This window comes from Periplaneta americana, chromosome 3 (genome assembly GCF_040183065.1).
Source record: "Periplaneta americana isolate PAMFEO1 chromosome 3, P.americana_PAMFEO1_priV1, whole genome shotgun sequence".
In the NCBI taxonomy this organism is placed as follows: Eukaryota; Metazoa; Arthropoda; class Insecta; order Blattodea; family Blattidae; genus Periplaneta; species Periplaneta americana.
The window spans coordinates 86,825,574-86,881,443 of NC_091119.1; the positions used below are offsets into that span (position 1 = coordinate 86,825,574).

Genomic DNA, 55,870 nt, shown 5'->3' on the forward strand with positions numbered 1-55,870 from the left:
CTATTATGCGTGTAGGTTATGTTTCTGTGAAAAAAAAAAGAATATGGTTTATTTAATGACACTTGCAACTGCAGAGGTTATAGCCTATCAGCGTCGCCGGTGTGCCGGAATTTTATCCCGCAGGAGTTCTTTTACATGCCAGTAAATCTACTGACATGATTCTGTCGCATTTAAACACACTTAAATGCCATCGATCTGGGCCGGAATCGAACCCGCAACCTCGAGCATAGAAGGCCAGCGCTATACCGATACGCTACCCAGGGCGACATGTTTCTGTAATAAAGACAGTTTGAAGACTGTATTAATTACTGTATATCCAAACATCTGTTGAAATTATAGACTTTTTCCTATATGTCTAGTTCTTCCAAAAAAGTGAGTTATAGCCGAGGTACTTAAAAACATTTACTTTCTCAAAAATTGTGCGTATGATGAGAGAAGGATAAATATTAGTTAAATGTGCTTCATGCAATGAATTGCAGACTTCACCAAATAGGATCGAAGAAAAAATGAAGATACAATGGAAAATCTTAAAGTGACACCAGTTTTGAACTACATCCAAGATTACCAGAAAAATTAGCAGGACCATCTTAATGTGATGCCTACAACACAGATCCCTAAAGCCATCATACAATATCACAGATGTGGCAAAAGATCTTTGGGTCGTCCAAAGAAGAGGTGGCTTGAGAACATCAGTGTTTCATTCAAACAGTAGCAGTTCTTCAAGAACTAATACGTGGAAGGATGATGATGATGACTAATTTCACAGTCTCATTTTCCGGTTTATGCTACTTAATGCAACATTACGGAGAAAATCGTCTCATAATTCTTCAAGTGGATTACCATTGTGTGCTTTTGACCTCAAACAAGAAGCCAATAATTTTTTACTCAAAATTATTATATTTCATATGTATCATTTCCGGATAAACTGACTGATAGATTCTGAATAAGTACAAAATCCGATTGATAATTTAGGAGAAGCAGTTGTACACAGACAGAAAGACGACATGCCGAAAACCACAAAACTGTCGAAAACATCTAGGACTATGTCCATGAAAATCTCTTTGGGTGTCAAAATACTTAATAATGCATTAGCGACGTGAGGGGAGAGTGACTTCATAGAAAATGCTGTAGCAATGTGTTACTTGATATTTAATTATAATATTTGCAAAATAACATCTCAACTTTTATTAGTTTATTTTCAGAAAGGAGGGGGATGGACTATCTTTTGGTATCCGTCTCATTTTTACCATAAAAATTGTGTTCATGTCCCTTTTTGGCCCAAAAAATATGTGCATCTCTTCTATAACATCAAGGAATGTGGAGTTATACTATTTAGGACAGTTTCAGTGTTGGTTCTTCAAAACGACAATAAAACGTATTTGTAACTTCCGAATCTGGAAATGACACTTCATTTAATTTACATGTGCAATCTTATGTCTGTAAGACAACTGCTAATGAGAAACTATATATGATATTTATGTTGCTTTGTTATGTGGACACACTATTTTTTAAGTGAAACTTCTTTAGACAGGGTACGAGTCAAACACTGTGAAACAAAATTTTGTAACGGACGTTTTAAGAGAACTTTGAGTGTTGTTACTATGGTACTGTGTCCGTTGCTATGTTATCGCAAGTAAAGATATTCATGTTTGCGGTTTTTCACCAATTTACATAAATGAATGCATAAATTAGTAGGAGTAGGGCTGCCTACGGGCAATGTGACTTCTGAGTAGTGTTGTGATGTTATACAGTAGAAACCAGTGAATGAAATTACATTGTTGAGAAGATTTTTGCTAAAAAAAATATGCCGAAATAAGGGACTGAACGAACGAGAGTGTGGCATGAAAATTGTTCTGTTGAAATTTGAGTCAAAAAACAAAGAAGAGTAGACTGGAACGAGTCGAGAATGCAAGGCAAGGAAAGGGCATTTTCTAATCCCTCTTCTACAATTCAGTTACGAAGTGTCAACGATATAGTGAATGTTCCTACACCGCCAACAAACAATTAACGAGCGCCATACCTGATGCAAGTGGTGCCAGTGATTAAAAATTAAGTTACAGTTCACAAAATAAAGACTTCAAATTAAATAAAAATGCTGATAAAATATTTCAAAAACATTTTACAAATTATACATTTCCTTTTAATATGCTTAATTTTTCATACCTTCTTTTAGTTACAGTACATCAATTTGTTTCATTTTAAATTCTGGAGCATATTAAGGATAAAAGTATTAAATTTGACCTTAATTTAAAGCTTCTCATTGCATGGACATTTGGAAAGATTATTAGGCCTACACGATTTACAGCTTAAGAAGTTTTTGTTTAACTTCTGCTGCGCGTAGAGGTTACACACTCTTTCATTTTCAAGATTTCCGGCGTCTGTGTAAATCAACAGTCATATTAAAACAACAAATGTCGCGCTACGCTACACTTCCATTATGGTAATTAACTTATTCAAAAAATTCACATTTATCTTTCTTGATCTCTTTGAAAGAATGAAGATTACATAATTATACTGACCTAAAGCGCCAATAAAAACTAACATTCTCATCTTAGGCCATAATATATTATTAGAATTGACAACCACAAGACTTCGCAATCAAATGGACTGCTAACTAGCGATGAGCGATATTTCACGAACATAACACAAAAGGAACACATACTAAAAGACGCCGAACAATCTGTATGCAATTTATGCTTGTCGGACACAAAGCCAACGTATAAATTAAATAATATATAAGCAAAAAAAACAGGACTGTTACAGTGACTTTTTATACCACAATTAGACAGCAGCAATTAAGTCTTATTGTATATTTTAGTCGCATTCGTATTCAAGGTTTCAGAATGTGCGAAAAGATTAAATAATTTTAGTTCTGGTAAGCTTATCTGAGCAGCAACAAGCATGGCTACTTCTGTCACGGTCTGTCTCGTTTGATAAAAGCTGTATGGCAAACACGGTACAAACTTTTCAAACACTTCTCAACAATTTAGTTCCCCTCTCATGTTAATGAGAGGTAGTTACTTTTTATAGTTCATTGTCTTGAACTGACACTTATAATATAAGCATAAAATGAAATCATTTAAGTCGCACCCAAATAATTAGAAGATGAGCTTTTTAGTTTTCTACATTGTACACAAAGCTATTCTTTAAAACACCGAAACCGAGACATTTAACTTAATTTATACATTCCGCTGTTTAAATAGCTATATATAATTAATTATGCACAAATTAACATAAAATAATACTGTATTTATATTGTAACTATTTCTTCAGTAATATTAATTGTTGATACTTAAAAGTGTAATAAACTTTGAAAACATTTCAGTGGTTTATAATGAGAAACTAACCAAGTTACTCTTTTCATTTTAAGCCATTAAGATCTTGCTCATTCGGCTGAGTCCGTTCTGGCTGAGTTCGATTCTCGCTTGGGCTGATTATCTGGTTGGGGTTTTTCCAAGGTTTTCCCCAACCATAAGGCAAATGTCAGGTAATCTATGGCAAATCCTCGGCCTCATTTCGCCAAATACATCTCGCTATCACCAATTCCATAGACGCTAAATATCCTAGTAGTTGATACAGCGTGTTAAATAAACAATTAAAAAGTAAAAAAAGATCTTGTTTCGGTGCTTCACGAGACTTAAGCAATGTTTAATGTTTCCGAAACCGAGCAGTATTATTATTATTATTATTATTATTATTATTATTATTATTATTATTATTAAATCTCCAAATTGTAATAACCTCACACTATAATGTGTAGGGCCTATGTTAGGTTTTTAACTTATACAACATGATTTAAATACCGTAACTTAAATGAGAGATGAAGGAACTATAAACAGTGAAATGCAACGTTAGATATACGGATTAAGAAAATAATTTCAGAAAATTATATAAGAAGGATAATAAACGATAAAAAGCACTTATTTAGCAATACAATATGTCTAATTACAAATTTAAATAAAAAATTAGGGAGTTATTAACGGGAAGTATAGGTAGTACCAAATTTAACAAGAAATTATTCACATTATTACTATAACTCAAATATAAAATTCTTTAACGATTTACACAATGATATAGTCCACAACGGTGGAGTAACGGTTGGCAAATCTCACCGTGAAACGAGCGGACCCGGGTTCAAATCATGGTCGGGACAAGTTATAACGGTTGAGATTTTTTACGGGCTTTTCCCTCAACCTATTAAGAGCAAATGCTGAGTAACATTCGGCGCTGGACTCTAGATTCATTTCGCTAGCATTATCACCTTCATATCACGCAGTATCTAAGTAACTATCGCAGTTGATAAGGTGTCGTAAAAGAAACCTGTTAAAACAATGATATCCCAGATTAAACAATTTCCATAACATAATTTTATGTCATCCTAGCATTATAAACAGGTTGTTACTACATCCAATATCCTGCATAATCGGCTTATTATGGCACGCGTGCCAATAATAGCAATGACGTATTCGCTATGACGTAATACCGGAACGCTTGGGTGGAGATACAACTCATCTGGCTATTTTGTTTACCGCTTCTACGCGCCACGTAACAAGAAATGAAGTGCAGGACAGGTAACGTATAATTTATTCCCAATCTTTAAGAATCTTGTATCACTTTTGTAATATCACATAAAACAGTTCTGTGGTTCAGAGAAACTATATTAACAAAATAAAGGAACATTTATAACATAAAATTTGATATCTATGGTGTAATACCTACAAGGTCATCCATTTCTTTTTATTCAATTCCAATGCCAGGCGCAACTAATCGATACGAACATATGAAGACTTTGTCAGCTATGGATGTTGAATTATTTCATTTATTTCCTACAATTTATGCCATAAAGTGTTGTATCCAACTCGTTGATAATCTTATTATGACACTCGTGAAAATTGTCATGCCATAATCATCAAGATTATCCACTTCTTGCATAAGTAACTATTCTAAAATTGATGAACTATTTACATTCCAATAATTTAAAATTAAAGTTGTTCTTATCAACTCAATTACAACAGTTTACTTAGACATATAGTGGGGGGGGGGAATATAAGCAATGCAATACAGAGTTAGAAAAGTACTTATCAAATTAATAATGATAATTTAAATATGACACGCCAAATTAATAAATATTGAAATACAAGTTTGTTTATAGCCTATTTGTAACAGCGCAATTACAGTAAATTAAATACATACGAGGTAAGAACACATAAACATTGTAGGCCTAATACATAGTTATACAAAATTTAGCTACAACACAATTTGCACTGCTTTAACTCTAATATTAGACATTAAAAGTCAAATGTTTAAGTGTTAGGAGGTACTGGTTACAGGGACATAAATGTCTATCTGCTGCGTTAATTTTAAAATGGTTGTCCATGTTCTGACACAAATTAGGTAAAAACATAATCTGGGCAAAGTAGGGTACAATTTAATGTACCATATGCTGTGGGACAGTAGAGTTATTTCATAGTAGAACTGTTGATATTATGTCCATTGGTCATTTCACTGAACATTTCACTTTTCACACAAGAATGGGGTCAATGGGCTCTTCGGTACTCCCTTATCTGTTTATAGTTTGAGAATGTAAAACTTTTAAAAATATTAGCAACGAAGTGTAGGCTTGTAGTATTAAGTATATTATAATTAATTTCTTTTAGGGAATTGTTTCTTCGTCGAGAATGCCACAGGAAGGAAAGTCAAAACAAGTTTTTGAATGGTCATCACCAGGAAGAAGAAACAACTGGCAGAGGAACCATAGTTCTGAGACTCCTCTCCATGAATAACGTCTATAAACTAGGAGGAATACATTTTTGGTTTATATAGGCCTATATATGGGGTTTTGTTATATAGAAATATATTTATTATGCATATGTAATGTTCCTTATATTTTCTGGATTTCTTCAACAAAGCTGCACGGAGTACATTACACTAATAATGGGTCTAGGCATAAGTATAAATTTATTAATAACTGTATAAACATATCTAAGGTTAATACAAAATATTAGTTTAATCAAAATTGTTATATTGAATTAATATGTTACCTGTCAATGCGAGACTTGGCCCTGCTTCTCACGAACAAAGCATCCAATACCAGGTTTGATAGAAGTAGCAACTCGAAGCCAACCCTCCAGATGACTGTTGGTGATTCGAGTTCTCGTTGTGCACTTAACATGCTACATACTGGAGGATACTTGTTTGCATATAGAGGTGAGGGAGAGTTGGGACAGTTTTCATAATTTCAATTTGTAAAATTTCCATATGAACGATTTCAGGTAGACTGTTGGTTATAGATATTGGTTCTTCATTATAATGTAAAAAAAATTGCAATAAACTTTAGATGTACCGGTACCGTATCATTGATGTTGTACAATATATTTTATAATATGATGTATTTTGTCCCAAATCTTCTATGCCAGGGGACACTTGTATGGGAGAATTGGGACACAATCACATCTCTCAAACAATATGATGATAATCATTGGAAATTCAAAGTTTATTCAGAAACTTACAAATAAACCTAAATGAAAACAAAGTATGATACAAAGCCTGTAAGTGTAAATACTGTCTGAGGTTCTCAACATTTTTGAAGAACTTGACTGGAAAACTATAGTTCCACTTGAAGTGTGAGGCTCTGGTATCTTTATCACAATGTCATTTTCTTCAAGTGAAATCGTCCCTTTATCTTTCCGCAATCACTCTTTTTGAGATAAGTGTCTACCATGAAAATACTTTACTGTAATGTAAATTTCTGTGGTGCCATGTGAGCAAGCTAATCGAAACACTTCACCAACACAATCAGAAGAATAACATGAAATCTAACATCAACACAACCACTTCTAAATCTAAACATTTCACTTAGACAATGAGAAGAATAACACGCAATCTAACGTCAACACAGCCACTCCTAACTCTAAACACTTCACTTACAGAATCAGATAAAATAACACGCAATTTAACGTCAACACAATCACTCCTAAATCTAAACACTTCATTTACACAATCAGAAGAATAACACGCAATCTAACGTCAACACAACCACTCCTAACTCTAAACACTTCACTTACAGAATCAGAAAAAATAACACATAATTTAACGTCAACACAATCACTCCTAAATTTAAACACTTCACTAACACGATTAGAAGAATAATACGCAATCTAACGTCGACACAACCACTCCTACAGAGATACTGAAATGGACTGCCAAGCGTGCGAGATATGGTTTGCCGCGTGTTGCTAGGTCTTTGTGCCGGTCGCGCACCGCCCAGTGGACCTACATTATGTAAGCGAAGGCTCTGTAGATGACACCGCGCGGTTGTCGTGCTCTAACGAGAATCATGGGAGACAGCATCGAGGCTTCGCTACCTGCTAGCGGAGCGGTAGTGCACGTGGTGCTTTGAATTCGATTTGTGTTTCGTTTATTTAATGGATAAATATAAGTTGGACATTAATAATTTCGGATAGTATTCTATGAAAAACGGTTCTATACGTTAACATTAGGTAGATAGGTCTGTGCTTCACTTGGAAATGCCAAAACAAAAGTCTCAGTTATACGGAAATACTTCTGTCTGACGGCAAAACAAAATTCGGGTGGTTAATAGGGGTGAGGAAGGACGGAGAATCGTTTACGAAATAACTATGCAAACATGTTAGCGGTTCGAGCAAGAGAAATTACCATCGAATGCTTTGAGAGACTTGTCAATAAGAAATTGCGGACTTAACAGGCTCGAGAAAGAGGAAGCACCACTGAAAGTTCTAATAGAATTAACGAACAACGAGAGCGTATTACTAGAACTAGAAAGCGCAGTCGAGAATTTATACGCAGTAATGGTATGCTAGCATTCTATTACGATCTAAATATCGATAATCTCATGTTAATGGTATTCAAATAGGTAACATGGATATCATATGTAATTAATGCAATTAAAAAATGGGGTAATGAGCCAAATGGATTATGTTGCGCTGCTGGAAATGTTGTTCTTCCTGAGATTCAAGACCCCCTACAACCATTAAAAAACTTACTTATAGTAGTTCATCCTTTATGGACACACGTTTTAAATAATATAAGACAGTACCGGTACAACATCTTATTCAAATGGTATCGTTTGGTGATAAAGCCATCTTCCAGCTGAGAGTAACAACCCTCAGTTATGACAAATATATCCTGTTTCAGACGTTTTCAGGTCTAATACAGTACCAAACTTAAAAGTAGAATTAATTGAACAACTCCAGAAAGTATTGCATGGTAATAAAATAACAGTTACATTCATTGTTCAAAATATAACTTTGAAAATAATTCAGGAAAAGAAGACTTATAAGTGATAATACACTAATTATTCACTAATAATAACAAAATTGTATTTCAAAATATAATGGATTTAAGTCAATGATATTTATTTATAACAAGTGTAGCGAAGCGCACGGGCATGGCATAAATAGCATACCAGTACCTTTTAAAGTGATTTTCGGAGTTCGTACCGATCATTAAATTTCATGTTGTCAAATAAAATGAATTTTTAGATTACGTTTCTCGAATCGTAAAATAGTTTGGTAAACCAATAAATTTTATGTTGTGAGACAAAATGCATTTTGATATTAGATCAATCAATCAATCAATCAAAATAATAATAATAATAATAATAATAATAATAATAATAATAAATGAATATTGTTACAGTTTCAGTACATAGCATTGTGATTTTATCTGATTTGGTGTTATCAGGTAAGAGTTGGCAACATTGAAAGAGGGCCATATTAGTTTCCTAGGAAATAATCTTACGTGAACCCCACTACAGCATATGTTCTGCCGAGAAGTGACGCGAAAAGACGTGCGTGTTTATTTATAACAGGATATTTATTCTTGGGAAAAAGTTGCAATAGGATTCTAGTAAGGGGACATTGTTAAATTCATTCCTTAGATCTGACGAGCATTGAATATCTACGTACCTACTCCATATGCAAATCTTCGGAGACCTCGTAACTCCGTGATAGTTTGTATTTCCTATGTCACGTCATTGCTTCTACTCGTGGTGACTTAAACATTTGTCAGTAGATGGCAGGAAGGTGTAGTTTCACGATGGCAAAGATCTGCGCGATCTGGCAGTTCTGTGGGAGCGTTTATTACTTTCTTTTGTCAGTTTTGCTTTGAAAGTTTGTGGTGTCTGACGTCTTTGTGCAGATGCAGTGAATTTATTTTTTAATTTCTTACGCGTTATTGCTAGACTTCTAGATTTTCTAACAACAATTGGTAAGTGTTTAATGCATGTTATTTTAAAATTTCAATGTTATTGAGTAAATACTTTTCTTTATATAGTCTTAACAATGGCGACAAATTTCTTAGCTTTTTTCATCTTTTCAGGTGAGCCGAAGCTATGGCGCCAAGTACGAAAAAGCAAGATAAGAGATCTTACACATCTGAAACTATTAAAGAAGCACTCAGACGTGTCAAGGAGGATGGGTGGACTATTTATAAAGCCAGTAAACAATATGGAATCCCCTGGAGCACACTGAAAGATTATGTAAATAAGTTTTTAGACAATCCTTGCAGTGCCAGTGTTTCAAAAATAGAGAAATCCTTCGTAATGCCTGCCGAGTTAGAGATTAAAATTGTAAAATATGTCACAACTATGCAAGATATGGGTTTTGGCCTTACAGTGAACCAGGTAAGAATGGTTGCCTTCAAGGTCGTTGAAGCTGCTGGGATAAAGCATCCATTCAATCGTGAATCGAAAATGGCTGGTTGGTATTGGTGGGATAGATTTTAAGCAAAGATACAATCTAACCCTGAGGACCCCAGAAAACCTATCTTTGAATAGAGCAGCCATAGCTACAAGAGCCCATCTCGAGGACTTCTATGACAAAGTGGAGTCTTTGTTGAACAGCCTGGGCATCGCTGACAAACCATCGCGACTATGGAACTGTGATGAAATGGGGTTAAGTTATGTTTTGAGAAGTGGTAAAATCGTCTGCCGTGTGGGTAAGAAATGTGTTTATCAGCAAGGTTTTGGAGAGAAGGGGTAAACTACCACTCTCTTATGTTGCATCAGCGCCTCCGGAATGAACATCCCGCCAATGGTAATTTTAAGGGTGTCAGGATGAACGAGAGGCTGGCTCAGACTCAGATGCCTTCTTTGATTCGCCTCTCTCCTAAGGGCTGGATCAATTCTGATCTTTTTCTGGAATGGTTCCAGCATTTTATTGAGTCCATACCACCTGCAAGACCGTGGTCTTATTCATGGACTCGCATGCTAGTCATGTCACCCCGGAATTCTTATCCATGGCAGGAGATAATAATGTTCACATTGTGACATTTCCATCACACACCACACACCTCCTTCAACCACTCGATGTCGGGGTTTACAGACCTCTGAAGGAAGCCTGGAGAAAGAACTGACAAAATTCATGGTTCAGAACCCTGGTCAGGAACCTGATCGATACAACTTCAATGAATTCTTATGTGTAGCATATCGTGAAGCATTCCAGGCCACAACAGTGAGCAACAGTTTCTCGAAGACAGGAATATTTCCCTTAAACAGATCTAAAGTGTCAGATGAAGCTATTGCTCCCTCTCTTGTAACCGAAGCAACGGGAGATAGGCCTAACACAGAACAGGAGCTAGCAGCAACCGGTGTTGATGAAGTGCTGTCATTACCGGTCAGCAAAGCAACTGCAAAGAAACCAAGCGGTGACCCAACAACTAAGGTATTATCACCAAAGGAAAAAGCCTCAACTTCGAAAACTGGCCAGAAAAAGAATCCAAGGAATAAAAAGGAAGACGTTTGTGGATCATGTGGGGGTCTTTATTTGGAAGACACAAAGAAGAAAAATGGCGCCAAATGGATCCAGTGTCAGTTTTGTCTTGTCTGGTACCACGAGAAGTGTCAAAATATAATAAGTGAACTTCATTTCATGTGTGGTGATTGTGAAATATCAGATGACAGTGATTAGAAACACAAAAGTTGACTATCACGGAGTTACCTCTATACTATCACGGACTAACCTGAATATCACGAAGTAACCTGTTTTCTTTACAATTATTTTGAAATTATTTATATTGTTTAAACAACAAAAACACCAAGTTGCAAAATAAATATGTTATTGTGTGATCATTTCTCTATATGTTTTCAGTGCCAACACTTTGAAATATATGAAATAAGTCCAAATATTTTTTAAAAAATCTTAGTATCACGGAGTAAGCTTAATTTACTCTAATCATAGACATTTCGCAGCACGCGCTACGAGCGTACTAAGCTAGCCCCGGCTATCCACTGGTTACTTGTACAGAATTCAAATCATATCCTATCACTAACACTGGTTTATGAATACGAAAAACGCTGATCATCCACCGGGAACCCGCGCTAAAAATGTCTATGAATACGGCCCTTGTTCTTTAGTTGATTCTCAAAGTTGCAATTTTGTTTCGAAGACCTTCACATGATTAAACACAATAGTGATCAATTGATCTTTACCTTGGAGACATGTGTTACTGTAATACGTTCAGTTGTGTCTACATCTACCAGAAAGACAAAATAACACATGCATTTCTGCTTCGTTAAATTCAGGAATAGATTTTCCCTTTTCCTCCATGAATGTTTGTATTTCTTCTTCGAGATCAAACATTCGCTTCAATCTTCAATTTCCAAATCCGAATTGAAACTGTTTAAGAAATTCTGAAATTCTCTACGCCACAAACAAAGTGTGTGACAGGAAGATGTGGCTACCATGCATTCTGTAACGTACAGTAAAAGCCACACGGAAGCAAGACCAGAGTGGGAAGAAAGAAATGCACGGTCACCAATATCCCTCTGTGTTAGTAAAACGTTCGTGCTGTTATGTACATATTAATTATTATGATTGTGTTGTTATTTTTTCGGTTTTATATGTATAAATATTTAAAAAACCGTTCACAAACTACCACAATGATATTAGATGTTCATGGTCAACTCTCCTTCCTGACTCAATTTCAACTCTCAAAAGAAACCTATTTATTCCCTGACACCCGGTATATTTGTAAAACTTAAATTCAGATTATGTTGAGGTAATATTAATGCTAGAATATATTACCGCATTCGTTCAATTATTAACTTATTTCTTTCCAATACTTGCCAATCGAATTTCTATTGCAATAAAATCTATTTTTAACCTATGACGGCACATACTGTATTCAACTTCCTTATCCATTTCAGTATCCCGCCTATTTCGAGACCGGCACAAGTAGGGGGAAGTCTTGCAGCGCCGGTCAGCATACAGTACCGGTCAGTGTGTGTTTTTAAATACCGACAACAATTAGCAGGACGCGAAATGTAGTGTACGTTACTTCTAACAGTCAATAATCACTGGTAAATAATTCAAACTTAAATCTACATTCAATCGTTAACAAAGTCCGTTCAAAGACATTTCTGTTTGCTGTGGCGCGAATCGACTAAATCTAAATTGACTGACACCAAGGCATGATCCATGTTACATAACATAATGATGCTATAGAAAAAAATATATGTTTCGTTGTGTGTCAGCCAGTACCGGTCACCTCTTGATCTTGCAGTACCGGTCATATTCTTTCATGTAAGTTATGTTCGTTTACTATTTTTGTAGGACGTTCATGATGCCTCCAGTGATAAGTAGACCTTCCAAAGGAAAATAGCATCCAGATTCTATGAATCAAGCTGTAGAGAATGTGTTAACAGGCCAAATTTCTATCCGCAAAGCTGCTGAAATATACAATATCCCCAAAAGTAGGTTGATTGATCGTGTTTCTGCCGTAAAAAAAGGTAAGGAAATCACATTCACTCCTCCACTTGGCCGTTTTAAACCCACGTTCAATGCCGAATTCGAAGGAGTTCTATTTAATCATGTGAAAGATCTATCTGATGGATTACTACCACTCACAAGGAAAGAGTTTTTGAATCTAGCTTTTCAACTTGCTGAGGCCTTAAAAATTCCTCATCAATTCAACCGTGACAAAAAGACTGCTGGTAAGCAATTTTATTATGACTTCATGAAACGGCACCCGAATTTGTCTCTCCGAACTCCTGAATTGACAAGCCTTAATAGATCAATTGGGTTTAACAAGCCACAAGTCAATCGATTCTTTGAGAGTTTTACAAAACTAATGGAAAAATATGAATTCACGCCCTATATAATTTATAACTGTGACGAAACTAGTGTCACTACTGTACAAAAACATTCCAAAATTATTTTGCTGAAACAGAACCGTCAAGTGGGTAAACTGACTTCGGCTGAAAGGGGAAGAAGTGTTACTGTACTATTCTGTATGAATGCTGGGGGTCAGTAAATTCCACAATTTTTCATATTTCCTCGACAACGCATGAATGAAAGACTCCTCATTGGTGCTCCCAAAGAGAGCATAGGTGAAGCTCAATCAAACGGATGGATGAAATCCCAGTTGTTCTTGAAATGGATGCAGCATTTTGCTCTTTATGCCAATCCTTCTGTTCAAAACCCCGTTTTGTTAATTTTAGATGGCCATATTAGCCATAAGGACTTGGAGCTGATCACCTATGCTCGAAACCAGAATATTTATATGTTAAGCACTCCACCACATACGACTCATAAGCTTCAGCCTCTTTATCGTGTTTTCATGAAGCCATTTAAAGATGCATATTATGAAGCTTGTGGGTTCTGGATGAGAAAGAATCCCGCTGCAAGGATAACAGAGTATGAAATAGCAAGTCTTGTAGGTGATGCTTTTGCAAGAGTTTCACGGGCTGAAATTGCAGTAAAAGGATTTCAGTGTACAGGAATTCATCCCCTGAATCCCAATGTATTCACAGAGCTCGATTACCTTCCATCAATGACAGACATAGCAATGGATTCGAACGTGGATCAAACTGAGAGCCCAACCGTTAGGCCTATGCTTCCATTCCCTGACATGACTTCTGCACCTAAGGCAAGTTCACATCATGAGACTAGTCCTAATAGGCCTACTCCTACTGATAGGCCTAATGATACCACTGTTGTAAAAGAAACAATTCAGCAGCTCAGCCCAATTCCGGATGTCAGTAAGAAGCGAGAAGTTAGTCGACGCCGAAAATCTGAAAGAAGTGAGGTTTTGACACCCAGTCCTTACGAGACATCTATAAGAACAAAATAATGAAAAGCTGAAGAGAGAAGTCAAAAGCCTAGTGCGTGGGAAACGCCCCCTATCAGGAAAATTCTTCCCAAAAAGCTCAAGAAAGACAACTAAGAAAAATGACGAAAAGGAGGAAACTACATGCATTTTTTGCGGGGAATCTCATGACCAAGATTGGATCGAATGTTCTTCATGCCAAATGTGGGCTCACGAAGCCTGTGCCAGCATTCCTGAGACATCTGACACGTATGAATATGATTTTTGTCAAAAGTAATATGTGACCGGTACTGCCTGCCAATTTTCTGATTGTATCGATTTTATGGACATTTAATTTGTCTATGTTTTGTATTAATATTAATTTCTGAATTCTTTTTGTAATTACCATTGAGTTCAATAATATATGTACTTAGATTATATCAAAAGAGTGTGTAAAAAAGTTGAATGTTTTCTTATTTATAACCCAAAAACCTTAAGCGGTCGATACTGCAAGACTTCCCCCTAACCGGCGGGAAAATGTTAAACTAAAAGGAGCCTGAGTTAGGAGCAGATTAGAGTTCCTCGATAATAATTTATTGACTATAAGAGTTGAGACACAGAATCCAAACATCACCTACCTTGATACATCTTTGCTTCTAGAAAATGCAAATTAACAGATTTTCCTTATTCCTCAGTGATAAACTTTTTATAGCTGTAATAATAATACATAAAGAAGAATAAAGAAGTCTATGTGAATTCGAATAAACTCATGGGGATCCTAAAGAAAATTGATGTGGATTGGAGAGAATAATGTTCAGTAATCTTTATATGAAACAACGAGTCAAAGTCAGGATAGGAGAAGAAATGTCAGAAGGAAGTGAAATTGGGAGAGGAGTGCGTCAAGAATGTCCTTTATTACCTACCCTGTTCAACATCTACTTGGAGGATTTAGTAAAGAACTGTTTTCAGAACATGGGAGGAGTGATAGTAGAAGAAAGAAGAATGAAGTGCATAAGATTTGCTGATGATTTTTTTAGTAGGTTATTTTACGTCGCTTTGTCATCATCTAAGGTTATTTAGCGTATGAATGTGATGAAGGTGATAATGCCGGTGAAATGAGTCCGGGGTCCAGCACCGAAAGTTACCCAGCATTTGCTCATATTGTGTTGAGAGAAAACCCCGGAAAAAACATCAACCAGATAACCTGCCCCGATCGGGAATCGAACTCGGGCCACCTGGTTTCGCGGCCAGACGCGCTGACCGTTACTCCACAGGTGTGGACTCGCTGATGATATGGCGTTGTTAGCAGAAGAGGAAATGATTCTAAAGGATATGCTACTGGAGCTAAATGGCAGCTGTGAGCAGTATGAGATGAAGATAAATGCAAATAAGACGAAGAGCATGGTCATAGGAATAAAAACGCAGATGATAAACTTACGAATTCTAAATGATACAGTAGAGCAACTGGACAGCTTCAAATACTTGGGATGTACTATAAGCAGTAACATGAGCTGCTGTCAGGAAGTCAAAAGGAGAATAGCAATGGCCAAGGAAGCTTTTAATAGAAAAAAAAAGAACGTCTTCTGTGGGCCGCTGGAAAAAGAACTAAGGAAGAGAATAGTGAAGTGCTTTGTATGGAGTGTGGCAAAGTATGGGACTGAAACAGGACATTACGACGAAGTGAATAGCTCCACTTCCGTCATTGACTTCTAGCAGAATGTGGTGCCCACAAGTGGCGAGGTAACACGTTAAAGTACAGAGTGTCCAACATGCCCGACTGTCCAACAGACCCTAGTTTACCCTATAAATAGCGCGTTAATCATTACTTATACCACCGGTAATAAACTATAACATCCATATTCATGTTTCTTGTTCAACAAGGGGCTTCGTGTAAATACTTGAATTAAGATACAAAAAGTAAATTTTATTAATAATTGTTGTACAAAAGAATATAACATATTAACTTTATAATGAACTTCAATTCAAATAGATTTATAATAATGATAACGATAATATTAATAATAATACCTAATAGCTTTGGAAGTACGCATTTTGAATGCTAAGCCTACCCGTTTGTATAGAACACACTTGGTATTTCGACTTGAAATGGCACGTTGAAGGAAAAATTGATTTGCATTGGAAACATATTTATCTATATAGGCCTACAATCTTTACGGAAAGACAGCGTACAATGAACAATTTGAAACTGTTTCTTAAGTAACAAAACAAGCGACGACTACGATGGTAAGCATGTACTGTAACCACATTTCGTACTTCTACGAAAAAACTGGAATGAAATAGTAAAATTATATGTGTATAATTACTGAATATTGAGTAAGAAAACTTCTTACATTGAAATTGAACATATCGTAGGCCTAATAGTTTGAAAAATACTATAAACAAAAAGATAATGTGCCACAAAATTCAGTTGTTCGCTACGAAAGATGTTGAAAACGTGTACTGTCTCAAAAAATTGATCGAATTCTTGCATTACAACAATGCCCACCATACTTGGTATAATGGCTTCAAATCTCTATGTATCCGAGTGGTTTTTTCTTTCATGTGTAGCCTCGGAATTGCCTGTACGCCAGGTAAGCATCGTATCCATGAATGACACCCAGAAGAAGTCCCATGATCTGCAAGAGATAATTACAGACATTAAAGAGATATTCAGTACAAATAAATTTTCTTCAAACCATACATATCAGTACCGGTACTACTAAGTCCCATCGCTTTATGTGAATAGCGAACACTCATTTCCGTTTTTTGGCAAAGAGCATTTTAAATTCTAATGCAAACCAAATGGAAATATCCAGGTATTCAAGCAACGAATGCAGTGCGTTCGTATTTCTATATTCATTTTATATCTTCATAGGACTGGGACGCATCTAACTTACATAGAACTCAACTCTCCACCTTTTTTTAGGCATCTTATACTTCGATGTGTCATAATTTCGCACCATTCCTGTGGAAGATATGTATTTTGTCTTATCCTGCTCCTAGAAACTAAACTACACATAAACAAAGTCAAGGATGTAAGTAACAATTAGTGCAATTACTGAATTCACATTTTAACTTTATTTTCCATAACTTATAGAATATAAAGGTTATTCAGAGAGGTTGACATGACTGCACGGCAGTTAAGAATAAAATAAGGAGTGAGAATGGAGTCTCTTCCCACATCAACTTTGTCCACTATAAGTTTCTCAATATTCGTGAAGTATCAAATTGAGTTCCTTTGCTCAGAAATCGCCAACCGATCGAGAAACTGACAATGAAATTTCCGCTTAAACAACAACCAGAGGAATTACAAATAGTCTACTTCCAAGAATTTCATTATTATACACATTACAGTTATAAGTAAAAATGTAATTTATTAACATATACAGCACTAATAAGACAAAGGCTGAAAATAGTAAAGACTGAAGAACGCTGGGTTTGCAATGAAAGACCTGTCCTTGAACAGAACACTATGAATGAAATAAATACAGTACTAGAGATGTTTGAGAACTTTGTGGACTCACTTTATTTGCCATTATCAGATGTTGGTGCGGGCTTGATGTGTCTTCTTCCGAAGTAGATTTCTTGAGAAGTGATATATTGCTAGCAATGCTCTCTTCACGCTTGTAACACTTTTTCGCCACTTTCTAAAGGATAATGGAGCAAGTGATTTTAACCTCTTGATCACTTGACAACATTCTGTTTTGCAACTCTTCTTTCAAACTCGAAAATGCCAGAAATCATAATGTGCAAGATCTGGGCTGTACGGTTAGTATTCTAAAGGATTCCTCTGATCTCTGTAAACACTCTCACTGCCACATCAGTCTTATGTGGCCTTGCGTTATTTTGAAACATGAACTACGAAAAGAATTTAGTGTTCTCCTTCTCAGTTCGTTCTTTGAGTCTCTTACAAGGACGGTTAGCATAATATTTCCCATTGATGTTTTGTCCTTGGGGCACCCAGTGTTACAAAATAATCTCTCTAGTGTAAAAAAAAAAAAAAAAAAAAAAGGAGAATGAGCATGACTTTTATGGAAGAAGGACCGATGCAATTTTTTTTTAATTGAGGAGAATTCGCGTGTTTTCATATCGAAGATTGCTGACTCATTTGAGGATCAAAATTTCACACCAAAACGTTATCACAGGGCGTGCTCCTGTTAAGAAACTGTGAACCAATTCGTGATTATTCTCCATGATGGTGACAGATTTAGACTGTTTTCTTTTCTGATCTTCAGTGACATATATATCTCATTTTAAAATATTTGGTTACAGTATGTAGGTATTATTTTCTTATAAGCACACAGACAATCAATATTCTAACTTCAATGAATAGCTATCGTGCTCTCTAAACAGTTTCCTCTGCATCTCGTGATCTGAGCCTGCTGGTGCGACGCCCATCTCGCACATTAGCTTTGTTGTCTCTGTAGACTTGTAGAGTCTCCACTACTTGAAAGCCGCAGAAAACTTTTTTATTCATTATTCTACAAAATTGTTTTGTGAATATAAACTCTTTGTATTGATCATAGAAAAATAGAAGGAGTGAAGGAGGGATGAAAAATGTCTAACGTCTGTCCTATGCGTGACTAATTCTTTTACAGCTATGTTAACAGGGTTACTGACTGTTTATGACTTACTACTTGGCAACAGCGAGTTGGAACCTCTTAATTATCATATGTTTGGGAGATGTGAAGAGGGTGAAGGCGAGACCGACCAACAACAATCAGGCCATTTCTAACATTCATTTGTCCTTTGTGTTTTGACAACTTGCTGCTGGCGAATCCAGTTACTTTCAAACATCATTTAACCGCAAAATAAAAATAAAAAATAACAATAATAAGAAAAGGGTGTCCGAAACAAACAACCAAACGCAAACAAAATCGCTTGTCATTATTGATACAAAACTTGTAAATTATATATATATATATATATATATATTCATAATAGGTATTGTAAATAATACTTGGAGAAGTGTTAAAGTAATTACTACTTGTAATATGATCAAAATATCGTCGTTTTTATGAAATATCGTTTGTAACAGGTACAGAAAATATTTTTTCAGCAGGAAGAAGAAATTAATTAAATGTCAATAGACCTACACTGATAAAAATTGATTATGTCATTTATGTTCATCATATTCACCAACGCTTTCTACCGAATTATTTCATATTCTTATGTACAGTTTCCCTGGAAAAGAATGAGACAATTGAATATTCCTAAGTCTCAGATGTAAGACACTGCGCATGATCGGAGACCAGAGTACTGATACACAAGATAACGAATATTGAGTTACTTAGATTCAGGCTATTTGGTTTGTTACTAGCATCGTTCCGAAATTCACTTCAAAAACTGCAAAAAATAACACAATATTAAGTAAATAAAAGATAAATATATACATAAATCGTGTAGTTAAATCTACAATGGACTTTCATAACTAGGTCGACACTCCGCACAGAAAGGAAAGCTTTCGTGTCGTTTCAATAGCTTAGACGCTAAGACTTCAGCGTGTTGTGTAGAAGAGTGCGAGTTCGATTCTTAGTCTACACAACGATTTTTTTTGTCTAAATAACGTTGAAATAGCTAAATAACGTTGAAATAGAGTTTTACAATGTCCTGAGATTAGGCTAAGTGTTAATGATCGCAAACAATACAAAATTACAAGTTATAATATTATAAACGTTAATCTAATGAATGCATTTATACACACATATACAATGTAAATGCATATATATTAAAAACTAACAATTAAAATGAAATTAAAAAATATTCCTAAGCCACACAGACAAACTTTTACAAAGGTTTAGAGTCCTTAGGCTATGTCATTTGTTGTGTAATTATTACAATATTTTATTAGTAGCTTTCCCATATGTGTAAGAAATGTACTCGCACAAAACAATTTTTGTTAAAAGTGTGGCTTTGGATTATTTCATTCTCACCCTTTCAGTTGATTTTAACTATTTTATCTACGTGTTTGCAGTAGTGTTTAATTTAACGTGCATTCAATTTTATTCATGTTATGATTGAATGAAAAACACTGTTGCAGTTATTCACTAATTATATGTATTAATAATAATTATTAGATGCATCTGTTAAGTAACCAATTGCAGTATCTTTTGCAAAATCTTGAATGCTTAAGTTGTCAATAATATTTATGTACTATATACTATAAGACGTTAAAAGAATTTGCAATAGATTTGGGATCCTCTACTTTATAATCACTGGTTTTAATGAAAAAATATATTCTTTCTTACCATATCTACAAGTTTAACTTTAATACATTACCTGAATTTTGTACTTTTCTATTCAAATGTGTTCTATTTCCCTCTTTCATAATTTTTGATAAATTACACTGTACTTCTTGTAGTATTTAAGAACATGAGGATCATTACACTGCAACTCATTACTTAATACATGAAATTTTTAAGTCCCTGCGTTATCTACATATTTTTACTTTTGAATTTTTTCACAACATTGAGTGGAGAACATCCACTGAAGTGATTCTGAAATTAAGTGAAAAATACAATACGTTTACTCTTAATATCAGTAGTAATACTTTTAACTTCCAAATAAGATTTATTTTTTTTTTACGAGGTTCGGCCCACTTGTAAGACCTAGAAATGTTATGTTTTATTTAACGACGCTCGCAACTGCAGAGGTTATATCAGCGTCGCCGGATGTGCCGGAATTTTGTCCCGCAGGAGTTCTTTTACATGCCAGTAAATCTACTGACATGAGCCTGTCACATTTAAGCACACTTAAATGCCATCGACCTGGCCCGGGACCGAACCCGCAACCTTGGGCATAGAAGGCCAGCGCTATACCAACTTGCCAACCAGGGCGACTGTAAGACCTAGAAATTGGCCATAAATTATTCCATATTTTTCGACAAATTAGACAGTCGAGGAACTCTGAACAAATTAATTACACCTCAATAAAAAAAGCTTCACCTAGGATCGAACACGAGACGTTTTAGTTAGACAGTAGAACCAGTAGAACCGACACGCTACTATATGAGCTACCGAGACAAGACAGCGACAGCAGTAGTCCAGAATGTAGATCCCATAGCAGGCATTTGCCATTCGATACAGAGAAGCAATGATATTTTGTGACCCGAGCTATGTTGTGAAATCGTGGCTTTAAATGGCTGACTTCTTCGTGATCCTTATTCTGGTCCTTGTTCTTGTTGTGGTCCTTGTAAAAATTCTTGTTCTATTTGTCATTGTACTTATCGCTACGTCGATATCGAGTAGAACTGTAACTTCCGACGATCAAGAATCGTCTCATTCTTTTTAAGGGTAACTGTACGCCCATTGACTTTTAATTATTTTTGTCTTTCTCCAGAAAAATTATTTTCTGTGCTGTCACATATGAGGTTTCATAAAAACAACGACGATTATGCTTTTATACAGCTTTTCGTCAAATATGGTTTTAAGCTAAAATATGGTAAAATATGCATTTATATGACCAATAGAAACAGTGTCACCGTGTTCATTAAAGCTAGAAATATGTTTAACTTAAGTTTGTAAAAAGTGATCGATAAAAAAATAAGACACGTCATAGAAATCCGAAATCTATTCGTCTTATATTGTGAACGATTCAGTGAAAGAAGCTCATGACGACGAAGGATGGCATGGAGTGAACAGTGTTACGAACTACCTATACAACTTAGGCTTGATGCACTATAGAAGGAGAAAATAATAGCAGTATTAGAAGTAGTAGTAGCAGCAGCAATAGTAATAGTAGTAGTTGTATTAGTGCTAGTGTAGCAGGAGTAATAGCAGTAGCAGTAGTAGATGAAACAGTAGCTATAATAGTACCAATATGGTAGTAGTAGGCCCAATAGTAGCAGCAGAAGTAGTTGTAGCACCAATAGTATTATAGTAGTATTAGTATTGGTAGCTGTAGTAATATTAGTAGTAGTAATAGTAACAGTAATATTATTAGTAGCAGTAGTATTAATAGTAGTAATCTTACAAAGGGAAGGCTTTGGACATTCCGACGAGAATCGTCACGAAACTTTCTGTGGTGGACAAGCATGAGACCAAAGTAACTGGTGAAAAGTGCGGCATTTCGCAATCGCCATGACCCCTATAACATGGCTTACGATAGTGGAGAGCGTACCTGTTGTACCTGAGGGCTGTAGTGTCAGGTGATACGGTGCATGCCTGGCAGCTGTCCGTTGTCTACTCAAGTAGTATGATTCAGGGCACAGACTTGTTCCTACACTAACAAATACTGTAGTGGAATACGTATAGATTATTGTGTGTTTGCAAAATGGCTTGTAACTCTGATGCTGTGGTACAGATACTGGGTAATGAGGTGATGCAAAATTGCCAAGTGGACAACACGGCTCCATCGCACTCGTACATCGACAGGCGAATTGCACGGGAGTAGCATAGCCAGTCTATTGGAACAACATGTCTGTGGCGACGTTGTCATGTTGGAAGACAGACATTGTGTATGATGATAATAATGGAACGTCGGTCACTTTACTGACGATAGTCATGCACTGGGTCCTCCAGCACATAACACGACAATTAGTTCCAGTTCCTAAGAACCACCATTCACTTCTAAAGTGAAATGGAAAAGCATTCACGAACAGTTTTCTGAAAAAAAGAATGCAAAGTGTTAAGATTGCAAAGAAAACCGTTGCACCAGCTGCCCGAAAAATCAATATAGCCTATGCCTAACATGGAAAAAAAAAAAAACGCACCAAGTAGGCCTAGTAATCACTCTTGAGAGAATTGGTACTAGAGTCGTGCACAATCGATTACGAATAGAAATTATATACTGCTATTGAACGCCTGGTGCTGTATCAGTATGCAAAGCTCTTCCGTCTCGCGGAGTGTCTCTGTTCGGTTTAACGAATATTCGATTTCTTTCTCACTTTTTGTGGATGGACGGCAAAGGCAGACCACATTGAGCCTTGCAGGAGATACAAGAGCAAGGACGCGATTGTCATGGTGTAGGCCTACTTTAATTGATAATAATTCTTCTTCTCTCACTACAATAAACAAACAAACAAACAAATAAATCAATCGTCCATCGATCCATCGACTAATTCATTCATTCATTGATTCATTCATTGATTCATTCATTCATTCATTTGGTATCGTTAAGAGCAAAGCATATCTTCCTAAAATGATTTATTAATGAAATAATGAATTTGTTTAGAGTAATTTTATTAAAAGGCATTAACAACTAATACTGTTTTAGAGGTATGAATTTTGAGTTTAAAGTGTAAACGTTACAATAGAATGTATGTACTTATTTGCTCTTCTATTTAGTAAGAAATTGTAATTTATTCTATTCTTCCAATTCTTTACACATCAGATTTCATATTATCCATTACACTTATTTCCTTTGTTATTACCGGTGTCCATTTGTTCATCTATATATGTTAGGCCTATGAAGATAAGCGTAATAAAGTATGCAATCAATTGTAGGCCTATATGAAGTAAATTCATTTTTTAAATTATACATGATAAATTTCCTTAAATTGTTACTCCGTTTGTGTACTCAGAAAGTGTCAGTGTTCTGTCTAGACTGCAAAACATCAGGGGCAACCGGTTGAAATTCGAACATTCGGTCGGATGCTCTACCTTAATGGATGCTCTCTAACCGGTCAAATGAAAACCGGTTTAAGCCCTATTCTGCAGATCTCTAGTTGGTACGATAAAACACAGAACTGCTCGAATTCGACAGCATATGTTACACCAATTCCGGAATGCGCGTGACATGGAACACGTAAGTAATTCACTATTGTCATTTAAAGAAGTGGGCGAAAGAAGCAGCTAGCTCGGTAGGCATTTTAAAGGCAGAAAATATTTCCTGCCTTCGACACTTTATGGCTGCACACAGTACAGGCGTGCTCCACTTTCAAAAGCCATGTTTAACGGGTTACGGGCGATTGCCAAATGCCACACTTCGTCCCAGATACTTTGATCTCATGCTTGTCCATTTCAGAAAGTTTCGTGACGATTCTCGTCGGAAGACTCAAAGCCTTTCATTGTTAGTAGCAGTAGTAGTATTGAAGCCGTGGTAGTCGTAAGTAGCAGTAGTAGTAGTAGCAGCAGCAGCAGCAGCAACAGTAGTAGCATTAGTAATAGTAGGCTATGATGAAAAAGAGGACAAGTGAAGCAAGAAAAGACGAAGAGGAAAGTAAAAAGAGGTAGGGAAAGAAGGGAAATTACCAATAGACAGGCAATAGAAAAGAAGAGAAGAAGAATAAGAATAAAAAGAGTAATATGAAAAGGCAAAAGGAAAGGAAGAAGATACAGATACTGAAGGCAATGAAGGAGAAGGAAAGTTGAAGAAAGAGAAATGAGCAAAAGCAGATAGAGGAGGGAAACAAGAGGGAATAAAATATGAAAAACAGGAAGAGAAGGAAGAAAGAGAGGACGATAAGAAAAAGAACATCAAAACTAAGATTGAGTAGACACTACTGTAGTGTAAAGCATTGCGCTTCTAGTAACGAGATACTTACATAGCACGCAGTCATGGCGGGGTACACCTCGAAGAACGGTTGCACGATGTAGAGAGGTCGCAGGAAGATGTTGACACCATAAGATAAGTAGCTGGCTGAGGAGAGGTAGAGGAAAGCCGCCACGGCGTTGAATACGGGCTCCTGGAACAGGACGACTAGCTTGTACCGGGGATTTCGTGTGATGTACTGTATAAGTACAGTCCAGATTTATACGCATTTATAAAGCTTAAAATATTAGTGCAAATATGCTGTATAAATTCTTAAAATATGTGCTTTAATATGCAACATAAATTTCGAAAAATAACAGCTCGTAAATGTTTTTACTCTTAAACGGAGTAAAAAGATGGCAGCTTTTTAACCTCAATGCATGTACAATTTGTTGAAAGTTTTCCAAAACATCGTACATTGCAGTGTAATGTAACACAGTTAAACAATTTATTGTTAACTTGAGTTTCATTACATCACTCAGTATAACACTTCTATCTTTTAAAACTGAGAATTGCAGAAAGCGATAAATGTCAGCTTCATGTTTGCCATGGTGAAGTTCCTATAGATATTTGTACACTGAGAATGATCTCTCCACATCAAAACAAGTCGAAGGTGCATGGGAGAAAATGCATACTTTTTCTTGTGCCAGCTCCTCTTCTAGGTCTGCTGCTTCACCACGTAACAGTTTTGCTATCTTACAAACAAAATGGTGTCGGTGACTAGTAAGCTGGTAGTATGAGCTGGAGTAGTGTCTAATATGTGTTATCTATAAGTTATAAGGCAATAATCCAATTTATACCGCACCTTAAATGCTGTGATTGTAATAATAAGACTATTATCTGCAACGCCCCAATGCCAAAAAAAGATGAGACAAGAGCAGGACCCACTCAATATTATGTTTATTGTTTATGAATTTATGAATAAGAAGGCGTATTAACCACTCATTCTGTTCAAATTGTAATACGCGTGGATGCTGCATATTAGAGCCACTTCTTGGAACTCCATTTACGATCAGCAATGCGCAGGAAGTGCCGAAATCTCTTGAATAGTCACCCCATTGTGATTCAGGATGTGATGATGCCCGTTGTCACGTGGCTAACCCAAGTGGAACTGGGAAATTCTACAGTACCCTCCATATTGTTCAGATATTAATCTCAGTGACTATGACCTTTTCCCTTAGATGAAAAAACCACTGACAGGAATAAAATTTATAAATAGGCCATTATAACAGCTGTAGAAAAGAAAATTGAAATCTTACAACAAAGTGACGCTGTGGATGGCATTTGGTCTCCTTCCTTAGGAGTGACGACGGCTATGTAATACTGGAGGAGATTACTTTTAAGAACTGTAAGTATGTTAATTGTGAATAAATAAGTTTTTGTTCTTAATTAAAGTGTGTCACTGATTTTCGAATAACCCTTGTATTCGAAAAATTACTGTCTCCTTGTATAACAGAGTTTATAGAGCCTACCCATTTTCATGCGACTTAGTTCAAAGAAATTGTGTTTTTTTTAGCGCACAGAACAACACGAGCTTAAGCAACGTTACCTAGTTGTAATGTTAAGACTCAGTCGCTGTTAGTTATGGTAAGTTAAATATAACATACACTCAGACAAAATATTGTAGCCACGAAGTAGACGAGACGTATGAACTAAGTCGTGTAAAAAATATTACGGTGTAGTGTATAAAGTCAATGTAGGCCTACGAATATTTTGTCTGGGCATAACAACAACAAAATTAAGTATTCTGTTCTAATGCGGCAATGCTAAGCTGACGCGAGGAAGCTTTTCAAGGGAAAATTCCTTTAGATTTATAGCAGGGAACTGTTATGGTATTATAAATGTTACAGATATGTCTATGAAAATGCATTTAGCAGCTTGATTACCAGTCTCAGAGAAAACAAACCGGTACTGTATTTTTCGTAAAAGCTGTAAAATAACTGTGACGGAACTTAGTTGTTAGTGATTCAAAATAGTAAAAACAACGCTTTCAAAATGCAGGTACTCACAAATAAAGAAGAGCGCACGAGCCCCTGGGTCTTCTCCGAGAACAGATAGCAGAAGAGCAGGATGATAGACGTGAGCAGGCAGGACGCCACTGTGGTCAAGAAACCGTCGTATGTAGTGCCCAACGTTCGCGCATGCGCCTGTCCGTAGTTGATCACCAGACTCTGACATATCGACGCTATGATCTGTGAAATGAAAAAAACACAGTATGTAAACTCACTGTGCTAAACCAGTAAGCTCCAAATTCATACATGGACTTAATTTGATTTCAGAAAATAACGAATGGACCCTCACGCAGTAATAAAATTAGGATCATCGTTTCAAAAAGTGTTTTCTCCATTCTTAAAAAAGTTGAACATGTAGCATTTTTCCTACATTCTATGAACATAGAATTCAATAACGTAACAAAACGCGTTTCCTTCCGTTTTAATATGATGTTAAAAAGGAAGCGTTGGTCAAAGCAGACCGGATCTCTTTCACTTGAATGAAAACCCATTTTGAAACGGTGCGCTTCAATTGAAGTCCGAATAATTAAATAAGCGCTCTCCTACCGGAACGGATTCGTTCAGCGCGCTCGGATTTTATTCTATGCACTATTTTAAATGGAACATCGCCCATTTGGACGTATCGCCTCTTCCCGCATTCCCAGAATTCTGCGCAGAGAATTGTAAACGGATTTCCGTACGGGCTATGATGAAAACGAAGAATGTCATGACAATTATATCGACTGCAAGGCCTCCAATCGCAGTAATATTGAAGGTATAAATGAGCCGTTAAGAGCAGAAGTTGTGTAAGTCAAAAATGGGTAATGATGGTTAAAGTAAACATTCTGTAAAATACAGCGCAAAGTAGCATTTAATATTCAATTTATTTAAACTATTAGTAGTCAGTGGATAGCACGAAGGACATATTAATTGCAACTTTGCGCTGTATTTTACAGAATTTTTGCTTTAAACCTCATCACTCAATTCTGACTTACACCAGCTTTGAACTGCTCAAATGAAATGGATGACGCGAAGCTTAATTTGTTAGTCAATGTTAGTCAAGCAGTATGAAGAGCTTTACAATTTATCACATTAGGATTATAACAATGTAATATTGAAAAAAGAACATATGAGATGAGATTGGAAAATTAATTAATCAATCAATCAAATATGTTCTTTATAGTTCAAGTTATAGACCTATTCATGAAATAATGCGCTCTAGCAGTAATTATAACAGTAGACTATCTGATGGTCAATACGGAAATGCGTACAAGTGAGGGATCTTATAATAAAAATCCGAATGCGCCGAACGAATTTTTTCTGGTAAGTGAGCGCCTACTTTAAGCATTCAAAATATGAACCATCTGTATTTCAGAAAGCTACGTTCTCTCTTTTCCCTTTCCATTGTTTAATAATATTCTCTATCATAGGGATCACCTCAATACCATCGTTCGTTAAGGAGACAGCCGGTTTTGGCAAGCAACATTATAGCTAAAGGTAGAAATTTATACTACAACATGAGAATTTTAGGTTAGTTGTGCTTAGATTATCGTGAAGTTATGAATGACGTGAAACCTGAGGTATGGCCAGGTTACAACTGAAATATGTTTTGTATCGCAACAATTGAATGGGGATAAGTTTCTCGTGCGTACAATGAACATTCTATGCATACCTAAGCTTGTAGTCTCTGTGGGTATATTCCTATCTTTAGATATATATATATATATATATATATATATATATCTGTATGCAATGGAGGGGGAAAGGAGCTGGCCACAGTACCCCATATCTCCTGCCCTAGTTGTCTTATAAATGGTACATTTTTGCCATCACTTGTGAGGTTCAGACCTGTCTTCGGACAGTTGACTAAACAACACTAAAAACGGAGTTGTCCTATGTCGCGCGACTTTTCAATTACCCTGTATTACATTAATCAGACTTCAAATGCATACAAACAATTGTTCTTCCTCTGATACATATCATCAAGTGAGATGTAGTACAGTAGAGCGTCTTGTTTAGACACAGTGTAAACGTAAACAAAGTGCAGGTACCATGTGGGGGAGGACGAGCCGTACAATGAACACGAGGGATGCACAAGTTTTTAGTTGCCAAGATATTTCATGGCGGAGCATTAATTTAAATTATATTTTCCAAAACACACAAAACAAAAGAACACAAATTGCATAATGTTATCATCAGACATCGGATTCTAGGGCAAATGCCTATTTTGTTTCGTTAGGAGAAAAGTAAAAATAATTATTAATATTTGTGTTTCATGGGAATTGAAAGGTATTCAAAGAGTTTTATAGTGCCCTAAAATGCCCTAAAACGGTTATTAGAGCCTAATTTGTTAATATTCGTCTAAAAATGCCTAACTCACTGTAAAGTTTCGCATTTTACTCTTACTTTTTATAATTTATACATGCATTCACTGCGAAATTTAAGGCATTTAAAAAGTGGAAAGTTTGCTTCACACCGGCCATGAAACCATTGATAAAGGAAACAAAATGTTTTGAATCTCACGACACTCGCAATAGATTTCACCGAATTTAACATGTTTGGAGGCATAATGCCGACAAAGAACCAACCTTAGTTTTGAAGCAGGCAACAATCACAACATGTGCTGCTACCGATTCAGAGATATACTATACTATAAAAATGACCGTTTTCGGTCTGAAACCGATTAGCTGTACTGCCCTTCAGAGTGTCATAAAATCACAATTTTTGGAGAAAGAGTGTTTTTGAAATATTTATGAAAAGTCGTAAAACTGCGAATTAGTTGGGTAAACCGTTACAAAATATTTAAAAGAATGGCCCTCCTAGTGTTAACACTACCAGGAAATGCAACAATAAGTGGAACTTTGTATTTTTGTTCAATTGAATCTCAATAACAACGGTTCATTTGAATGCTCGTTAACAGTTGCTCTTTCCCTCACCTTATTTGTGTTGAGAAGTTTTAAGCGGTAGGACGTTTTCCTGTGAAGTTTAACGCGATAATGCCGAAAAATATAAGTGCAAAATCTACATTGATCCGGCAATGGCTAACAGAATATTCAGAATTCACTTATGATGGAAAAATAATATTCTGCAAGATTTGTAGCAAACAGGTATGTAACAATAGTTGAAATATATCAATTCTATTAATTTTAATGAGTAGGCCTATAATATTTATACATTGACTGAGCTATCCTGAGGTATAATTCTTTTTAAGACCACTACACTTTAACCTTTTAAATTCCGATAGTTAAAGTATTTGCAGGTCATTAAAATTTTGATTGTTCGAACCCACTAACTTTGTGATAATACGGCAATACAACAATTAGGATTTTATTTTAATTCAGTTTAATTTACATTTTTAGATTTCGCAAGAAAAGAAGTGCCACCTAAAGCAGCATGTGCAAGGAGCGGCTCATAAGGCTAAAGCTCAGCAGAAAAATCAACTGCAACAAACTTTACTAACACAGCCTACTTCATCCAATCTCAGCAGCAATTTCTATGCTGATTTAACCAGAGCGTTTGTTGCTGCTAACATTCCCTGGAATGCAATTGAAAATCCGGTTTTAAGACAGTTTTTACAAAAATACTGCAAACAAAATATCCCATCTGAGTCGACCCTAAGAAAAAATTACTTAGACAGAATATACAATGAAACTTTAGCTTCTATTCGGGAGGATATAGGTGATTCTTACATATGGGTCTCTGTGGATGAAACCTCAGATCCTATGAATAGGTATATAGCAAATATGGTAGTAGGTCCTGATGGACCTTCGATTCCACACCTCGTATGTGTTAAGGAACTTTCGAAAGTGAATAGCCAAGCCATTGCTTATTTTTGTAAATAAAGGCCTACAGTCTTTATACTCAGGTAATATAGACGATTCTAAAGTTCTGTTGTTTTGTACTGATGCTGCCTCATACATGGTTGCTGCAGCTCCACTTCTTAAAACATTTTATCCTAACCTCACGCATGTAACCTGTCTAGCACATGGCCTTCACAGGGTTTCTGAAACAATCCGGAATGAATTTCCTATTGTCAATTCGTTTATTTCTAACACAAAAAAATGTTTTTGTAAAGCCCCATCCAGGATTTCAATATTCAGAGAGAACTTTCCAGATATCCCACTCCCACCTCAGCCGGTTGTTACACGATGGGGAACCTGGATTCAGTCAGTGGTGTATTATTCTAAGTATTTTAAAGAAGTGGTCACAGTTATTGATAAATTACCTGAAACTGATAGTGCAGCGTGTGTGAAAGCAGTGAAAGATTGTCTGAATGACTCACGAGTGAAAAACGATATTGCCTACATAACATCAAACTTTTCTTTCATACCTGCAAGCATTGAACAATTAGAACGTGAAAAACAATCTCTTTGTATCCAAATAGCAATAGTAAAGGAAGCTCAAGTGAACATACATTCTGCTTTGGGCGAAACTGGGAAAAAAGTTAAAAAATAAGTGGGACAACATATTAAATAAGAATGTAGGATTTTCATTGTTAGAAAAAGTATCAAGAGTGATATCGGGGGAAAGTGTAAATGTTCCAGTAAGTATTGATGTTTCTATTGTACCTAATTTAAAATTTGCGCCTCTCACATCAGTTTCGGTTGAAAGAAGTTTTTCTGCTTTCAAAATGATTCTCAGTGACAAAAGGCAAAGGTTAACTGTGGAGAATTTAGAAAAAATTCTGGTGGTGTACTGTGCAGATAATTATAATAAAGTCTGAGCATGAAACTGAATTTCAATAACTTAAAATGAGTAATCTTGATATCAATAATCATTATTTCATTAGTTTCAATATATTAAATTTGTGCAGCTCTGTTTATAAATATAATATAGTATTCTTTTTTAATGTTTAGACATACTTATTTGTGCGTATTTTAGTGTATAACTAAACATTTCAGTGGAAGAAATAAGTATGATACCTTGATGTGCCTAAAATGCCTATTTTCATTAAAATAGAGCCTAATTTTACAAATTTTGAGCTTATTTTAGGCGCCTAAAACTGCAATTTTTAGTGCCTAAAAATCCGATGTCTAGTTATCATATACACAAGCAATTGTAACGTTGAAATAATTCAATATAACAAATAAAATTTTGCTACTTATATGATGTTGCTTTCAAACAACATTTTTTACGGTCATGAATTTCATTTTCTGTATGACTAACATAATATCACCGTCTTCTGTGGCCGAATTAACAAAACTACAGTATATTGGTCTGAAGTGACAACACTATTTCCTGAATATAATTATCCCTTTTCAAAGTTCAATTTATTCAGATAGTATCTTATTCCAACATTTTATTAGTGTCTGAGGTGACAAGTCATCCCAAGCTTGTGCTACATATTATACATATATAATTTATAATATTATATAATATGTATAATTTACAATATTTTATTATATATAATACAGCATATGCATAATTTATAATATAACACAAGCATGGGATCACTCGTCACCTCAGACACTAACAAGATGTTGGAATAAGATACTACCTGAATAAATTGAACTTTGAGAAGGGATAATTATATTCAAGAAATAGTGTTGTCACTTCAGACCAATATACTGTAGTTTTGTTAGTTCGGCCACAGAAGACGGTGATATTATGTTAGTCATACAAGAATGAAATTCATGACCGTAAAAAATGCTGCTTCAAAGCAACATCATATAAGTAGCAAAATTTTATTTGTTATATTGAATTATTTTAATGTTACAGTTACTTGTTTGTTATATTGTGTATATGATAGCGTTATGCAATTTGTGTTCTTTTGTTTTGTGTGTTTTTGGAAAATATAATTTCAATTAATGTTCCGCCATAAATGTTGTAACTAAAACCTTGTGCATCCCTCGTGTTTATCGTACAGCTCGTTCTCCCCCACACGTTCCTGCATTTTGTTTAAGTTTTCACTGTGCCTAAACGAGACGCTCTACTGTATGTACTGCCTGATAATATATGTAAAGTAGTGGCAAAAGAAACCGGACCGATGGAATAATCAAAGTCCCCGAAATGAGCCACTGCGCATGGCACGCCCGCATTCACAAGATATTGAAATTGTGTTTCGACTGCTGATGTAGCCCATTTCGAAAGCCATTAGAAAATAAGCTGGTAAAATTCATATTCTGGGATAACGGCGAGCCCCAAGCACCTGAGCCATTCAATGAAGACGAAAACAGCAACCAGCTGCGTGACTGTTTTTCAACTGCACAGGCGGTTTCGGGTCCAAGGAATATGCACCGATGCTCTGGAGTGAACAAGGCTCTGAAATCAGCTACAAAGGTCGGTCCGGTTTTTTTTTTTTGCCACTACTTAGGTACATATCAGTCAGTACCTCAATCAGAGGAATTCTAAGAATTTAGAAAATATAATTCTGTACAGTACTTTACTTTAGGCATAATACTAAACCAGTAAACGAGAGGAGAAGCCTTAACGTTAAGTTACAATATATTTCCATACTTTACCTCTGAACAAGTCCCAAGCTACTAAACCAAATATATATATAGTATAGTATATTCAAACTCCGGAACATCGGAGCTAGCCAGCATCCCCTGGCCTCTAATACTAGGTGACCTTCCTAGTATAAGTCTAGATCGCGAGTGAATATGTCTTGCCTACACAGCAAGACTCGGTTCGCCTCTCCTCGCTTACCAGTGAGCTATGCCATCTCTAATCGACCGAAATATAGAGAAAATTGACCTTACAATTTCTAAATACAATAAAACTTTTTTTGTACGTAGAGAACTGTGATACAATGCTTTGTGCAAAGTTTGAGGCATCAAAACTTCATAGTGCTTAAATTAAAAATATTTAAATTTATTGTATTTTCTTAAAATTTGCAACTTTAAACTGTTGTAGCTCCGAAACCTTTCACCCAATGAACAAATTATGGTTTATTTTGATGCTGAGAAATTAAAGTTTATATTGACATATAAACAGATTTTCTTACTTTTTATGGAAATGGAGAAATTTAGATTTTTCCTCATTAAGACGCCTTTGCCAAGGAAAAAATATTTTAAAAATATATAGTTAGATTCCGCATTTAAAGTACAAATAAACACATATTTTTTTACTGATGGCACGTTGATAAGAAAGTATTGAAAATATAAAATAAAGAAAATAAATAGTACGCGCGTGAACTAACAAGCCGACTGTGAGGCGGGAGCTAGCCGAGGTAAGCAAGGCCAGGAGACATAAACATGTGATGTGTCGTCTAGCAGTCATGGCTGTGCTAGCTTTATCACAGGAGTAAAATGACGCCCAACGCTCGCTTATCTTCAGCTCTCGGCCAGTACGTGCGGTACGCTCGCTTATCTTCAGCTCTCGGCCAGTACGTGCGGTACTGCGCCGTTCAAGCCTAGGCGTGTGAAAATAATCTATTTAATACCCTCGAAACTTATTGCCGTACCACTAACCAAACAATGCCGAATCCCTCTTAATAATGCAAGGTTTTTTTCTCAATATTTTTTTACATTTTTACAAATTGGCAAAAAGCCTAAAAGTAAGTAAAATCAGATTATCTGTCTCTCTGTATACAATAAAAATAAGGATTACTTCTTAACATAACCTACCAAATGTCAGCTTCAAAATGAGCTCTCGTTCAATGTTCTGCAGTAAATGGTTCCAGAGTTCTGAGAGCTGAAAGAGGCTTGTTTTTATAAAATACGCTAAATTTGTCGCTCAATAATACTAAAACCGTTTGACTTTCGATAGTATGTTTTTGAAAATGCACTCTCCTCAGCACCTTGTATAAATAGGGAAAAAAATTAGAGTATACAAAAAATGCGAGGTTTTTTACTGATCGATTTCATATGGAATAGTCCCAGTGTACCCATGCTGTTATGACGTATTAGCGGAAGGATAGACCATGCTCGTAACTATACGCATGAAGTGGCGCTGATGAGTCTGAGCCGGCGTCGATGACTCATACAAGGCTCAAGGATTCGCCATAGATTACCTGACATTTGCCTTACGTTTGGGGAAAACCTCGGAAAAACTCAATTAGGTAATCAACTGAAACGGAAATCGAATCCGCTCCCAAGCGCAACTCCGAATCGCCAAGAAATAAAATTGTCTTAGCCGAATGAGCTACTCCACTGATTGAAATGTGTTTCAAGATAATACCACGAGACATAAACAAATTATCTGTTACCTAGCAACTCAAAGACGAATAGAACATCTATAATAAAAATGTCTTGAGACAATGAGTAAAAAATATTAATGAATACAGAAACATTCCCACATAGGCAATCTACTGATAAATAAATGAGGCCCCTTGAAACGGTAATCTCTACAATAATAATAATAATAATAATAATAATAATAATAATAATAATAATAATCATCATCATCATCGTCATCATCATCATCATGATAACTATTGTTGTACACAACGACATTTCATTATCATTAAAAATTGACTCTAGGAGAAATATTTGTTTTTGTTATTGTTTAGTCAACTGTCCGAAGATAGGTTGGAACCTCATAAATGACACTAATGAGGCACCACTCTTGAGGCAACTAAGTCAGAATAAAATGGAGTAGGGAGGCCAATTCCTTTCCACTACCAATGCACATATCGCTGACTAGTACATTAATAATAATATAATTAGACTGAGATGTATGCAACAAAATTCTTCTTCCTCTGACAAACATCGTCAAGCGAGTTGTACTGCCCGATAATATATGTATACTTCGCACGAAAACATGACGACCTTCCCTCATCCCCTTCACCAGTTAACTGCAGGCACGCGCAAGGGATAAACCCTTAGCCGAGTTGCCAATTCTTGAAGTCATTGTGATTTGCGAACGTTTTTCAAACTGCGATTTTCAGAAAGACTATATTATCTTTGTAAATATACCTTAATTTATAATTACTAAAACAAAATTGGTATAAAAATGAACAAACTTATTTTAAAAACACTTTATATTTATATTTTCACTAACATGTTTTGCCTAAATAAACAAAAAAATGCAGACTTCTATAATAAGTGTTAAATTCTCATGTTATTGAAGTTCCAGAATTTTATACTTAATTAAGAATGTTGCGCTGGTAAAATTTTCTGAAACTGTGATCATTGAATAGTTATAGAATTTATAGTACAAAGGAGTAAAGTTAGATTTTATCAGCTTCGCCTTGGGTGATAATTTCCACGAACGCATAAAATCTGTTTACTCTAGTGTGCTGTACAATATTTTATTCATTACTGGTATGTAAATTTAATTTTAAATTGTAGGGCTTTTCTTTGTACTGTGTTGTTGGCGAAGAAGTTCATATATATTCATTTTACTATTGCTAATATGTTGGTTGTCATGTAGAGTGATTTAAAAACATTTAATTCACTGCTGTAAGTTAGAAAACTTTTAAGCAGTGCTGTGAATAATGTCATTATTTAGGTTGCTAAGGACTGTGTTGCTGTTGGCGATATCTCTTTCGCGTACTGTTCACATACTGTTCGGCGAAGTAAATCACGTATAAAATCGTCTATCTTACCGAATTCTGTTTTAATTTGTTTATTTTCTCTTTAGTTGGTGAACCGTAATTCTTAATTTCTATGCCCATATATCCAACTCCGCCGGTTGCGTCCGATGTTAAGTGATTAAGATTTATACTTATGAAACTGCCTGAACTTTCGATTACTTTATGGATAGAATTTCTAACGTTAGACACAATTTTAACACTTTGTTTTCTTAGCTACGCTCCTCTGCAAATAAGATATTCTGTTTTCTTCGACGGTGTTATTTGTTATTCTTGTCGTGATGGTCCTGGATCTTCAGGCCTGGCTGCGGATCGTCTGCTCCAACACTCATTAATCATGGCCGGAATAAATTAGACATATTGAAGCGCACAACGGTATAAAACAACACGTCGACAAAGACACTGAGAACGGGTGAAACCCAACAGGTAGAGGCAATGACTGCTATATTTGGCAATGCTGGGATCTATTGTATTTCTGCCACGCGACTAGGGGTTGAGTAGAGGATGGGGGTTTATGAGGGATTACCAATTCCAAGAAGAGAGGCCGTCATGTTTCCGAGCCAAGTATACTATACGTATCAGTCAGAACCTCTATCAGATATATATATTCTTACTGTCAAATAGAGTGAGGTATGTGGAATTATGAATTGAATAAGACAACTCACCACTTCTGCAAGCTTCAGTTTCCCCACAACTGTTCTGATGAACTCGAAGTGGACGCAGGTGCAGCACTGGCAGCAGAAGCAGTGCAGACCTCCACGGCCGGTCTCCACGCCTCCCGGTCCCACCGTCACGATGCGTGGCCGGCCCACGATTCGCTTCCCCATCACAATACCTGACATTCTGGCAACCAAGCAGCCATTAATTATTCGTTCAACACACAAATTCTACATCACAATAATTACTTAACACTGATGTTATTCTAACACAACACACAAGAAATCAACTACTGTACACTACATTTCACATCACAACCATTTCAGTAGAACCCCGGTCATCCGAATTGAAAGGGGCGGGGAGCCGTTTCGGATAATCCAAAGGTATTATTTTCTTCAGTGCTTAACTTCTGCTTCGTATAGCATCACAGAAGTGAATACACGCGGAATCAGTTGTTACCTCTCATTCGGTCGTAATTGGTTCCACAATTCTTGGGGTAGGGGATAGAACAAAAGATACTTAAAAAATGACTCGCTTGGGATCAAGTCCACCGCCGTGGAGTAAGGGCCCTTACACACGAGCGACTTTTTGCCGCATGGGCGACTCTGCAGTCGACACGGGCGGTGTGTGTCGTCGGTTCCGGCGGCAGTCGAACTGCAAAAGGTGTGTCATTTTTCACTCGTAATATAATAATGGAAAAGTGACAGACGATGCAGACCTAGGAAAATTTTATCTGAATCTCCTGAGAGGTCTGAGAGAAGGAAAGCTAGAAACATACTGCAGGCCACCGGCGTCATTCGGCTAAGGTGCTCGCCTGTCGATCCGGAGTTGCACTCGGGTGTGGGTTCGATTCCCGCTTGGACTGATTACCTGGTTGGGTTTTTTCCGAGATTTTTCTCAACTGTAAGGAGAATGTCAGGTAATCTATGGCGAATCCTCGGTCTCATGTCGTCAAATAACATCTATCACCAATCCTATCGATTCTAAAATATGTAGTGGTTGATACAGCATCGTTAAATTACCACATACACTGCAGTCTCAAAAAAGGAGTAATTTCTCTTTCTGACACAGATAAGCTTGACAGATCAGGGAAAGAAAGATGCTGCTAATTTTGTGAAGGAAATAACAATTACTATACCGAAACGTGTCACAAAATAAAAAGAGCGTACATGTCAGCTGTTATAAAGCCTATTCCACTAACTCCTGAGAAAGCTTTGTCTCTTGTTGCAAAATAAAAATTTTACCTCTAATTGCTGTACAAAGTTTGATCATAATCTGACAGATAGAAGGAAACTTATTAAATTTGTCTAAATTCACCCCTATAATGGGATAGTTTCCTTTGCACAAATATAATTGGAGCTTGTACACAAAACAAATATGTTACCCTTAACTACCGTACAATTTTGATGAAAATCTGTTTCGTATGAGAAAAGGTATTAATTTTATCTAAATTCACCCCTACAATGGGACAGTTTCTTTTACGCAAGTATAATGAGTGTTTGTATACAAAACAAATATGCTGCCTATAACTACTGTGCAAATTTTAATGAAAATATGTTAGATAGGAGAAAAGTTATTAATTTCCTCTAAATGCACCACTTTCTCTCAAACGTAACAAGAGTTGCTATAAAAAACAAATATACTACCTGTAACTACTGTACAAAATTTCATGAAAATCTATTTAATAGGAGAAAAGTTAATAATACGAGTAGTTGTTAATTTTTCTATAAATTCAGCACCTATAAGGGGTAGTTTCCTTTATACAAACGTAATCGGAGTTTGTATACAAAACAAATATACAACCTATAACTACTGTACAACGTTTCATGAAAATCTGATAGATGAAGAAAACTTATTAATTGTTCTCTAAATACATCCCCCGTAAGTGTAGTTCCCCTTGTACCAACGTAATCAGTTTGTATACAAAACAAATATACTACCCGAAACTATTGCACAAAGTTTTATGTAAATCTGTTACATAGGAGAAAGTTAATTTTCTCTAGATGCAACACATAAGGGGTAGTTTCCCTTATAAAAACGTTATCAAAGTTTGTATAAGAGACAAATATACTACGTGTAACTACTATAAAAGTTTCATGAATATCTATTAAATAGGAGAATAGTTATTGATTTTCTCTAAACGCACCCTTTATAGCGGGTAGTTTCGTTTATACAAACGTAATCAGAGTTTGTATACAAAAAATGTACTACTTGTAACCACTGTACAAAGTTACATGATAATCTGTTAAATAGGAGAAAAGATATTAATTATATCCAGCTAAATGTAATGTTTTGAACCATTGCGTGTCGCCGACCTTGGCGGCTAAAAGCCGTCCGTGTGTAAGCAGAAAACGCTGCCGCCCGTCGCGGGGACCGACTGCAAGACAGCGGTTGCAGTCGGTCTGCCGTCGGGGTCAGCGCTCATGTGTAAAGCAACCGGCGTTTTCCATTTAGGGCCCTTACACACGAGCGACTTTTAGCCGCCAAAGTCGACTGCAAAAAGCAGTCGGTCTGCCGCCGACATGAGCGGTTCTTCGACGGCAGAAGCAGTCGACATGAGCGACTCTGCAGTCGATACGGGCGTTGTGTGTCGTCGGTTCCGGCGGCAGTCGAACTGCAAAAGGTGTGTCACTATTCACTCGCATTATAATAATGCAAGTCGAGATATAACTCCTTTTATTATTTCTTCTCCGTCCTAGAAAAATACGTGTTAAACCCATAAAATATTCGATACATCGTATTTTTACTCAATGGGCGCAGTATGGGCAATTTCATTGCCTTTTCCTCGAGCTTCGAGCCCATGAAGATAGTATTTTTTTTTTCAGAATGTGAGTCATTCCACGTCAAATCGCACAGCAATAAAACACGACTTCTCGGAAATGGTCGAATTTTTTTTCATGAATTCCAGACATCAAATAAGGAGACCCGTATTTTTTTATTTTCACAATTATTAATTATTTGTGTAGTTATGAATATTTGAAGTTACGCAAGTTATGCGCGCACTGTTACATAAACTCGCTTGGAACTTTGTGTCTACATATAATTGAGATTTGCGGTTTGGCGCATTTGAAAGACGAAATACAACACTTTTTACTACTCTAGGCCTATCACAAATGAATTTAAAATTTGGCCTATTTTTTTAATGATTTCTTTTTCAAAGCAAAATTACTATATTAAATAGCCAAGTTAAAAATCTGAAAAAATATGGACTTGTTCGCTGATGTATTATCTGTAAACTACTGCATTTATAAATATGGGATCGGCACCCATACATTTGTAACAATTTATTTTCCGGAGGCATGCACGCGCTCGCGATGCCCAGCTAATGAACTGCTTGCAGCCATAGGCTAGAAGGCTGCCCGTGGAAATTTCCCGTTGCATCTGATGTCACCATACTAATCATCAAATGATTAATACCTTAAGGAACAGTAAATATCTTATCTAAAATTATTTTATTATTGTCAGCTCAGGGGGAAGCACTTCACAGTTTATACTGTAATATAGCCAAGTGCTTGATGATAGCAAGACTGGGTAAGGCAGTAAACTTTATGGCAGTAAACAGATGGCATGAGAGAAAAATAATCAGTTTGGGTTTGAATTTCGCGCAGTGACGTGACTTCTATACAACATGAGTGATGGTAAAGATCGCGTAATATATAACAAGTGTTTAAATCCATTTACCTTCCTAATCACGCTTTTAAAAAGAAAAGTACACTAAGACGCGTAAGTCGCGACTTATTGATAAAGCTAAATTTAAAGGAGTCTTTGAGTGTGCAAATATGTGATTTGTTCCGTAAAAAATCAATCAATTTCCGCATAGGTCAGGTGAAATTATATGTGAAGCCGGTAGTTCTTGTGATATTAATAAACATGAATCAAATGAAAGTGCGGACAGAGAAAGTGATTATCCCAGTATTTCTTGTAGCAGTTCTATGGATACAGTGCTAGAAATCAGTAATATTGAGGAATTAAACAAGAGTTTGATGTCAATAGAATCCCCTATCAAGAAATGAAAGATACAACAAAACGATACCCCCGTGAAAAGTTTCAAAAGTAAAAGGCTCCCTAAAAAAATTTAAAAATAATTGCTTACATGAAGACGATTATGGAATTAGTGATGAATGACACTTCTTTGCAATGTCGCATGGTAAAGGTCCATGTGTTGGCATTGGAGATACTGTTAAAAGACTTGCCACGAGAGTTAGCCTATACAAGATCCTATAACAACACAAAAAAACTGTTTGATTAGTCACAAAAAACATTTCTAACGTGTCATTTATATTTTGTCCATTCAATAAGCACAAAAACCACACTGAAAATTTGCAGGTCAGCTACCATAATCTAAAACCAATAACTGGTACATTAAAATTATATTATTTCATTCCGTTGTCGAAAACTGAAGATTTAGTAAAACAATTTTCTTTCAAGAAAGAAGGTAGGCGAATGAAAATTTAAAATGTGAATGAAAAGAAACATTTGAAAAGCATAGTGTACAATTATTTGAAGATATCATAATAAGTAAATTAGCAGTGTTTCCTCGAGTAACTTGATCCGTACTGGGTGTAATGTTGCAAAGTTCAGTCAATTATCCAGCGCCGATAAACCTCTTAGCGCGCTTTAAAGCTTCCCTTCCACTGCTGCTGCGCCGACCGCTACACATTCTGTCATAAGTAATTAAATTTCCATTAAACTATTGGAGATCCCATTCTGATTTTTTCTGGAATTATTAAGAGTACTTCAGTGCACCTAGTAGGCATTTTTTTAGATTTTTAATAGGGCTATTTCACATTGATGTATATGTTTTAAAAATGTAATTATAAAAAAATATTTGAAATAATTATATTAAAATTAGTTAGTAAATATTTAATAAAAGACAGTACTTTAAGCTTTTAAATGCATTTTTCAAAAAAATTTTAACATCAATATCGTCAGAAATATGACGCTTTAAATGTTGCATTGTGCGACATTTTTAACGAATTTTAACATGTAATATTTTTAAAACATGTGGACTTAGGAGGAAATAAAAATAGACTTGTTGGTTTATGAGACCCATAGAGTTGGTAAAAAAAATATAAACGCAATCAGAAATATGAAGGTCAAAATTTGTATAATTTTGTGCGATTTGACGTGGAATGACTCATGTCAGGATTATCATTCGATCATCTGTTGGAAAAAGTGACAGAGAGTGCAGACCAAGGAAACTTTTTTCTGAATCTCCTGAAAGTCTGAGAGAAGGAAAGCGAGAAGGAAAGCTAGAAATATACTGCAGGCCACCGGCGTCAGTCGGCTGAGGTGCTCGCCTGTCGATCCGGAGTTGCGAGCGGGCACGGGTTCGATTCCCGCTTGGACTGATTACCTGGTTGGGTTTTTTCCGAGCTTTTCCTCAACCGTAAGACGAATGTCAGGTAATCTATGACGAATCCTCGGTATCATCTCGCTGTCACTAATCTCATCGACGCTAAATGCCTAGTAGTTGATACAGCGTCGTTAAATAACCAACTAAAACACAATGCAGTCTCAAAACAACGAATAACTTCCCTTTCTCACAGACCAGGGAAAGAGAGATGCTGTAATTTTGTCAAGGAAAGTAAAATTACTACGTCAAGACGTGTCACAAAATAAAAAGAGCGTACATGTCAGCTGCCATAAAGCCTATTCCACTAACTCCTGAGAAAGCTTTGCCTCTTGTTACCTCTAACTATTGTACTAAATTTGATCAAAATCTGTTAGATAGAAGGAAACTAATTAAATTTGTCTAAATTCGTCCCTATAATGGGGTAGTTTCCTTTACACAAATATAATTACCGTACCTAGAGTTTGTATACAAAACAAATATGTTACGCTTAACTACTGTACAATTTTGATAAAATCTGTTTCGTATGAGAAAAACTACTAATTTTACCTAAATTCACCCCTACATTTTCTTTTACACAAGTGTAATGACAGTCTGTATACAAAACAAATATACTATCAATAACTACTGTAAAAAGTTTAATGGAAATCTGTTATATAGGAGAAAAGTTATTAATTTCCTCTAAATGCGCCCCTTCTAAGGGGTAGTTTCCCTCAAACATAACCACAGTTTCTATGCAGAACAAATATCCTACCTGCAACTACTGTACGACGTTTCATGAAAATCTGTTAAATAGGAGAGAAGTTAATAAGAGTTATTAATTTTTCTCTATATTCAGTCCCTATAAGGGTTAGTTTCCTTCTACAAACGTAATCGGAGTTTGTATACAAAATAAATATACGACCTATAACTACCGTACAACGTTTCATGAAAATGTGTTAGATAGGAGAAAAGTGATTAAAATTTTTCTCTAAATACACTCTCTATAAGGGGTAGTTCTCCTTGTACCAAAGTAATCAGAGTCTGTATACAAAACATATAGCCTATACTAGCCGAAACTATTGCACAAAGTATTATTAAAATCTGTTAAATAGGAGAAAAGTTATTTTTTTTCTAAGGGGTAGTTTCCCTCAAACATAACCACAGTTTCTATGCAGAACAAATATCCTACCTGCAACTACTGTACGACGTTTCATGAAAATCTGTTAAATAGGAGAGAAGTTAATAAGAGTTATTAATTTTTCTCTATATTCAGTCCCTATAAGGGTTAGTTTCCTTCTACAAACGTAATCGGAGTTTGTATACAAAATAAATATACGACCTATAACTACCGTACAACGTTTCATGAAAATGTGTTAGATAGGAGAAAAGTGATTAAAATTTTTCTCTAAATACACTCTCTATAAGGGGTAGTTCTCCTTGTACCAAAGTAATCAGAGTCTGTATACAAAACATATAGCCTATACTAGCCGAAACTATTGCACAAAGTATTATTAAAATCTGTTAAATAGGAGAAAAGTTATTATTTTTTCTCTAAATACACCCCTGTAAGGGGTAGTTCCCCTTGTACCAACGTAATCAGTTGTATACAAAACAAATATACTACCCGAAACTATTGCACAAAGTTTTATGAAAATCTGTTACATAGGAGAAAAGTTATTAATTATCTCCAGATGCATCCCAGAAAGGGTAGTTCCCCTATAAAAACGTTATCAAAATTTGTATACAAAACAAATATACTACTTGTAAATACTGTACAAAGTTTCATGAATACCTGTTAAATGGGAGAAAAGTTATTAATTTTCTCTAAACGCACTCCCTATAGCAGGTAGTTTCGTTTACACAAAAGTAATCAGAGTTTGTATACAAAAAAAATAATGTAGGCCTAATACTTGTAACTACTGTACAAAGTTTCATGAATATCTGTTAAATAGGAGAAAAGTTATTAATTATATCCAGCTAAATGTAATGTTTTGAACCACTGCGTGTCGCCGACCTTGGCGGCTAAAAGCCGTCCGTGTGTAAGCAGAAAACGCTGCCGCCGGTCGCGGGGACCGACTGCAAGACAGCGGCTGCAGTCGGTCTGCCGTCGGGGTCAGCGCTCGTGTGTAAAGCAACCGGCGTTTTCCATTTAAATACATTACCGACTGCATCCCCGCGACAAGCCGCTAAGGTCAACTGCTTTTTGCAGTCGACCTTGGCGGCAAAAAGTCGCTCGTGTGTAAGGGCCCTAACGGTTAGCATGTCTGATCGTGAAACGAGCAGGTTCGAGTTCAAATCCTGGTGGGAGAAATTAACTGGTTGAGTTTTTTCCAGGATTTTCCCTCAACCCTTTAAGAGCAAATGCTGGGTAACTTTCGGAGTTGGATCCTGGACTGATTTCCTGGCATTCAGAGATGTTGATAAAGTGTCGCAAAATAAACTACTTGGGATCAACTTATATCCTCTGGCCGCCTGAACACAAAATATATGAACTTAAGAGTGTGGGAAGAAGACTTCTCTGCCTACTTGCCCACTTGTGGAGTAACGGTTAGCGCGTCTGGCCGCGAAACCAGGTGGCCTGGGTTCGATTCCCGGCTGGGGCAAGTTACCTGGTTGAGGTTTTTTCCGGGGTTTTCCCAATTTGAGTAAATGCTGGGTAACTTTCGGTGCTGGACCCCGGACTCATTTCACCGGCATTAACACCTTCATCTCATTCAGACGCTAAATAACCTAAGATGTTGATAAAATAACCTACTAAATAAATAAATCTACCTACTGCATTCTTTAAAGGTTATTCACCCTTATTTGGAGCCTCTATGTGAGATGATATATTACACTCTGTAAATACGTACACATACCTTTAAATTTGCGTCTTTCACTGCTTATTTCAGCCGGATTCAATTCTTCCTGAACCCCACAATAGGCCTACTTAAGAACACAGATTTGTTTACATGTACCAGTACTGTATACATTCTTCTTCTTCTTCTTCTTCTTCTTCTTCTTGAAGTCGAGGTTCGTTGAACTTTACGTTTTACAGCCAGAAATTCCACTCCATTTTATAATTAATGGAATATATCTTTATTCATTTTTGAGATTTTAACAGAGTTCAACGTAGTACGAAGTTTTGGGTATATGCGCAGTGTCATAAATGTAGATACATCCAACATTTTGAAGTTACATATCGGTTCAATAATCAGGAAGAGAGAGAGAGAGAAAAGGATCAACTTCTCTATTGTATCTGGTACCAAGAGCAACTTTTATTAAAAGACTTGATTTTCGGGATACAATAAATATTATTAAACGACACACTTTGTCCTTACACATATTATGTAACAATTAGGCTAAACTAACCAACATTTAAAGTAAAAGTTTATCAAATAGTCAGCGACGACATTCTTCTACATCCCTTTCCTTCATACCAGTTTATTCCCACTACAGGTTTTCTCTCTCTGCACTAGATTTCACATGCATTTACAAAGCGAGCTACAACACAATAACGAAGAAAAGTGCCATTCCCCCACATTTATAAGAAGATACATGTCTCCTACTGTAAATAAAGCCATCACGTAAGTGTAAGATGAAAGAGGCTAGACCAAACAACATTAGTATTACATAAAATTTGTTATTAGAATTGTATATTTTAAATTGATAATAGTAACTTATATAACTTGGACATGTTGTTTAGCATATGTATTAACTTTGCGAATTATTATTATTATTATTATTATTATTATTATTATTATTATTATTATTATTATTATGTAGTCCCGCGCCGTGGCGTCGCGGTCTAAGGCATCCTGCCTAGGACTCGCGTTACGGAATGCGCGCTGGTTCGAGTCCTCATGGGAGAAGAAATTTTCTCATGAAATTTCGGCCAGTGTATGGAACGGTGCCCACCCAGCATCGTGATGCACTTGGGGAGCTACGATAGGTAGCGAAATCCGGTTGCGAATACCAGCTATAACGGGTGGGGGGGATCATCGTGCTAACCACACGATACTTCCATTCTGGTTGGATGATCGTCCACCTCTGCTTCGGCATGTGGGCGTGAGGTCAGCAGCCGGCTGGTCGGTTTAGGCCCTTCACGGGCTGTAGCGCCACGGATTATTATTATTATTATTATTATTATTATTATTATTATTATTATTATTATGTAAACTTTCTACGTTTTATGGTATGTTATTTAACGACACTGTGTCAAATAACAGGATATTTGGGTTCGACAGAATTTGTGATAATAAGATAGATTTGGTTAAGATGAGGCTCAGAATTCGTCACGTGATTACCTGACATTAGCCTTACATTTTGGGAAAATCTTGGGGTAAGTCCAATAGTAGCCCAACAGGGCTGGAACCCACAGCCCAACCAGTGCTGGACCGGAAAGCACCAGAACGTCGTTCCGGAAAATAAATATTAATGCATGTGAGAAATATGAGGATGTCAACTTCACACCCCATAAAAGTCTATATGGCGATAAATAAATTGATAAGTTGAGTTCCTGTTAATATGTTTTCCAACTAAATCACTGCGCCCGAGCACAGCTTCGGATAATCAGGCAAACGGACCTGCTAACTTAGCTACGCCGATGTGGCTTACTAGTAATAAACCATACCCCTTGAACTGAATTGAATTTCGGAAGAGGAGCACTGCGACCCAGTACTACGCACTTAGAAGATATGTTGCGCTAACACTCAAGCAGGCGCATTCCCAACCACACCGGCTGACTATACTTAAGTTCGCTGCGTATCCAGGTTTCCATCAGGCAAATCCCTCTCGTTCCTATACCAGCTCCCTCCGTGCGTCGCCAGCCGGCGTTCGGGGAATGCTATGGAATGATGACAAAATGTAAATTTTGAAAGGATTATGTAGATGCCTAATATGGGGAAACAGGAGAACCCCAATGAAAAATCTCAGGCCTGACCAGGACTACAACCGGGACCGCCTGGATGACAGGCTGAAGGTCTTACCACTCAGCTACCACAGGGGAATCAATCGATACCAGGACTCGAACAGGGACTGCCTACGTGACAGAACGATGGTCTGACCACTTGGACACCACTCTCGTTACACGTGGGTGAATTTCCATAGAAGCCATAACTGAATGACAGTACTACAGAATTTGAAGGGAAAGGAATATGATAAGAATCTTCGTTATAAACTACAAGATACTGTATTTTGACATTTATACCATTACCACATAGCCTACCTATTGTAAAAGGAGAAAAATATTATTAGACATTCTCAAAATCTACTAATAGTTATTTATTTGTATTTAAAGCAAAATTAATTACATATCTACTTAAAGGGTAACATTTTTTAAATGACGTAGACTATCACATTTTGGAATTATAAAGAATGTCTTTTCATGCAATCTAGAAAATGAAGGTGTATCTTCTTATTGGAGTCATAGTAAAGGCCCATTTACACTGCAAACGTTACCATTAACGCGAGAACATAAACGTATTACATGGACATAAGATTCGTTCTACCATTTACAATGAAATGTTAACATTAACGCGAGAACATAATCGTATTACATGGATATAAGATTCGTTCTACCATTCACAATGCAAACGTTAACATTAACGCGAGGACATAAACGTATTACATGAACATAAGATTCGTCCTACCATTCACAATGCAAACGCGAGGATATAAACGTATTACATGAACATAAAATTCGTCCTACCATTCAGGATGCAAACGTTGACATTAAAGCGAGGACATAAACGTATCACAAGAACATAAGATTCGTCCTACCATGCACAATACAAACGTTAACATTAACGCGAGGACAGAAACGTATTATTTAAACATAAGATTCGTCCTACCATTCACAATGCAAACATTAATGTTAACGCGAAGACATAAAGGTATGACACGAACATAAGATTCGTCCTACCATTCACAATGACGACAGAACGCTAACTTCAAAGCAAAACAAAAACGGAAGAGTGTGGCAAATAAAAATGGACGCTTCGAAGATGAATGACGATGTAGCAGTGCATTTTATGTTCCTACAAACTCTATTAGATTTTGTGTGCTATACATTTGATGCTATAAATATTCATTTATTCCGCACATGAAAGAAAAGAAAATATCTTATATAAATAACACATACCGTAACCTATTAAGTTTGTTTCTCGCATAACGTGGAAAGATACTATATTAATAATAATAATAATAATAATAATAATAATAATAATAATAATAATAATAATAATAATAATAATATAACTAAAAACCTATGATCAGATTTCATTTCATATGCTATTTGTTTCTATTTAATTATTTTATTATAAGAAATTATCTTTATTTGATTTTGAAACAATATTATAAATTTCTCATCAAATGAATCCAATTTGGCGCGTTCTTCTCTTGTTCCTGTGCAGCGCGAACATGAAAGCTTGGAGATTGCAGACTCTTGCTTTAGAGTCTAGCGTTATTGTTAATGTAAGTCATTGTGAATAGATCCATTAAATAATCTGATCGCAAGCTTTTGAGTTCATGTTGCGTTTGCTTTTCATTGTGAATGGAGGTAGATGAATATGCTTTCTTGATCTGGCACTAGAATGAGGTGATGTGGTCCGACCGCCTTACCTCCAAGAAAGGCCCGGTACTCAATTTTATAGAAGGCTAAAAGAACCTTTGAGCCATTCTGGAAGTTTTGGCAACGAGGAAAATCCCGTCCATAGTAAACTAACGAATTTTAGATAATAGTTCAAAAATATGTGTCTAAACAGTAATATCTTTCGTAACGTGATAAAGTAACTTTATTGTTTCGTGAAACGTATTATGAGAAAGTATGTCACCTTCGTCACACTAATTTTCTGTTGAACAAACAATTTTTAGCCTACTTCTAGAGCGAATTGCCTCATGGAAATTGAATATGAACCAATTCCTTGTAGTAATAGTTCCGGACATGAGCCTGTATACAGGGTTAACCGTAAGTAATGTCATTAATTAATTAATTTTAGGGGGTTATTCTTTGAAATATTTCAAACAAAAAAGTTTCGTACAATTTTGCTCGTTTTTGCTTCCTTATCAAGATAAAAATTATTTTATATGAAAAATTTCATAGCGTGTTTTGGAAAGCCGTTAATTCAATTTTAAATATGTTCAGTCAATTTAAGAGAGCAGTGTATTACAATAACAAATGATTGAAATAATTTTTGTTTTGTCCTTTAAATGCGCCGAAATTCGCTCCGAACAAATGTAACTATATGTTCTGCAAGGTAATTTTAAAATGTTACATTTGTTCGGATCAAATTTCTGGACATTTAAAGGACAAAATTAAAATTCTTTCGATAATATGTTATGATAATAATCTGCTCTCTTAAATTGATTGAGCATATTTGGAATTAAATGAATGGCTTCCCCAAAAGACACTATGAAATATTTCATAAAACAATTTTTATCTCGAAAAGGAAGCAAAAACGTGCAAAATTGTATTGAACTTTTTTGTTTGAAATGTCTAAAATAATAACAATAATAATAATAATAATAATAATAATAATAATAATAATAATAATAATAATAATAATAATAACCTCCTAAATCAGGGCTGGGCATCAAGAGCAAATTCTACTCTCATGGGGAGCCATATGACGTTTTCGGTATAATGCATGCTGAAAGATTAGATATATTTTCTTGAATAATTAAAAAGTCATATTTGTAACAATTTGATAATTTCTGTACTTTCCTATAGTGAAAAAGTAAAAACATAGTAACCCCGTCAGCTTGTTTAAAAATCATCACCACTTACCTCAAGACGCGTGCTTCCCAGCAGGCGAGCTACGGCACAGTGCCCTCTTCTCGGCGCGGCACGGCGAGGTCTATTCTTAGCGGGCCGTGCCCCACGCGGCAGGCTCCAGGCTGGAGCAAGGAACTCGCCGATATAAATAAGCGGACAAGCATAAACATCCTGCGTGTGGACAGTGCGGCTATATGACAGGGTTGCCCGGGTATTTCGGTTTCCTGATTCATTCCACCATTGCTCCATTATTATTCTAATATCATGCAATTGTCAGGGGTCGAAATGGACCGGTTCGTGAGATTCAGGAACCTTTCAGTTCCGTCTCGTAAGAAATGGCCATTGTCCGTTCCGGATCCGTCTAATTTCGTATTAATTACAGGTCTATATCATAGTTCACTGATGGGGATCCTGAAGAAAATTGGTGTGGACTGGGAAGAGAGGTGGCTGTTCAGTAATCCTTATGTGCAACAACGAGTCAAAGTTAGGATAGGAGCAGAAATGTCAGAAGGAAGTGAAATAGGGAGAGGAGTACGACAAGGATGCATTTTATCACCTACCCTTCCAACATCTACATACTTGGAGAATTTAGTGAAGAACTGTTTTCAGAACATCGGAGGAGTGATAGCAGGAGGAAGAAGAATAAAGGGCTTAAATTTGTTCATAATATGGCGTTATTAGCAGAAAACGAGACGATACTAAGGGGTATACTACCAGAGCTAGTCCACACCTGTGGAGTAACGGCTAGCGCATCTGGCCGCGAAACCGGGTGGCCAGGGTTCGAATCCCAGTCGGGACAAGTTGTCTGGTTGAGATTTTTCTGGGGTTTTCTCTCAACCTAATATGAGCAAATGCTGGATAACTATTGGTGTTGGATCCCGGACTCATTTCACCGGCATTATCACCTTCATTCCATTCAGACGCTAAATAACCTGAGATGTTGATACAGCGTCATAAAATATCCTACTTAAAAAAAAAATAGAGCTAAATGACAACTGTGAGCATTATGGGATGAAGATAAATGCAAACAAAACGGAGACCATGGTTATCGGAAGAAAAATAAAGAAGGTAAACCTGCGAATTCTAAATGAGGCAATAGAGCAAGTGGACAGCTTCAAATACTTGTGGTGTAGTGTAAGCAGTAACATGAGCTGCTGCCAGGAATATATAGGCCTATAGTAATAATTATTTTATAGTTTCCGTCTACAACTTATCAATTAAAACAGAAACAATATTCTGTTATTTCTGTTCTTTCACATTACAAGGTTATAATTCCAGTAATATTTTAGATTTTTTTTAAATCATCTTCAGATGGAGAGACAAATTGACAAATTGAGCATAGGTAAAATACAAGAAGAAACATATCTGGTTATTATGAACTAAGTTAAAAATATATATAAAACTAATTTAAAATTATATAAGATGTGGTTCTAAGTCATTTTTAACATGTGATAAACATTTGTAAAATTTAAAGGTGACCACATTATTTTAATCTTTTGATGTTACATAAATCAGTTTCAATCATAAAAATTATACACGTATTGACAATCAAAAGTATAAAATTTAATTTAAACTTGGTGATACCATATTCAGAAGAGAAGTCTTTAAAAAGAATGCAAGTATTGGCATTCTATTTGTTAATCAGTCACTCGTATCGATGAGATGTATATGGCATCAATTAACCAAAATTGAAATATTAGTGAAATTATAATCTTGTAATGTGAAATAACAGAATACTATTTCTGTATTAATTGATAAGTTGTAGACGGAAACTATAAAATAATTCTTACTACATAAATTCCAACTTATCTGTAATTTTAACCGCAATATGACTTTCAAATGTTACCAGGAAGTCAAAAGGAGGAAAGCAATGGCAAAGGAAGCTTTTATTAGAAAAAGGAGGATCTTCTGTGGGCCTCTGGAGAAAGAACTGAGTAAAATAACTTACTAGTGAAGTGCTTTGTGTGGAGTATGTTATTGTACGGGGCAGAAACATGGATATTACGACGAAGCGACTAGAAGCATTTGAAATGTGGGTATGGAGAATAATGGAGCGTGGGAAGTGGACAGACAGAATAAGAAATGGTGTGTTGGAAAGAGTGGGTGAAGAAAGGATGATACTGAAAATGATTAGAAAGAGAAAAAGAAATTGGTTGGGTCACTGGCGGAGAAGAAACTGCCTACTGAAGGATGCACTAGAAGGAATGGTGAACGGGAGAAAAGTTCGAGGCAGAAGAAGATATCAAATGATAGACGACATTAAGATATATGAATCATATGCGGAGACTAAGGGAAAGACAGAAAATAGGAAAGGTTGGAGAATGCTGGGTTTGCAGTGAAAGACCTGCCCTTGGGCAGAAAACTATGAATGAATTGAAATGATATTTCAATACTTTTTCAGCTGTGTGAATTAAATTTAAAAAAATACTGACGACACTGTCGGCACTGTAGGTATTGCTTTATTGCATTAGAGCATTCGCAGAATCTCTCGCTAATTTGTAACACTTCTGTGGCATGTCTCTGCTATGTATTGTTAAGGTTCTGAATAAAAGTGTGGCGTTAATGAGAACACAAGACCTAGACTCTACAACACTTCATCGCTCCATATCGAGCAAATGATCAGACGTCATAGGCCACTGCTAGGCAACGAGTGGAATTTTTTATTGTTTAAACTGCGACCTGAGTGTCCATTTATAGAGATTCTGCGAAACAACAATTCCATTCACAAATCATTTTCTTTCATTTCGATGATGTTTTATAAAAAGGGCGTCATCAAAAATGTTGTTTTATATTAATAAATTGTTATAAATTATTCCTCCATTGATTCATTTCCTTGCTATATGAAAAATTAATAACAAATTACTGCAATTACATTTTGAGGACAGAATTCGGGCTCTTTCAGCGCACTCTATAAGTTATGCGATGATTAACTCCGACAGAAGGGTTTTCAATCTCACGCTTGAGACCGGTTCCTTCATGTCGCCATAAAAACTGCTCAGAGATTCCTGTTATAAAATTCAATATGAAATCTTCCTCGGGGGTTAAAGGCGGATGAAGCGTGTTGTCGATCACCACCTCCTCCTAGTGCCAAAGTCAAAAAAGCACATGGACTTTACCTGCGTTCCTTTTAGCTTCTTTATGGCCCACAGATCAAGTCAATTACATAATACTTATAATTTGGCTTCCACTGTATTTGACCTCAAAAACCTTGTTGTATGACACAACACTGTTGACCTACGTGTTGGCACGTGGCCTTCTCATTTATAAGCCTGCATAGCATCACAGCACAGAACACGATCAGCTGAATAGGCTGTGTAAATGACTGGAAATATTTACTCTATTCCGGCAGAACTAACATAATATACGTTTGGTATAGTCTCAGAAAATGATTTATTATTACTGTAATTCATAAATTTTATAAATCATCATTATCATCGACAAAAGTGAACATTTGTTTTTGTTAATCATACATACATACAGTCGGCCTAGGTAACATAGTCGGTATAGCGCTGGCCTTCTGTGCTTGAGGTTGCGGGTTCAATCCCGGTCCAGCTCGATGGCATTTAAGTGTTCTTAAATGCGACAGGCTCATGTCAGTACATTTATTGGCAAGTAAAAGAACTCCTGCGAGACAAAATTCCGGCACACCGGCGACACTTATATAACCTCGGCAGTTGCGGGCGTCGTTAAATAAACCATAATTTAAATTTTTACATACATACATACATAGGCCCTACATACATACATACATACATACATACATACATACATACATACATACATACATACATACATACATACATACATACGTTGTAAAATTAGATGCTATTTTCATTTTCATTATTAAAAACTTACTCACTGGCAATACTTTTTATGAAAATTTTCGAGAAATGATTTTTGGCTGGCTAGACCAGAGCTGGGCACCAAGAGCGAATTATACCCTCTCACGGGGAGCCATACGACTTCTCTTCATTCTCTTTTTTCCCAGTCGAACATCGCGCAGCGTTGATTCCGAAACGGATGAATATTAAGTGTCCCTGTTTACAGTTTGGATTCGCTCCCGGTGCCCAGCCCTGGACTAGATCTCTAAATTACACACTGTGAGGCGGTCCGGATTCGGGTCCCGATCAGGCCTGAGATTTTTCATTAAATAAGTGCATACTTGTCTTCGAATCGCTTAGTAACAAGCTATTTGTCCGACGACACTTTATTGTGATAGTAATATGTGAGACAACCACATCCGAGATTTTAGGTGGAATCCACGCTATCGCTTTTTCTATTGGGTCCTAAAGACATTTTTACTCAAAGGAAACTTAAACGTCACTATTATTTACTACAAGATGCAAATTAACACAGCCGGTCGTTCTTATTTTACAAAGACTTGTGAGAGGTCTCGGCCTGGCGACAATTATTGGAATACTAATAGTGAATCACGTTCGTTATGTTATGACGATAGGGAGGAGATTATTCACAACTGGGTACGAGCGATACTGCCTACGGCGACGTCTCAGATATACGTCACTTATCCAAGTCTAAGAAATGATTGTTCAGCGGTTTATTTAATCCTTCAGCGACTACGGGGATAAGCAATCAAAATTGTCAGTAACGTTGGAACAATGCAAAAGTTATCACAGGATCATTCCATATTCTGGAACTCAGAACACGCACTCACACACATGTATATGTTTGTTTTCCACTATTATTATTATTATTATTATTATTATTATTATTATTATTATTATTATTATTATTATTATTATTTTAATTAACCGCATTTAACGTATTACCTATAGACTAATTTTTCTCATCAGAAGTAAATTGCTAGATTTTGTTTAATAGACCATTACTTGCTTTCTGCCATCTGATGATTCATTTATTTGTAGAATTCAATTGATAAAGCTGTTTGTTGAAATTCTTTCAATTATGTTGTTTAGTCAACTGTAGCTACATATTACACTAGTCAGAGTTCAGATGGATACAAGCAATTGAGGACCGTTTTTGCAAAACTTGCTAACTGCAAAATTTGCAAAATTGAGATTTTGATGGATTCGTTATCATAAGGCAGGCCTCTACATGATGTTCAAGGCGTCTTAGTAAAATTGGGTTATTTCTCTTCATTGTAGTGTGTTAAAGTGTGATCGTTTTTTCAAAACTTGCTTTCTGCTATAAGTGAGAGATAGAGCAAAACTTGCTTACTATAGTGTTTTGTCTCTCCTGTAAAATTTAGTTTTTTCAGTTAGCAAGTTTTGCAAAAACGGTCCTCAATTGTTCTTCCTCTGACACATATCGTCAAGTGAGATGTACTGCCTGATAATAGATGTACATATCAGGAAGACCTCAATCAGAGAAACCTTTCAATTATAATAGGTACAAATCTATGATTTGCCCTTTAAGGTTCGTTTAGAACGGAACGGCTAGACCTTCGGCTTTCAACACCCGATAGAGGTACCGGTATAAAGGTGTTTATCGGGCGGTAAATGAAGCATTCCTAAACACTGCAGCCTAAAGAGCTTTTTGTGCACCCGTGATGAAATGAGTTGCGTACCCACTGTGCTGTACGGCTAAGCCGGCTACATCAATCGACACACCACCGAAGCTCCCAAAGATTCCTGCTTGCCTGAAGGGATATGGCGACTCAACCAATCAAATCACGGTGCGAGATAGAAAGACAAATACTGTGAAAGTTCTAACTAGTTTGCTTGACAGTCACCGTAAATTTAGTAGCAGAACTCTTCAGTCAGTTTGGTATCCGTGTTGACAGCAAATGTTTTGTACTTTCCTAATCAAGAAACTTGATAGACTTGCGTTACAACATGAAAAAAGATCATGTTCTCCTTTGCTAATTTGCTAATAAGTAAAAAATAATGGATTTTTCTTTGAAGAAATTATACTTATTTTAGTTATTTTACATTATAAAAATTGTTTCTTTAATAAAAATTCATTATTGTCCTTCAATAACTATTGATTTTCATACAAGGAGATTTTTCTTCATAAAATCTTTACAAAACCTCTATAAATTAAAAAAAAAATTCTTTAAATGTATTATGGTGTCACCGGAAATCTGTAAAAATTACACAGACGTCCTTAAAAACACCGAAATCCGTTAAAAATAACGCGAAATCCTT

The 55,870-nt window shown here is 36.1% G+C and overlaps 1 protein-coding gene across 1 annotated transcript; it reads right to left on the reverse strand.

The window, feature by feature from the left end:
- Positions 1–15,967: 15,967 nt before the first annotated feature.
- Positions 15,968–49,878, reverse strand: sing (MARVEL domain-containing protein sing). Its single transcript, XM_069820907.1, has 5 exons — positions 49,758–49,878; positions 36,666–36,843; positions 26,544–26,726; positions 24,548–24,688; positions 15,968–16,700 (listed from the first exon to the last, which is right to left on the reverse strand). The coding sequence occupies exons 2-5, from the start codon at positions 36,840–36,842 to the stop codon at positions 16,623–16,625; spliced, it is 579 nt and encodes a 192-aa protein (XP_069677008.1). The 5' UTR covers position 36,843; positions 49,758–49,878; the 3' UTR covers positions 15,968–16,622.
- Between the last annotated feature and the right edge of the window lie 5,992 nt (positions 49,879–55,870).

Excerpts from the sequence above, each read along its gene's own strand:
- sing (XM_069820907.1), bottom strand. The coding sequence starts at position 36,842 with ATGTCAGGTATTGTGATGGGGAAGCGAATCGTGGGCCGGCCACGCATC. Across the intron at positions 26,727-36,665 it reads AACTGAAGCTTGCAGAAGTG|ATCATAGCGTCGATATGTCA; the intron begins GTGAGTTGTCTT and ends TTCATTTCACAG. Across the intron at positions 16,701-24,547 it reads CCGCCATGACTGCGTGCTAT|ATCATGGGACTTCTTCTGGG; the intron begins GTAAGTATCTCG and ends TATCTCTTGCAG.